This window comes from Dendrobates tinctorius, unplaced genomic scaffold (genome assembly GCF_039654945.1).
Source record: "Dendrobates tinctorius isolate UK_male_01 unplaced genomic scaffold, ASM3965494v1 ptg000077l, whole genome shotgun sequence".
In the NCBI taxonomy this organism is placed as follows: domain Eukaryota; kingdom Metazoa; phylum Chordata; class Amphibia; order Anura; family Dendrobatidae; genus Dendrobates; species Dendrobates tinctorius.
The window spans coordinates 4,032,118-4,104,206 of NW_027361745.1; positions in this window are offsets into that span (position 1 = coordinate 4,032,118).

Sequence of the window (72,089 nt, forward strand, 5' to 3'; positions counted from 1 at the left end):
CGGTACCCTTTCTAACCTTTGTGCAATCACGTGCAATCCATACTGGGCCTAACACCGTCTGAGCCTGCCTCCTGATGTATAGACATATATTTTGAATGTGTACACTATCCATACATGTTATCTGGGGATACGGTACCCTTTCTAACCTTTGTGCAATCACGTGCAATCCATACTGGGCCTAACACCGGCTGAGCCTGCCTCCTGATGTATAGACATATATTTTGAATGTATACGCTATCCATACATGTTATCCGGGGATACGGTACCCTTTCTCACCTTTGTGCAATCACGTGTAATCCATACTGGGCCTGAGAACGGCTGGCGAGCTGTTAAGCAAGCTACAGCACCTGTGGTTTGCACACGTAAGTTTTTCATTTTTTCAGGAATGACGGTTAGGCCTAATTCCGGAACTGTGGTTGACCTGCACTTACTGGGAAATCATTGTTCGCGGGTAATAATTGTAATCACAGATCCCCATCACTAACGTTGTTCAGCGGGTTATCTGCACCTGTAAGCGACAAATGCTGGCCTTTTCAGTGTAGCGCACATGCAGCCACGGACATGTAAGGGCATGACACACCAGTTATTGGCCAATCTCATGTGCCAGAGCCTCACGTGTCCCTCTAGTAAGCCAGACTCGGACCGCGGGGCATGACGGAGTCTCGTTCGTTAACGGAATTAAGCTTGCAATGTGTGCATCTGTTCTGTAGCTGGCATGGTTGAGGTTTCCCAGGTGGAGTCGAATTTAACCGTAGGCTCCACTCCTGGTGGTGCCCTTCTGGACATTCCTTTAAGGTTCAGCTTTGCAACCATACTGCCCACGTAAAACAAACACTTTGCCTTCATGAACGCTGTTTGGAGGGTCATGACTCGTGGGAATAACGCCGCCCAATCAGTTAACCTGCTAGAGAGATCGTTCGTTGCTCCCAAGCATGACATCACACTCCCTAGGAAGAAGGTAATGCCACTGTGGCGACCATACTCCTGGGGGCGACACAAGTGCACTGATGCCCAGCCACTGCTCGATGAATCTGCTGGTACATTGACCCAGACCACTACATTCCCCTCGCACGCTACACGACCTGAATCTGACCCTGATGAAACTCAGGTTACCCTTCCCATATACAGTTCCATCTTACATGGTGACAAAGAGGAAGCTGCAGATGAAAGTGCAGGTTCGGCCCACCCGCCATCAGACACACCACCGTACTATCAGGGGCCCTGTGCCAGTGCCGTCGCCAACGAGTGGGCCCCCCCTGCTTGCTCAGGATCACAGCACTTGCAAAGTTGAAATACTGTGCAGTGAGATGGAAGATGGGGACGACGAGGAATCCAGACAAGCACAGGGATTCCCTAGCGAGGAGACTTATTTGATTGTTTTCAATGTTGGGACAGCAATTTTTGGGGAGCACTATACTCTGGAGAATGATAGATGGGGCCCACCACACACTGGAACATTCCAAAGGTGGACATCAGACACTGGAGCAGCATTTACAGGGCCCATTATACACTAGAGCATTAGAAATGGGGCCCATTATGTTTGGAGCATTATTTGGGCCCATAAGACAGTGGAGCTTCATCCATGGGGACCAACATATACTGTAGCATTATGTGGAGCTCATCATATACTGTTTCAAACATTATATGGGACCAATGATTCTGTATGGAGAAATAGATGGGCCTCGTCATGAGATGTAAAAAGTGAGGTATTTTTCATTGTACTATACCGCTATTTCTCTGCCGTATCGGAGCATGATGAGTTGTGGTATGTGTTAAAGGGGCGCTCTTTCGCCCAGGGCACATGAAAACCTGCAGCCAGCCCTCCCCCCCCACAACTTTAGCCAAATAACCCCCATTTTTCAGTGCGTAACTTGTATTATGAAGTTAATTAAGGTTGACAAGCTTAAGTAAGAAGAATTGATGCTTTTGGCATTCAAATGGGCACTGTAGGTGTGTTTCCTGTCCTCCTCTCACTGCCGACTTTTATTCCCCATTGACTTACATTGGGTTTCGTGTTTCGGGACGACCCCGACTTTTCCCTATAATGGACGATCTTGCTCGACCCGACTTTTGGAAAAGTCGGGTTTCACGAAACGAAACGCGACCCTAAAAAAACAAAAGTCGCTCAACTCTAGTGGGCATTAGCAACAACAACATCACATCACAAACAAATGCGCATGCGCAATGTATAGTTCAGTGATAACAACGCTTTTTAGAGGAGATATCGCCCTGCTGCATGCTAAATGCCTATCCATATATGCAAAGTTCAAATGCGCATCGGATATAATGATATCTGAGCACACTAATATACTGGGCGTTGTTTTAGAATGACAATCGGTTACGCAAGCGTTAAACATTATGTAGCAGCTACAACCCTTTAGATAAAGTGTCCACCTCTCACATGCAAAAAACATAATAGGCATTGACAATGACAGACATCACACTCAAAAGCGAAAGCGCGGAGTATAATTCAATGATAATGGCGCTTTTGGAAGAAGCTGCCAGATACCCATCCATGCATGCAAAATTCAAATAAGGTGCACCAAATACAGCAATATCTGAGCACACTATGAATGGAATTTAATCAATTGATAAACTGTACATATATAAAGCATATAAAATACATGCAAAATAGCAGAGATATGGGTCCACTAACGAGCTAATAGTTCGATTAAATATCCATAAAGCGAAATGTGCATATCCTTGATGCCCAAAGCACACTTATTTGGTAGTATGGATATACCTTTTTTTGCTGTTGTATTATAGCTGTTTAATAAAGTGTCATGTTTTTTATACATGTTTGAGGTGCTCCTTGATTATAGGCGTGATCTTTTTATTATTCTTGGGCAGCTCATAGTCTGCCATACAATATTATGGGCAACCACATAGTCTTCTATACAGTATTATGAGCACCCACATTGTCCATCATACAGTATTATGGGCAACCACATAGCCCGCTATACAGTATTATGGGCACCTCATAGTCCACCATACAGTATTATGACTACCCACATAGTCCACCATACAGTATTATGGGCAACCACATAGTCCACCATACAGTATTATGAGCAACCACATTGTCCGCCATACAGTATTATGTCCAACCACATTGTCCGCCATATATTTTTATGGGCACCATATAATGCTCCTCCATACAGTATTATGGGGCACCTGCTCCTTCATACAGTATTATGGGCCCCTTGCTCCTCTATGCAGCATACTATGGGCCCCCCTGCAGCATACTATAGCACCCCCTGCTCCTCCATGCAGCACATTATGGGACCCCAGCCCCCCTGCTCCTCCATGCAGCATACTATGGCACCCCCTGCTCCTCCATGCAGCATGTTATGGGCCTCCGGCCCCCTCCTGCTCCTCTATGCAGCATACTATGGCCCCCTGTTCCTCTATGCAGCACATTATGGGCCCCCCTGTTCCTCTATGCAGCATACTATGGGCCCTACTGCAGCATACTATGCCCTCCCTGCAGCATACTATGCCCCCTGCTCCTCTATTCAGCACATTATGGGCCCCCAGCCCCCCCTGCTCCTCCATGCTGCATAGTACTTTATCTATGGGCCCCCTGCAGCACACTATGCCCCCCCTGCAGCATACTATGGCCCCCACATGCAGCATACTATGGGCCTCCTGCTCCTCCATGCAGCTCATTATGGGTCCCCTGTAATTCTGCATACATGAAGAAAAAAAATCAAGTACTCACCTCTCCCGTTCCCACCGCAGGTCCTGTACACTCGGTATCTCTCCCAACTCTGCAACGCTCAGGGCAGAGAGGCTGAGCATGCAGTGATGACATCATTGTTCCCTCTTCCCTGAGACATTGCAGAGTCAAAGGGCACTGAAGACACTGCAGCTGCTGGAATGAGGAAAGGTGAGTATTACAGGAGGGGGGCCCCGATGCCAGCGCTACCTGGACCCAATGCTGTGTGTCCCACTCCCCGTTCGCCCAGGGCCCCCAGTGCCAACCTGGGTTCGTTGGGTGGTGCCGCAGGCCCTGGTCCTAGCGGTGGGTCGGGACAGCATGCATGCGCCCACACGCGCCTCTGCCTCCTTCACTTTTAAAGGGCCCGCGTTCAAATTTTTTTTTTCTTCCTCCTCTCTGGGGCCCAGGGGCCTGGGGGCCTACCGGGCATTTCACCGGTATCCCGGTGGGCCAGTCCGACCCTGAGTCTAAGCACAACAAACACTGTGCCAAGAACTGAATCCTAATATTAAAGTGCCATTCCAATCTAGGGTACACATGTGCAAATCCCATAACTTAAACATTAGTGATATGCTTCATCTCTAATATTTATGACATTGGGTCAGTAAACCCACAGTCAGGCAAAGCCACTCCTCCACAATAGTGGGGAACATATGTTGCAATAACAGACAAATTTAAAACTGTCTACGTTTACATATGTGGAACAGGCAGTCGTCTTACCTTCTGTTTCGCAAAATCCATCTTTAAAATTGAGGCATCTGGCAAGCTCATGTTCAATTGATAGAAGGGCTAGGCTGTTCAATCATTGTTCTGTCATTGTAGAACACAGATAGTTCTTGACCAATGAGAGTTAGCTAAATGCTCTCTCTCCTTCTGCTACTGAAAGTGGTAGGGTGATGAAAATTCTGAGTGCAATACACACCTCTCCAAATATTCCTTGAAGCTAAAATTTGTAGATGGCATTTAGTAAATCCAGTGGACCCATGCTGTCTATAAATGTAGCTTCATAAACTTTCCTAAGATGTTGCAGCTCTGAGAGTAACGACGATGTGAAATCTTCAGGGTATGCAGATATCAATTCTTCAGTGGATGCCACCAGATTTTCTTCACTAATTGTTGTCATCTTAAGAATTGGAGCAAACAACTTGCAGATATCTTCCATCGATCTGAAGCGCTGGTGAAGATCAGAAATTATAGTGTCCATTGCCACAAGAAAGGACTTGAAGCTTCATGACGCTTTGATTTTCTTTGGCGCAATTGTTGAGCATTTAATACGTCCTTTGGAATGCCCATGCAATCTGCAACCAAACTGGCTTCAGAAATCAGGTTGGGACACTTTTCTCTAAGTAATTTCATCTCTTCAGAGAGAGCTTTAATGTTGGCCGCTCCAACTTCCAAGGACTCAGATCTAGATTGTAGTATTTTGTTTCTCTCCTCAAAACTGGTAAGAACTTTTATCCAAAATGAAGCCAAAACCACTGCTCGGAAAGATGAAAAATAGTCAGAGAGACCTTCAGTTTCTGAATGCGCATCATTTGTGAGCTTTCCAGAAGAAATAACTTTATCAAGAGCCTTCAAAATACTTGGCAAATTTTGAGCAATCGGACGTACAGCCTCTATTCTTGAACTCCACCCGGTGTCACTTTGACCATGCAAAGACCTTCCAACTACTTCAGACAAGGTGTTCCATTTCTCAGGGCTGTTGCTAAACAGAATTTATAGCCAGTTTACACTTCCAAAAAAAGTCTTCATTTCAGGGCAGCTTGCAGCAGCATGAACACCCACGAGGTTTAAAGAATGGGCAGCACAAGGAGAAAAGAGAGCTCTTGGAAATTTCTCTTGAATTTTGGCTCTTACACCTTTAATCCTACCAGACATGTTTGTTCCATTATCATATCCCTGTCCTCTGCAGTCTTTAAGGTCAATGGCATGCTCATGCAGCCTTGATTTAATCATTTCTGCAATTTGTTCTCCCGTCTTCTGAAAAAAGTAAAAAAATTCCAAAAACCTTTCTTGCACATGCCAAATTCCTGTTTGGGTGTCTCTGGATACATGCCTTAAAACTATAACATTCTGTTCAGTGTGTGAGACATCTGGAGTAGCAACACAAATAACAGAAAAATAAATTGCCTCATTCCTTTCTGAGAGTATGGCATCCAGGACATGTTTTCCACAAATATTTATAAATTCATTTTGTGTTGCCCAAGATAGATAATGAGCTGGCATTTTTATTCCTTTTTCTTGACTAAGCTTGACCTTTTCTAGGTGCTCTTTTAGTACACTGTCATATCGTGACAATATTTCCAAGGTTCCAGGAAAATTGCCATTATGTAGGTCTCCAATTCTCCGCGATGTTCCTCTGAAAGCCAGGTTGCGTGAAGCTAAATGCATTGTCACATCCAAAAGTCTTTCAAGAAGAGCCACAAGCCTCTCCGCTTCCTTCGCCAAATTTCTTTGCATCTCGAAGTCTATACCATGGCCAATTATGGCCTTTTGGTGTGTTCTCCAACTCCAGCAGTGCTTCCTGTGCAGTGCACTATGTTCATGCTCTGGCAGCTTGAGGTAAAGTCGATGCCATTTGCAAACCAATGGAATAAAACCTTCTTTCCAGCAAAGGATGCTCCCTGTTTTGCCTCTGTGATCATCAGAAAATGCCATACATGTTACACAATACATTACCTTCCTACTTGTGCTCCATCTTAACCAATCCCTTACAAATTTTTCTCGTCCATTAGATGACTTTGCATATAGGAGAAATTCACTAAAGGAGCAATCATCAACAGCCTTAGGCAAAGATTGTACCATCTGCTTCATTTCTTCTTCATGAGAAAGCCCTGAAAGAACAATCTTCTCCCGTTCCTTATCCTTGAGGACATCTGGCCACATTGCTGGTTCTTTCCAATCAATTTCTTCTTATCTTCTTTTTCTTCATCTTGTTCTTCTAATGTTATCTGACTGCACTCCTCTGGAGAAAGAGACTCTGCCCTCTGGCCGCAATATGTTTCTTCAGACACATGTTCTAAAATGGAACTTGAACATGAAGGCATTTCCTCTTCTTCCATCTGTATACAAACAGTGGAAGAAAGCATTTTGTGAGGACTGTGAGGCGATGTGGTTCTGGACCGTGTTTGCGCAGATTCTTCTGTTTCCACACAGGTTGGCATAGTTGCAGGTGTGGTGCCCCTGAGGCTCAGTCACCACAGAGGTACTGCACCTTCTCCTAAGTTGTTGTGCCCCACCATCCACGTAAGGTGGGAACTCCTTGCCGGACTCCAACACTCGCATCCCACACAACAGGGTAGTTCAGCACATCCACAGTGAGGTCTCTTTCTTCTCCTATATATTAGGAGCACCTTTGGTGGTTCCCTGCTTGGAACACTGGATGTGCTGGGAGGTGGGTGGAGTTAGATATAAAAGAGTGGGAAAGTAAGGGATTGTTACTTAGTTCAGTCTGGAGCTCAGGCTGAGAGCAGGTTGACAGGAAGTCAGTCTGATGGGAGGTCAGGCGGAGGGAAGACAGTGAGTCAGGAGAGGCTGAGGACTGGTCTTAGTGGAAAGAGCTCCCGAGGAAAGGAATAGAAGAAGGAGTGCTGCAGCTGCCTCAGTGATCTGAGCCAGCTGGCACAGGAAAGAGAAGAGAAGGAGAAAGACGTAGAACTGCAACCTAAGCTTCCATAAGAGAGAGACAAGTACGGAATGAAGGAGTAGAGAGAACAGAGAGGAGTTGTGGGTTGGAAGAGGAACTCTTCCTATAGGTTCTCAGCGCAAGGCCGGGGCCCGGTCCCCGAGGTTGTACGGACACTTATGGTTCTGCTGCAGAAACCGGTGGAGTAGTTGGCTGTAAATGCACTACTCCCATCCAAGACTTGAGGCACAACAGCAAAACGGATAGAGAGCCGGGAGTGAGGAGTCCCTGAAGCAGGCTACAGCTGTCTGCCGTGCAAGTAGAGTTCTTGGAACATCTGTAAGGAGACATTCCAGGGTAACTAAGTACTGGAGTGCTTCACCATTAAAGGCGCATTGGCGGAGTCATTCAGAAAGGCACATGTTGGCGGAGTGTTGGCAGGGAGAGTTCTATTTTGCCTGGAGGTTGGCTGGGTCTCTGCCCCGGAGGACACAGTACTGAGGCAGGCACCTGTGTGCACTACAAACTGTGAGTAAAGTTTTGAATCTGCAGGCCCTGGTGTCCTCCATTCATTCTCGCACCTACACCGTCAGCACTGCTACATCTGGGTTTCAGCTTCCACACTGCCCGTGCCTATCCGATAATCCCACATCTACACTGCCGTAGGACTACAGCTTCACCTGTGGGGAGCTACACCATCTTTGCTGCACCACATCTTCAGTCCCAGTGGATCTGCATGCAGCGTTGGCTTAACACCTCCCTTGGCAAACACCACAGGTGGCGTCACGAACTGTCCATATAAACTATATCACAAAACCACCATTGATTTGGGCACCCAGGGCCATGGACCGGGTCACCGCTGCTGTGACATGCATCCCCCTGACACCGGCCCGGTACCGAGTACCCCACAGCCCTGGGACTGGGTGACCCACAGGCTCTTCTTGCATTACTGAAGAAAAGCTTGAAGAGGCAGCCACCTCAATTGATGATGCAGGATGCTCAAGCATTTGATGATAATCTTGCATCTAAGAGGGTTCACAAGCTTTATCATCACCTTCCTTGGTGCTTGGCGGCTTTTTAAAGTACTGAGATAGAATGCTTTTCTTTTTAAGCCTTTCCTCCTCTTCATCACGATCCCTTTTCTCCTTTCATTTTTGAGAGCCTGATTTATGTTTGTACATCTTTTTGGGTCTACGTCCACAATTACTGCTTGCACGTTGATTTGTAAACGAGGAAAGCCTACATATAAGAATGCCAAATCAGAATATACTTGAAAATGGCAACACTACATCATCATACAGGGATATCAAATAATATTTAAAGTCTAAAAGAGCCTTCTTTTCAGCATTGTCTCGATGGTGACAATAACGAGCGGAGATGCTGCTGCTTAATTCTGCTATGCAGTGCAGTCATTTTGACAGTTAACCCCCCCAAAAAAATGGCGGACCTTTTTTTGGCCAGTCAAAATGATGAGTCCCCTAGATTGATTGCTGCCCTGGTTCCAAGAGAGATTCTTGGAGTCAGCAATGGTCTGTGGACAGAAGTGGAAAGCGCCACATACACGGAAGAACAATGGAAACTGTCTAATAGTTACATGAGGTTAAATGTTCAAGTAATTAATTGATATTAGAAATAAAGAATTCCCTTTATTGATATCACAAAACAAGAGACCTCCATACATATCACAGATTCTCAGTCCCAAGAGCAATAATATGACAAAGAAGGAACAAATACCACCACACCATGACCAGACCTCATATTACCATCACAGTGACCAAATAATACCACACCACAAGGAATAAATACCACCACTTCATGAACAGATCATATATAACAAACACATAATACCTCATTAAGTGGAGAGATATCACCATGACCAGATCACATATTCCCACCACACTGTGGCCGAAAAATACCATATACAAGGGACAAATACCATCACTACACCATATAAATACCGCAACACCATGACCAGATCTAACCTATGAGAACATTGTTGTAGCTCTCATATACTTGCATTGAGAGCTTATGATTAGAGATGAGCGAATTTGATGAATAAGTGAGGACCTTAACAATCAATAGCGCTTACCGAATAAGCTACAGCAGGAACCTGGATACGTGGAGCATGCTGGCTGATCGGCACCGCAGCTGCTGTGTCACGGCTGTGTCAGAGTCACAGCACATGCATGGAGAGCCCAAAACAATGGGTCTCCATGCATGTTCTGTGACTCTGACACAGCCGTGACACATGCAGCTGCGGTGCCGATCAGCTGATCATCGGGAGCGCTCCAGGTATCCGGGTTCCCGCTGTAGCTTAATCAGTAAGCACTACATACAGCTTGCAGAATGAGCAGGGACCCGAAGATATTCGCTCAACTCTACTTATGACATAGCTTCTGACTTCCAGCCAGTCAGAAGCTGCGTGTACAAGATGGCACCGAAATACCAGAGTGGTGCTGAAAATTCGTGAATATTTCGGACAGTATAAGAGGGAACTTAGGTTTAAAGGGACTGTCAGCATAGAGTGACAGTTCCAAAAAAGTCCCTACATTCTGTTTCACATCGGGCCCAATCATTTTAATTCACCTTTCCACCTGCTTGTTTTCCCTCTATGTGAATCCCCTCTCCTTCAATAGACAGCTCTGGCTTCATATCAACAGAGAAGGTTGGAGACAGAGGGAAACCAAGCAGGTGGGAAGATGGATTTCAGTGATTGCCCACTGTGAAGCACCTGGACTTAGTTGAACAGTCATTTTTGGGTGACGGAGTCCTTTTAAAGCAACACTCCTGTGATGGAAACAAAAAAAGCATGCATCGAGACAACAGCTCTAAACAACATGTGTGCACCTTGATGGATCCACTGCAGCACTTTGGCTTCGCGGATACAGGTGCAGCGCCCCAGACATGCAGATTTTAGGAACCGTTAATGAATATCAGTCTGCACATGGACCGCAGTGCATGGACCGGCCACGGGTCTCCTGACCTGAACTCAGCAGCCTCACAGCATGTCTGAGGATGCTGGTCAGGAGATCGGTGCCCAGTCCATGCACGCGCAGACCAATGTTCCCCTTTCAAAAATTACACTGTCATAATAAAGATTTTTCCCAATCATATAAACTCACTTGCATCAAGAATTGCCCCACCCCCCTTCCAGACCTCAAACAAAACTTCTAAGCTACTGGATTATTCTGAGCACTGCTGCCTTATTTTATCATTGGGCATTTGGTTTTCCAGCAGGTCAGGATCATCCAGTAGCTTATATATACATTGCTATTGGGGAGTCAGAGTGGTAGGGGGAAGGAATCATTATACAATCATTCCTCCCCCCCTACAAAATTCGACTCCACAATAGCAATGTATATATACCGTAAGTACAATCACATGCTGAAATGGTGGACAAACAAAAACATGGACTTGTTATTTACTCACACAACCGCTGTTGCCGCCGCACCCACCACCCAGTCAAGAAGAATCTAAAGGTACCGTCACTTAGCGATACACCAGCGATCCCGACAACGATATGACCTGGTCAGGATCGCTGTTGCATCGCTAAGTGGTCACTAGTGAGCTGCCACACAGGCAGCTCTCACCAGCGACATAGCAGCGGTCGGCGGTCGCTACTTACCTGTCAGACCAGGCGATCCTGACATCCTCCCGCCCACGTCCACGCGTCGCTCATCTCCACAGCAGGAAGCCCAGCAGGAAGCTGACGACGAGAAATGGCCCAGGCCATTCTCGCGCGATCCGCGATAATCAGTGGGGGAGCCGGTCGGAGGTATCACACATAGCGATATCGCTGCTGCGTCACAAAACCAGTGATGCTATAACGATATTGCTAGCGATATCGCTTAGTGTGACGGGGCCTTAATGGTCGTCTCAGCCTGCCCACCGCTGCCGCCTCAGCCTGGCCACCAAATAGATGAAAAGTTGTAAATCTCCTTCTATGCTTCAGGCTTCAGACAAAGACAATCACAGGCTCAGTATGGATTACACAAGAATATAAAATCTAGAAAAAGGGTAATGTTTTACAAGCGTTCAGCTGCATACAGTGTTGGTGTCATTTTAAATCTCCTTATATTTTATCAGAGTAAGACCCAAACTCTCAAAGGCTCAGTATGGATTACACCAGAATATAAAAATGCAAAAAATGGAAATGTATTCGAAACGTACACCAGTATACAGTGTTGGAGTACTTTCAAATCTTCGTTAGTATTTCAGTGTCAGTCAGCCAGTCCAGATTCTCCGCTAGAGGAAGCTAGATGAATAAAAGTACAGACATAAAGTCGAGTGATTTCAGAAGTGTTGGAATTACTAATCATGGGAAATCCTCCCGGGAGACTTTGCAGAGGCGATGCTGACCCTCAATAAGTTTTACTGTGGATACAGCTAAAACACAAATTAGTGATGAAAGGGTGCTGTATCGCAGTAGCGTCGATCCCATCACCGTTACTCGTCTCCATCAAACTGTGATCACAGGGAGAGCTGTAGACATTGTCCTCACTGCCTATCATGATCTGTCTGGTCACTTTTGAGTGCAAAACACAGAAGCCACAGGCCATAGGGGATTCTATTGGATTACCATGAGAGGATACATTGAAAAATGGTGGCAGGAATGTCACACATCTGTGACTATGAAAAATGTGAAAGGTGATCAAAAAGCACCACTGCATCCGATTGGGAGTTGACGTCCATTACAAATGTTAGCCATTGGTAATCTGAAGGTAGAGGCCAGCAGGACAGAACATAGCTACATCTTAACCATCATCGATCAGTACACCAAATTTGTAGTGACCGTCCCTGTGAAGGATTTAACTGACCAGACTACACAGCGGTGGAGCAAGGAGAGGTAAGTAATAAGTATTGCAAGTGCTGTGTCCCTGAGCAACCAGGGGGGACCCACTCGTGGGCGCCGGTACTGGCAAAGGGCCCCTCATAGTACGCCAGTGTGTCTGACGGCGAGTGGGCCCCCCCACCGTCAGATACACTTTATTGTACTATGAGAGGCCCTGTGCCAGTGCCGTCACCTAAGGGTGCGCAAGGCATAGTCACACATGTGGGCCAATGTTCCAGGTGTCAATGCTGCACTGCCAGTGGTGGGTGGAGGAGCACTTTTTGGCAAATCCACATCCCTCCAGTCACGCACAAACCCTGTACCAGACCTTGGCATGCCCATATTTTCTCTGGCCCCCTGAGAAGCATCCTCCAAATAATCATCCCCTTCATCCTCCTCATCATCCTCTTCTTCCTCCACCTCGTCCACGCCAGTTCCCTGACCAGACAATGGCTGACTGTCATCAAGGCTTCCCTCCTCCTCCTCCTATTGCTCCTCAGCTGCAGACGCCAGTTCCTTAATGTGCGTCAACGTTTGCATGAGCAGACGCATAAGTGGTGTGCTCATGCTTATGATGGCATCGTCTGCACTTACCAGCCGTGTGCATTCCTCAAAACACTGAAGGACTTCACAGAGGTCTTTCAGCTTTGACCACTGCACACCCGACAATTCCATGTCTGCCCTTAAACTGCCTGCCCGTGTATCCTCCCACAAATGCATTACAGCCTGCCTCTGTTCGCAGAGCCTCTCAACCATGTGCATGGGGGAGTTCCATCTTGTAGCAACGTCTATGATTAGGCGGTGCTTGGGGAGGTTGAGTGATCGCTGCAGCTTCTGCATACGACTGGAGTGGATTGGCGAGGAATGGATGTGCGAGCACAGTAACGCACCTTATGGAGCAGGGCTGTTAATTCTGGATAATTATTTAGGAAGCACTGCACCACTAGGTTCAAGGTGTGAGCCAGGCAAGGTATGTGGCTGAGTTTTGAAAGGGCTATGGCTGCCACAAAATTCCACCCATTATCACTGACTACCTTGCTTGGCTCAAGATGTAGACTGCCCAGCCATGACTCAGTTTATCGAAGCAAGTAGTCGGCCAGTGCCTCAGCGGTGTGTCTGCTGTAGCCCAAAGACATCATTTTTAAAATGGCCTGCTGCCACTCACCACTAGCTGTTCGATAGTGGGACACCTCGTGTGCAACACTGACAGATGTGGATGGAGTGCTTGTGCGACTGCACTCTGTCGACGAGCTTTCGCTTCTGGAGGGAGGAGGGTCGAACGCCTACAGCCAACTGTTTCCTATAACGTGGGCTAGGCAGCACTGTTCCACCACCGCTGTCCCCTGTGGAGCCTGCATTCACTACATTAACCCAGTGCGCAGTGATGGACACGTAACAGCCCTGGCCATGCCTACTGGCCCATGCATCTGTTGTGAGGTGCACCTTTCCACTCACTGATTGTTTTAGTGCATGGACAATGCGGTCTTTTACATGCCGGTGGAGGGCAGGGCTGGCTTTTTGAGAAAAGAAGTGGTGACTGGGTAGGTCATAGCATGGGACAGAGTAGGCCATGAGCTCTCTGAAAGCTTCGCTTTCTACCAAATGGAAGGGCATCATCTCTAATTAGATCAGTTTGGCAATGTAGGCGTTCAAAGCCAGTGTACGCGGATGTGAGGATGAGTACTTTCATGTCCTACTCAGATTGTCTGGTAGGGTGAGCTGGACTTGAGAGCTGCATATGGGGGAACTAGCATTGGACATGAGGGACTGAGAAGGGGTTGGTGATGGTGAGGGCATTGATGGCCTAGATTCAGTGTTTCCTCTCGAAAATATTGTGATTGCCTGACTGCTTTGGCCTAGCGACGCCACCTCAAAATTTCTTGATGGTGGTGTGCTTAGAGTTGGCCTTACAGTGATGGAGCGTTGCCGGCTAACTTCAGTCGGAGCAGGTGCACATGTGCTACCTGAGGTTTTGTCCGTCCACGCTTGCAAGTGCATGTTGGTTAAATGTCTAAGCATGCAACTGGTATTTAAATTTCGTAGATTTTTCCCTCTGCTAAAGGTCCCTCGGCACTTCTTACAGATAACCTTTGCATCATCAGTAGGATTTTATTTAAAAAAATGCCACTCTGCACTCTTCCTACAATGGTACAAACTTCCAAGGCTTGCACGCTATTTGACCATCTGGCCTAGCTGTCCTGCAACTTTTTTAGTTTTCTTACCAAGTTTTTTGACAGCTACGGGTCTGCCGGATAACCGCTGCTGCGCTGACGAAGCCTGCTTCGGATCCTTCTCCTGTTCTGACCTATTGTCACCAGCACCCTCTTCCCCCAATGGATACCAATCCGAGTCAACAACTGGGTCATTCATGACCTCGTCTTCAATGTCTTCCTCTGTACCTTCCTCTGTATCACCGTGTAAGGTGGTATAGTATGCGGGAAGGGGCACCTGAGTTTTATCAGGGTCTGATTCGGGCTCAGTAGACTGCGAGGGCAATGTAGTGCTGTGGGTGAATGTACCAGCAGATTGATCTAGCAGTGGCTGTGCATCAGTGCACTCCATGTCAGATTCATCTTGGACTGGGGAATTCAGGATTTTACTTGATAACCCAGGAGTGGTATGTGAAAAGAGCTCCATGTGTGCTTATGTATCCTTCAGTTTGGGTGTGGGTGAAGGACACAAGGAAAGGTGTTGTTCCTGACCAGAAGCCTGCACTGACGACTCTGTACTTGCAGTTTTTGCAACTTCAGAAGAGGAGGCTGTTTTGGCAATGTAAGCCAAAACCTGCTCCTGATGCTCCAGCTTTAAAAGCAGTTTACCTACTCTCAGAAAAGGGAACCTTAAAGGCCTTCTTGTGCCAGACGATGACGTAGACTCAACACCTCCTGCCTTAACAGCTATTGTGCTTTTGCCACAACCAGCCGATGGCCCACCACCACCACCATCAGTACCAGCTGCGCCCCCCCACCCACGTCCATGGCCTCTTCCACCAGACTTCCTCATGTTTGGGAAAATGTACCAAAAATACCAGCAGAAAAATGGTACTGAATGAGTAGCGTACAGCTGTGTAAGGTGTATGTAAGAAGTGAAATCTCCATATATATTTTGTGAGTCACATACGCTCACCCAGTATGTATTTCACCATAATACAACAAGCAGATATACAGTACGGTATCAGAGGTGTACAGTTGTATGCGTTGTTGGTGAAACTGTCAATCTCCGTATATGTATTTACGGAATGTCTCACACATACGCTGACTCTGTGTAGATGTGACCGTAATAACAACACCAGATATCCGATACTGTTTGAGAATCAGACAGCTCAATACGGTGTATGGAGAAATAGAAATGTACGTATATGTATTTACGGAGTGTCACAACATGCTGACTCTGTGTAGATGTGACCGTAATAAGAACACCAGATATCCAATACTGTTTGAGAATCGGACACCTCTATACGGTGTATGTACGGAAAAATGTTAAGCTCCGTGTATTTTTTTGCGGCGTCACACACATATAGAATGTATTTGTCCGTGATACCAGCGGGTACTCTGTAGTGTTTGAGGAGCGTACACCTCTATATGGTGTGTGAAAATTTATGTTCAGTATCTACTGTGCAGAAAAAAAGGAGTAAAAGGATTTTTGCTTTTAAAAAAGCACTCTGAACGGCAGTGTGCAAACAGCAATGCAGCTATCAGGGAGCCTTATAAGGCAGCTTAATAACCACCTGAGCTGCTGCACACGAATATATCCTCCCCTGTCACTGCACACTATACTGTTGTGTTGTACAGTGACATTCGCTATCAGCAGAAGCAATTTTTTTTTGGCCTGCCTAAACACTCTCCCTATAGAGAACGAGCAGCAGCAACCTCTCCCTATGCTAAGATCGGCAGAAGTAAGATGGCGGTCGGCGGTCACGGCCTTTTATAGCCAGTGTGACGCCACACAAAGCCAGCCAATCACTTGAATGCCCTTCTCTAACATGGTGGGGGCCATTGCCTATGTAATGGCATTGTGGGTAACGCGACTTTGGTGCTCAAGTCGGTGACCTCATGGCCAACCTCATGCTATGGTCGGCAAAACCCAACTTTAGCCAAAGTCGGCAGATTCTGAATTTGGCCGACCCGTTTCGCTCAACTCTATACACAGGAAAAACATCAAAGTGCAATTTTTACTTTGTAATATGAGGTAGCAACTAAGAAAAACAATGTCCATATATATCAAAAACCTTCCTCCAGGGAAAAACAAATGTGTCCTTTCCCCCCCTTCCTATAAGGGGAGCACATGGTAAGTCCTAGCTTCCACATATATATAAAAAACCTGCAGCTTCAAAGGGGATGCTTTCCCCTTCTGTAATAGAGGCACAACAGGTGCCACATAAACACACAAAAAAACAGTTTTCAAATAGGGTCCCTTAGACCATCATAGGCTCACCATAGGAGCATTGCATGGTTCCCTACGCTGGGGGACACGGAACAGTCCCAGAAAGGTGCAAATGTGCACTAGAAGGGGAAAAAAGGGGCCATGGAGTTCATCAGTACGCTTTTTCTGCTGTACTGTCACTTGCAGCCCGGGGCCTAGCAGGGGCTGAAAAGGACTCTGCAGCCGCAGAGCTTCCAAACTGAGGAGAAGAATCAAGGGCAGAGGCGTCCTCAGTTGCCTCTGCACATGGATCCACATCTTCTACGGTGGGTTCATTTTCCGCAAAAACCTGACTGGAGTGCGGCTGCTTGGTAACTTCAGGGGATGCCTGGCGAGAGTGCTGCTGCTCAGGGGCTTCAGGGGATGCCTGGTGGGAGCGTGGATGCATGGTGACGCAGACCTTGGGCCACGTGTCCCCACCATGGGACGTCGTTGAGGCTACATGGTCCATCACCGGCTGAGGTTGAGATGCACTCACCTCCTTTATTTGCACAGCTCCGCTCCTCCCAGCCCTCAGCCCCTCCAGATACTGCTGCATGTGGGAGGACAGAAACTCTACACCACTTCATGTCTCAATCAGCCAAGCTTGTCAGGACTTCTACCTCCTCACCAATACTAGAGGCTACCCCCGGCACAACTAACTTCATGCAGGAAATCTTCTCTCTCTTAGCTCCCAGCTAGCCACTCCTCTAATGTCTCCTTCCTTAATCCTCTAGTGCCCTCCTAAAGGCTCCCATCTAAATGTGCTCAGTGCCCTCCATCTAGTGTCCCTTTACCTGTACTACACTAACTTTTATATCTATATAATGCCCTATGGTCGCAAGCACATATACACAAGTCACATATGATGCACTCAAACATGGCAAAAGCACAAAAATTGAGCTTGGTTTGAGTTGGTACACATGCAGCATATAAATGCATGTTCACATGGACAAAAAGTATACAAAACCTACAAAAGACAAAATGAAAAAACCCTGCTATAAATAATAAATAAAAAGCAAAAGTGCATTTAAATCATACAGAGTTCTTAGTAATACTGTATTTGATCAAACATAGCATAAAAGCCGTCCCACCATCGACAAGGTGACTCTGTGGTCGCTTTTTGGCCATGTGAACATGCATTTATGTGCTGCATGTGTACCAACTCAAACCAAGCTCAATTTTTGTGTTGTTTTTTTAATTTTTCCATTCTGTGCAAGCTGGAGTGTGGCCTCCCTCTCCTGAGCTGGAAATTGTATTTAAAGGCTTCCCCTGACTGGTGTCCAGTGGTTGGGACCCGATCCTTGTCTGCACTTATTCACACAGACGCCAACTTTGACACATGATAAGGTTATTAATACTAGACAGTGTAGGACCGCCCCGACCACAGAGTCAACTTGTCAATGGCGGGACGGCTTTTATGCTGTTTGATCAAATACAGTATTACTAAGAACTCTGTATGATTTAAATGCACTTTTGCTTTTTACTTATTTAGTTATAGCAGGGTTTTTTTCATTTTGTCTTTTGTAGGTTTTGAACACAAACATGGCAGTAATAACAGGGTAAACAATGACATTAATATCGCCAAGATTAAGTCCTGGCACCCTCTTACATTTGGATCAGGCTTCTATAACACACTAGATGTTACAAACTATTTGAAAGTCAGGACTCCTACTGTATGACACTAGGAACAGAATAATTTTTTTGACGCCTATTGATTGAGCCTCTGCAACACATTAAATGCTACAAACTATTTGAAAGTCAGGTCCCCTACTGTGTGACTTTATGAACAGAATGATTTTTTGTGGCCTTTGGATCAGGCCTCTACAACACACTAGATGCTAAAAACTATCATATATACCTGAGTATAAGCCGACCCGAGTATAAGCCGACCCCCCTAATTTTGCCACAAAAAACTGGGAAAACTTGTTGACTTGAGTATAAGCCTAGGGTGGAAAATGCAGCCGCTAGTGATAAATTTAAAAAATAAAAATAGATACCAATAAAAGTAAAATTAATTGAGACATCAGTAGATTAAATGTTTTTGAATATCCATATTGAATCAGGAGCCCCATATAATGCTCCATACAGTTCAAGATGGCCCCATAAGATGCTCCATACAAAATACACCCCATATAATGCTGCACAAAGTTTAATAATGGCCCCATATGCTGCTCCATAGATTATGCCCCGTATGCTTCCCCATAGATTATGCCCCATATGCTGCCCCATAGATTATGCCCCATATGCTGCCCCATAAGATGCTCCATAGATTATGCCCCATGTGCTGACCCATAAGATGTTCCATAGATTATGCCCCATATGCTGACCCATAAGATGTTCCATAGATTATGCCCCATATGCTGCCACACAAGATGTTCCATAGATTATGCCCCATGTGCTGTCCCATAAGATGTTCCATAGATTATGCCCCATATGCTGCCACACAAGATGTTCCATAGATTATGCCCCATGTGCTGTCCCATATGATGTTCCATAGATTATGCCCCATATGCTGCCACACAAGATGTTCCATAGATTATGCCTCATATGCTGCCCCATAAGATGTTCCATAGATTATGCCTCATATGCTGCCTCATACGATGTTCCATATATTATGCCTCATATGCTGCTCCATAAAATGTTCCATAGATTATGCCCCATATGCTGCTTCATAGACTATGCCCTATACCCCATATGCTGCTACATAAAGGTTATGGCCCCATATGCTGCTGCAAATAAAAAAAAAATTACATACTCACCTCTCGTTGCTGGGGGCCAGGTGCCGGTGTCATGAGTTGTCGGGGACACCGGCATGCTATGGGGGACAGGTGCCAGTGTCACCACTGGCTCAAGGCCCCATCACCTGCTATATTTACCTGTCACTGTTCCACTGCCGCGTGCCACTCTGTCTTGCGGTCCTCTGTCAGTGACTGTTAAGGCAGAGGGCGCGGCATGCACTAATCATGTCATCGCACCCACTGATCTGAAAGTCACAGCCAGAGGATGCGGAGGACAGAGCGTTGCGCATCGGTGGAATGGGGATAGGTGAATATCACATATACTTACCCTCTCCTGGCACTGTCTCTGCAGAACCCTGCTTCAACAACGGTCTCCGGCAGCTCTTCTCTCCTTCAGTGGTCACGTGGTACTGCTCATTAAAGTCATGAATATGCGCACCACTGAACACAGTTGCCGGAGACCTTGAGAGAAGCAGGGGCTACAGAGACCGCACCAGGAAGGGGTAAGTATGTTCAGTATGTTCTGACACCCGAACTCCCCCTCCCCCTCTAACCCCCTGCCATTTATGACTCAAGAATAAGCTGAGAGGGGCACTTTCAGCCTTAAAAAATGGGCTGAAAATCTCGGCTTATGCTCAAGTATATATGATATTTGAAAGTCATGTCTCCTACTGTATGAACAGAATTATTTCTTTGTGGCCTATGTATCAGGCCTCTATAACACACTAGATGCTACAACCTATTTGAAAGTCCGGTCTCTTACTGTATGACACTAGAAGCAGAAGGATTTTTGGTGGCCTCCGGATCAGGCCTCTACAGCTTAATTTTAAACCAACAAAACTAGAAAAGTGTGATATGGTGGGTTGTCTAACTTTTTGTAACTGAAAAATTATATCTTTTTTAATGTGCCTTAGGTCTGCAGACAGTTTCATATCACCACAGCACAACATGATGAGGTGGGATACAGCAGGCTGCTTCACATTTAGCTAGTGAAAAAATATTATTTAGAATGCTATACCCGTGCATGAAGCACAATAGAGGCAGTGCACAACACACTTGAAGGACATATGCCCTGCCGGCTTTGTCTGCGGACCTCAATAATCGCCAAAAAAAGTGCTAGAAGGTAAATTTTACAGCCACACTGGACACTGGCTACACTAGCTGACTGATATACAACCGCCTAGCTAACTAGCTAAAATCTTGCTGCTAACAGCATCAGGAGCAGCCTCTCTGTGCTGTATCAGTGTCAAAATGGCGCCAAAACAAGATGTCCACTAATTATATGAAGAGGGACATGTGATTTCTGCAGCCAATGGCACAAGCCGCTGTGTCAGGACATTGTGGGTGTTTCCTGTGCCCTGATTGTCTAGCCACAATGTGAACACATAAAGTTAGGAAAAAAATAAAATGACTGCTGTGCTTACAAGAACGCCGCTCCTCTGAGCACTGCAATCCCCCACCCCTCATCAAAAACGTGCCAAGCACTCTTGATACACCACCATTATAGTTACTAAAGTGCTAAAAAACTTTTGCGGCAACGCACTTTTACTGAATGTTACCAATTTTTTCTGATTTTATAAAATTCTGCACGTGTTTCCGATTACGGATCCAAATGTGTCATAATCGTGCCGAATTTATGTTTGAGATCATTTTCCGAACAAATTCGCTCATCACTACTTCTGACTACATCACATTGTTAGCGCAAACAATTTGAATTTTAATACTATATGACAACTTGCTGTGGCAGCCTGTCTGGATTATTACACTGACAAAATGGTGCCAGCAAAACAAAATGGCCACTATTTTTATGGAGAGGAATATGTGACTTTGGCAGGCAGTGATAGAAGCCCTTGTGTCTTCATGGACGTTGTGGATGGTTTCTGCGGCCTGATTGGATGCCGAAATGTACACATATTAAGTTAATTAAAAAAAATTGTACTCCACCACTCTTCTGACCTCTCTCCTCCTGCTCCACTCATAAATCACGCCCCTCCGCTCTTCATACAGCACCACTATCCTAGAGAAAGTACTAACAAAAGCCTTAGTGGAAACGTGATCATTTACCAAACTGTGTCCGAACTTTGCTGACTTTGAGGGAAAATGCTCAGGAATCCGAACACGAATCCAAGCGAGCTACATTTGTGCTGAGTTTGAGATTGGCAAATGTTTTCCGAAAAAGTTTGCTAATGTCTACTCGAGCGCTGTAGGATGATTGTTCATGAATCGGAGGAATACTGCTGCCCAGGTCACAGTACATTGATGGGGTCACAGCAACACACCTTTTATATTACATGCTGTCCATAATGTTGAAGTGACACATGACCATTAGGGTCAGATTTTTCACAATGTTTTCACAAGTTTTCTTGCTTAGAACACTTTAAAATGTATCGATTATTTTGTTCGACCAGGCGATGCACAACATTTTTGCAACTGTGAGGGGCAGAGCCAGGGCCATAGTCATGGCTGAAGCTAGTGGTTGTGGCGTGCCCTGGCCCTCCATCACATGCAGAAGGTCTTCAAAGGTCAGCATACCTGTGGCCTCACTTGCTGTGCCATCAGTGTCTCCTCTGCATCGCTGGATTTCTCTATCACACAATTGCACCCTCACTGAGACACAAAGGGCTCCATACAGTCCACGTATTCCACTTTCCTTACTTCACTTTCTTTGGCTCCTAGCACATTACTGGGTCGTACCTCCTCCGGCGGTAACACAGCATCCTCCATGTTTACACTCACTGCGCTTGGGGGTTCCCTCAGTCATTTCGCCCCGGATCTGAGGGCACCAATCCATGCGGTAATCTGCCACATTCTGGAGCGACCTGCATCCCTGTGCTATTCTGGTCTCCACTGTAAACTCTGTTCCTTCACAGTAGTGCCCAACGCTGTTTGTCTGCATTTCTGCCCCACTGGGCACTGGATGGCTGGGTATTGTACTTACGTTACTTAGAGTTGTGGTCAAAAGTATTGACACCCCTGCAATTCTGTCAGGTAATACTCAGTTTCTTCCTGAAAATGATTGCAAACACAAATTCTTTGGTATTATTATCTTCATTTAATTTGTCTTAAATGAAAAAACACAAAAAGAATTGTCCTAAAGCCAAATTGGATATAATTCCACACCAAACATAAAAAAGAGGGTGGACAAAAGTATTGCACTGTTCGAAAAATCATGTGATGCTTCTCTAATTTGTGTAATTAACAGCACCTGTAACTTACCTGTGGCACCTAACAGGTGTTAGCAATAACTAAATCACACTTGCAGCCAGTTGACATGGAGTAAAGTTGACTCAACCTCTGTCCTGTGTCCTTGTGTGTACCACAATGAGCATGGAGAAAAGAAAGAAGACCAAAGAACTGTCTGAGGACTTGAGAAACCAAATTGTGAGGAAGCATGAGCAATCTCAAGGCTACAAGTCCATCTCCAAAGACCTGAATGTTCCTGTGTCTACCGTGCGCAGTGTCATCAAGAAGTGTAAAGCCCATGGCACTGTGGCTAACCTCCCTAGATGTGGACGGAAAAGAAAAATTGACAAGAGATTTCAACGCAAGATTGTGCGGATGTTGGATAAAGAACCTCGACTAACATCCAAACAAGTTCAAGCTGCCCTGCAGTCCGAGGGTACAACGGTGTCAACCCGTACTATCCGTTGGCGTCTGAATGAAAAGGGACTGTATGGTAGGAGACCCAGGAAGAACCCACTTCTTACCCCGAGACATAAAAAAGCCAGGCTGGAGTTTGCCAAAACTTACCTGAAAAAGCCTAAAACGTTTTGGAAGAATGTTCTCTGGTCAGATGAGACATAAGTAGAGCTTTTTGGGCAAAGGCATCAACATAGAGTTTACAGGAGAAAAAAAGAGGCATTCAAAGAAAAGAACACGGTCCCTACAGTCAAACACGGCGGAGGTTCCCTGATGTTTTGGGGTTGCTTTGCTGCCTCTGGCACTGGACTGCTTGACCATTTGCATGGCATTATGAAGTCTGAAGACTACCAACAAATTTTGCAGCATAATGTAGGGCCCAGTGTGAGAAAGCTGGGTCTCCCTCAGAGGTCATGGGTCTTCCAGCAGGACAATGACCCAAAACACACTTCAAAAAGCACTAGAAAATGGTTTGAGAGAAAGCACTGGAGACTTCTAAGGTGGCCAGCATTAGTACTGACCTGAATCCCATAGAATGTGAAGTGTTAAAACTAAAATCAAAGCTGAAGTTTCATTTTATCCATTCTCTGAAGGTTTCGTTTCTCCATTTTTGTTGCTGTAAGATAAATTTTTGTAATTGGCATGGGCTGTCATGAAACCAGACTGTTCCCATCAGGTGCGGGGGGTGTAAAACTCTGAAGAATATGCCATTATACTACTTTCTACGCTATTTAGGTTCAGACATATATGCAGTTCCGGTTTCCTTGCAATATTATTGGCTTATAAAGTGAAATGATTTTATTGGTAGTTGAGAACCTTGCATATTTAAGCAAAATATTATAAAAGAAGTGACTACAATAAACGGGTTACCGATCTCTTTGGATCGTCCCATACAGAGACATGTCTCCATTTGTTCATTTGAGTTGCTAGCAACACTCTGTGGAATAATTTGGACATCACTGGCTCAACCGTGAAGGGTTAATTTAACTCTCTCCCTATCAGCAACACCTGTGGAGAGATCTAAAAATGGCAGTTTGGAGAAGGCACCCTTCAAATATCAGGGACCTGGAGCAGTTTGCCAAAAAAGAATGGTCTAAAATTCCAGCAGAGCATTGTAAGAAACTCATTGATGGTTACCGGAAGCGGTTGGTCGCAGTTATTTTGGCTAAAGGTTGTGCAACCAAGTATTAGGCTGAGGGTGCCAATACTTTTGTTTGGCCCATTTTTGGAGTTTTGTGTGAAATGATCAATGTTTTGCTTTTTCCTTCATTCTCTTTTGTGTTTTTTCATTTAAGACAAATTAAATGAAGATAATACCAAAGAATTTGTGTTTGCAATCATTTTCAGGAAGAAACTGAGTATTATCTGACAGAATTGCAGGGGTGTCAATACTTTTGGCCACAACTGTATGTTATGTAGTAGCTGCCTCTTCCTGGGCTTAATAGCCCGTCAGAACGGTCTGAGCACCTTGGCCTCTACTAAACTCCATAAGGAAGTCCTCGCTCTCTTAGCTGCAGTTAATCCCTCCTATGTTAACTATTCATATGCTGGCTTCCTATTCATATTGTGAGGTGTCTGTGTCAGATGGGGAAAGACCTGCCCCCCTGACAAATATCAGGTATGTCTGACCAATTTTAAAAACAATTATTTCTGCGGTGGAAGGTACCCTAAATAAAAGTCACCTTGAAAGAATGCAGCATTAGTGCTGTACAAGGTGGATCTTTTACTTAAAAACGCCTGGGGGGTGACAGGTTCCCTTTAAGTAAAAGAGCCACCTTGTGCAGCACTAATGAAATGTTAGCAAACGGAGGGCACAGCCAAAATAAAAAAATTTCAAGGGTTCACTAAAGATGTACCCAAAACAATGAGTGAAACAAGAAGAGAAAGAAGTACATCCAAAATATGGGAAGTCCAAAAAATATAACAAAATATGTAAATTTTATTCATGACATGTACACAAAGCAGCAAAAAGACATTAAAAACAATTAAAAAGCACAAAAGGCAATCATGTCACAATCATGAAATACTGACATAGTGACTCTCCCACAGCAAAAACCCTATGACACAGCATTAATATGTACCAGGCCACCTCAAATACAATAATTAGAGCAAAAAATATGCATGATACAAGATAACCATAGATGGTTGAGGAGGCCTTGAAATACATAGCAGAACGCTATCCACAGCACCATGTAAACAGGAAAGAAAGGAGGCAAAAGACGTACAAATAAACCCCTAAAAGACAAATCCCCAAACAAAGTATGCACAAGTAGCCCAAGATATCAAATACCTAGCTGTAGGGAAAAAGGTCTGGTAAACTGTAAACTGGCAAATGCGCAAAGAAAGAGGTGTCCAGTATACCGAGAAATAAAGTGCCAAGGGAAAGCTAAAAAATGACCTATGGGGTGAAAGAGTGGGGGGAGCAAAACCCCACGCGTATGGCCACACTCTGTGCGGCTTCTTCAAGGGAGGATGGAGCGCTGAAAGGGTACGTGAACCACATCTGTATATATAGAGAAAACACATGATATATAATTAAATCAGTACTAACCCACGAGGTGGAGAGCGTGACATGGCCGCGGCCATCTTGTCGGCGTTATAGACAGACAAAGCTATTCACAAGCCATGGCGTTACCAGGCAGATCGGCGCCTGCGCAGTGAAGGCAGGAAGACATACAAGCATAGCGCATGCGTCTAAGGCCTGTTTCACACATACGTTTTTTTCATCAGTTGCAATCCGCGAAAATGGCGGGACACGGATCCGCAACTGTTTTGAAAGCAACGTGTGCTACCGGACCGTTGCTTTGACGGATCCGGGGAAGGTAGAAATTTAAAGAAACCCGTGCCCGGGAGAGAGAGAGAGAGAATTTTTTTCAGCCGCCAGACCTGGCATTTAGGGTTAAATTTCCAGCAGAGGCAATCCTTCCGGGCATGCGCAGTGTACAAATGCGGATCCGGCCAGCAAAAAAACGTTTCAGTGTCCGTCCTGTCATGTCTGCGGACGCCAAATTTTTGCGGATCTGTAAGAAAAACGTATCCAACAGATGACCATCCGTCAAGATCCGCCGATAATGAAAGTCAATGGGGAAAAAAACGGATCCGCCAAGAAAAATGGCAGATCCGTTTTTTTTTGCAAAACGGCGGATTTTGACTGATGGTGACAGACGGATGTGTGAAAGAGGCCTAAGATGTACCAGTCCTAATGTAATGAAAAGAAGCTTGATAACTTAATAGCAGAAATTAGTATTATCACTTTACCATAGATCAAGCGCCTGCACACATGTGTATTGTATAGAAATCTTCACTGTGCAGCATCATGAACATCATGCCAGCATTTTTCCTGTATGTTATACATCAGATTTTTAAACAGCAGTGCAGTGTTGCAGATATAATCACTTTGCAGTGCGTCTATCCCTCTAACCAAATGCATCTACGATGGGAGATTTTGTGTTTTCTAACAGGGACCTCGTTTCGATGCCATACATACCTTCTGCGATGTCATAAGCGTTTTAGATAGGTATAAGTAGCAGGGACCTCTTTTGGATATCATACACCTATTCAGGTGCTTTGCGCCTGCTGCACTATATCAATATTTGTGTTAAAGCTGGCTACTGTGCAGGTATTTTATACTTGTTTGTGTGATAGCAACATTTTTTGCTGTCACAAAAGTTACCTAATTGATTTGTATTATACTGGGACCGACATCACATGATGTGACACCATGTGACCAGGAGGGGCGGAGCTCAGCAGAGCAGGGGTGTAGCAGGACCTGTGATGATGTCAGCACCATGTGACCAGTAGGGGCAGTGGTGCAGCAGGACCTGTGATGATGTCAGTCTCATGTGACCAGGAGGGGCGGTGCTAAGCAGAGCAGTGGTGCAGTAGGACATGTGATGACGTCAGCACCATGTGACCAGTAGGGGCGGAGCTGAGCAGGGCAGCGGTGAAGCAGGACCTGTGATGACGTCAGCACCATGTGACCAGTAGGGGCAGAGCTGCGCAGGGCAGCTGTGCAGCAGGACATGTGGTGACGTCATGTGATGTCATAGGACAGGCAGCGCTAACTGCGCATGCCCAAAAAAGAATATTACAGCACAGGCGCGAGAAAAAGAAATGAACGCTGAGGAGGCGGCACCAAATTCAAAAGCAGGACATGACTGATGGATGTGAGGCGTCTGTGTCCGGGGGGGGGGAAATACCTGCCCCCTGTCAATTATCAGGTATGTCTGACCAATTTTAAAAATGATTATTCCGGCAGTGGAAGGGACGTTAAACAAAAGAGCCACCTTGACAGAATGCAGCATTAGTGCTGCACAAGGTGGCTCACTTACTTAAAGACGCCTGGGGGGTGACAGGTTCCCTTTAAGTTTTACCATAATAATACTACAGAAGACCATTAGTAACCTTACAACATGTATATACGACAAGGAACCCAAGGAACCAGTGACAGTGTGACTATTACATCCATTCCTGACATTGCTTTTTGCTGTGATTGCTTCATTCTGCATAATTCTTTCATATTAAAAATGGGTTATCAGAAATTCAGCATCTAATTCCCACAAGAAAGAGCAGAAAGTTCTCAGCTGTAAATAGCTGGATGTCATTGTCCTCTGGAGTCACAGCGGCAGTACGGTTCCTCCCCTGTAATTATGAGAGTGAATAAACAGCATATGGCAGGGGATTCTACACTGGTCGGCATTGTGAGATGTGAGGCGGAGGCCGATCCTGGTATCTGAGTCATTTATTATCTGTCATTGATTCCCATCCGTCCTGTGTAATTATGTGTCCAGGTGACCAACTCCTGGATGTATTACTGATATATCCATGTAGTGAGGAGTGCGGGAGGGAGCGGAGAGCGACAGCTGTGACTGCAGCTCCGCTACGTCATCTGGTTATACCGGAGCATTCAATGTAATGTGAAATACAGCGTATAATGCGATAAACCGATATCATAATACAATGAAAAATATTATCAACCAATAGATGTGGGCTCTATAGATCATAATACAATGTATAATATAATAATCCAATAGATGTGGGCTCTATACCAGCAGATTTATGGTACTGTTTCAGAAGCGGACAGCTCTATACAGTCTAGGGATAATTGCAAATCTCCGTATATATTTCATGAGTCAGACATAGATTGTCACAGGCTCAGTATGGATTAGACAATAATATAAAAATTTGCAAAAGGGTACAGTATCACTAGATAACTACAGACAGATTTGAGTAAATTGGAGAATTGGGCTGAAAAATGGCAAATGAGGTTTAACACAGATAAGTGTAAGGTTATGCACATGGGAAGGAGAAACAGATGCTACAATTACTTACTAAATGGGAAACTGCTGGGGAAATCAGACATGGAAAAAGACTTAGGCATCTTAGTCAATAAGAAGCTAAATTGGAGTGCCCAGTGTCAGGCAGCTGCCACCAAAGCCAATAGGGTCATGGGATGCATTAGAAGAGGTCTGGGGACACGAGATGAAAACATAATTCTCCCTCTGTACAAATCACTCCTCAGATCACACTTGGAGGATTGTGTGCAATTTTAGACACCTGTGCTCAAGAAAGACATTACTGAACTTGAAAGGGTTCAAAGGCGGGCTACTAAAATGATAAATGGAGTTGGATCACTACAATACCCAGAAAGGTTATCAAAATTAGGTCTATTTACTCTAGAAAAGAGAAGACTTAGGGGAGACTTAATATATATGTACAAGTATATCAGAGGGCAATACAGAGATCTCTCCAATGAACAGTTTGTACCAAGGACTGTGACAAGAACAAGGGGGCATTCTCTTCGTTTGGAGAAAAGACAATTTCTGCACCAGCATAGAAGAGACTTCTTCACGGTAAGAGCGGTGAGGCTCTGGAATTCTCTTCCTGAGGAAGTGGTGATGGCCAACTCACTGAATGAATGTAAGAAAGGAATGGAGGCTTTTCTTGTGAGTAACAGTATAGAAGGTTACGGATAACAGAATATGATAGGTAGATGGTTGACCCAGCTTTGGGGAAGGAATTTTTTTCTCTATGGAGAAAATTGGCTTCTACTCTGTGGGTTTTTTGCCTTCCCCAGGATCAACAATGCAGAACAGCTGCACTAAAAAGAGGCTGAACTAGATGGACATAAGGTCTTCCTTCAGCCTTCAAAACTATGTTACTATGTTAAATACAAGGTATATATAGTATATTTTAAACATACTGAATCTCCGTATACATTTCAGGAGGCAAACACAGACGCTCTAAGGCCCAGTATGGAGCCGACAACAATATCGAAAGTTGAGAAAGGGTACTATGGCGCCCCTGAGGGTACGGTCGCCACAGATATAATGCACCTCATCCAAAGGTGTGGTATCCCACCCTCAGGTAAGGAGGGATCACCACACAGGACTCCTAACCCTGCACTCAACACACACAATATTTAGTAAGTGCTCCCTGGGTGCACCCGGCTTGAGGATGGCCTCATCCCAGACTGACTAGGAAAGGGTGTTGGGGGTTAGTGTGGAAGGTAGGTACAGTGGGAGGAGCTTAGGTAGTGGAGTGATTGTGCTCATCCAATCAGAGAGAGCAAGCTGACAGTTGATGGGTGGAGCTAGTCTGAGGTAAATGGATCTTTCTAGAGAGTTGTCAGTCTGTGACAGGGCAGAGTAAGAGCAGGTTTGCTGTGAGAGGGCTAAGGGTCAGAGAAGAGAGAAAAATCTTGTCCAAGCTCCTAGACTGGAAGGAAGTGGTCCTTGGGGCACGGGAAGTGTAATAAGCCACCTGTGAAGCCCGTTTCTGGAGAAGGAAGGACCAGGCCTTGTTGGGGAAGGTGGCTCCTGAAGGTAGTGGAGAAATACAGGGCTCAGCTAGAAAGACGGAGGCTGAGGTAACTTTAAGTGCCTCCGTCGCAGCCGCATTCAATACTGAAAAAGGCAGCAGTTGGAATAAAGGACCCCGAAGCCTGACCCACGTCGCCCGGTGTGATCCGTGGCTGCCGGCTTGGGACACTGTTTGTGAAGGCGCACAGCAAGAAAGAAGGGAGAGATCATCGCAGAGACATGGCCTAGAAAGGATACACAAGGAGGAGTCTTGAACAGGTGTTCCTGATCTACCTTGGAGTTTGCCGGACCCCTCCCTCGGATGACACAGTACCAATCAGGTCATCTGGTGCACAAAACTTTTGAAGAAAAACTCAGAAAATGCACCCAAGTGTTGACTTGGTGTCTTTTACAACTCGCCTGCTACACACGCTACACTCACCATCACCGTCAACGGCTCACAAACACCATCTCAAATGCCCTGGGATATAGCTCTGCCCATGGAGAGCTTCATCATCTTGGCTGCTTTAACACCGGCGGCCCAGAGGTTCTGCATTGCAGCATCGGCTACCCTAGCCGAGTACCACGGGTGGCGTCACGATCCCCCTTTTCCAAATTAACTATCATACCATCTTCCCCCTCATCTGAACTGTCATCTTTATTGGACACCCAGGGCCACGGACCGGGTCCCAATCACCACCGTGACATACTTCCCCCTTAAAAGAGCCTGAAAGGCCTGGTACTGAGGAACCCCGGGCCCTGCATGGCGTTTCATTTTAACACCAGATAACAGGGATATATTGTATAGTTTCAACATTATAAATCTACATATATAGTTGACGACAGACACAGACGCTGTCATGGCCAGTATGGATTCGACATCAATCTAAAAAGTAGAAAAAGGTACAGTATCACCATATGCAAGGTATATATAGTATAGTTTCAGCATTCAAAATATCCGTATTTATTTCAGGAGGCAGACACAGATGCTCTGAGGCCCAGTATGGATTACACAACAATATAAAAAGCAGTAAAAGGGGAATGCATCCAAAGCGTACTGCTGTATACAGTGTTGTGGTCATTTGGCGATCTACGTATATATTTCAAGAGTAACACACAGCCTCTCACAGGCTCAGTATAGATCAAACCATAATATAAAAAGAAGATCCGCAAGAAATAATCACACATGTGGGCCAATGTTCCAGGTGTCAATGATGCACTTTGAGTGGTGGGTGGAGGATGAATTTCGGGCACAAAGGGTACTGGATCAACAGATACAAGGTATATACAGTATAGTATACTTAAAATACACAAAAATCTCCGTATTTATTTCAGGAGGCAGACACATATGCTCACATGCTCAGTATGGATTTGACAATAATGTAACAAGTTGAAAAAGGGTACAGTATGACCAGATACAAGGTATATATAGTATAGTTTAAACATTCTAAATCTCCGTAGACATTTCATGAGGCAGACACAGACGCTCTCAGTCCCAGTATGCATTAGCCAAGAATATAAAAAGTATACAAAGGTTACTGTATCACCAGACACAAGGTACAGATAGTATTGTTTAAACATTGTAAATCTCCCTATTTATTTCAGGAGGCAGACACAGACGCTCTCAGGGTCAGTATGAATTACACAATGTAAAAAGTTGTAAAAGGGTAATGGATCAGAAGAGTACAGCTGTATACAGTGTAGGGGGCACTGTAAATCTCAGTATATATTTCCAGAGTCAGAAACAGACTCTCACAGGCTCAGTGTGGATTACACCCGAATTTAAAAAGAGAAAAAAGGGAAATGTATTCGAAACGTACAGTATACAGTGTTGGAGTACTTTGAAATCTTAGTTTATATTTCAGTGTCAGTCATCCAGTCCAGATTCTCCAAGAGAGGAAGGTAGATGGATAAAAGTACAGACATAAAGTTGAGTGACTTTAGATGTTTTGGAATTAGTAATCACAGGAAAACCTCCCAGGAGAATTCGCAGAGGCGATGCTGACCCTCAATAAATTTAACTGTGGATACAGCTAAAACGGAAATTAGTGAAGAAAGGGTTGCTGTATCGCAGTAGCGTCGATCCCATCACCGTTACTCATCTCCATCAAATTGTGATCACAGGGAGAGCTGTAGACAAGGTCCTCACTGCCTATCATGATCTGTCTGGTCACTTTGGTGTGCAAAACACACAAGCCACAGGCCGTAGGGGATTTTATTGGATTGGCATGAGAGGAGACATTGAAAAATGGTCGCAGGAATATCACACGTCTGTGACTATGAAAAATGTGAAAGGTGATCATAAAGCACCACTGCATCCGATTGGGAGTTGACATCCATTACAAATGGTAGCCATTGGTAATCTGAAGGTAGAGGCCAGCAGGACAGGACATAGTAACATCTTAACCATCATCGATCAGTACACCAAATTTGTAGTGGCCGTCCCTGTGCCGGATTTAACTGGCCAGACTACACAGAGGTGGAGCAAGGAGAGGTTAGTATTGCAAGTGCTGTGTCCCTGAGCAGGCAGGGTGGACCCACTCATGGGCGCCGGTGCTGGCATGGGGCCCCTCATAGTACGCCAGTGTGTCTGACGGTGAGAGGGCCCTCCCACCATCAGAAAAAAGGAGGATGATTGACCTCATCGAGATCAACATCCGACACTGCGGAGACACCATCACGTGTTTCTCAACGCATTGATTCTAGAGCACTGCTCCCATCCCTTATGGGAAATATGTAAAACATGCAAATATATAAGCCGCGGAGACACCATCACATGTTTCTCAACGCAGGCAGTGACTAGCCAGGTCTTTCACCGGGAAGGAACAACCACGGGAAAGGCAGTCTCCAATGAAGGAAACCACCTATGCCAAAACATGGTATCCATCCACAGACAGCTGCTTAGGGGTATTGCCCCTCATCAGTGTGGAGTAGGAAACTGGCTAGTGGGAGCAATGCCTAGTAACAGACCATGAAAAAAGGAGGATGATTGACCTCATGGAGATCAACATCCGACACTGCGGAGACACCATCACGTGTTTCTCAACGCAGTGATTCTAGAGCACTGCTCCCATCCCTTATGAGAAATATGTAAAACATGCAAATATATAAGCCACGGAGACACCATCACATGTTTCTCAATGCAGGCAGTGACTAGCCAGGTCTTTCACCGGGAAGGAACAACCATGGGAAGAGCAGTCTCCAAATAAGGAAACCACCTATGCCAAAACATGGTATTCATCCACAGACAGCTGTTTCGGGGTATTGCCCCTCATCAGTGTGGAGTAGGAAACTGGCTAGTGGGAGCAATGCCTAGTAACAGACCATGAAAAAAGGAGGATGATTGACCTCATGGAGATCAACATCCGATACTGCGGAGACACCATCACGTGTTTCTCAACGCAGTGATTCTAGAGCACTGCTCCCATCCCTTATGGGAAATATGTAAAACATGCAAATATATAAGCCGCGGAGACACCATCACATGTTTCTCAACGCAGGCAGTGACTAGCCAGGTCTTTCACCGGGAAGGAACAACCATGGGAAGAGCAGTCTCCAATGAAGGAAACCACCTATGCCAAAACATGGTATCCATCCACAGACAGCTGTTTCGGGGGTATTGCCCCTCATCAGTGTGGAGTAGGAAACTGGCTAGTGGGAGCAATGCCTAGTAACAGACCATGAAAAAAGGAGGATGATTGACCTCATGGAGATCAACATCCGACACTGCGGAGACACCATCACGTGTTTCTCAACGCAGTGATTCTAGAGCACTGCTCCCATCAGAGACACTTTACTGTGCTATGGGAGGCCCTGTGCCAGGGCCGTCGCCCAGGGGTGAGCTCACACACCTGTTCAGAGCAACAGCACTTGCCCGAGTGTGGCAGGTGTTGACCCTGGGCCTGGGGTGGGGGGGCAGCCCATTTAGGGTGGTTTAAAAAATGGCATATGTTGATGTGTAGGCTGGACTTTCAGCTGCTGCAAATGGAGGAATTGGAGAAGTCAGATGAAGAGGAGGACAAAAGCGAGCCTTTTTTCTGGCAACCTATGTGTTATCAGGGGAGGGTGGGACAAAATCTTTTGAAACCCATGCATGGTTCATTTTAATGAAGCTTAGATCATCATCATTTTGGGTCGACGGACGGGTTCTTTTTTCTGACAGGATTGATCCAGCAGCACTGAAGACTCTTTCAGATAGGACACTACCAGCAGGGCAAACGAGCTCCTGTAAAGCATTTTGTGCCAATTCAGGGCATGTGTCCAATTTTGAGGCCCAATTTCCAAAGGGGAATGACCTTTGAGGAAGAACCTCGATATGGGAGAAGTAGATTGTAACCATACTTGACAACTGCTGTCTCCTGCCTCTTGCAATTGATTCTGTATTAGCTGTCATGTGCGCGGGACTTGAGAAATCAGACCACAACATGGTCAGGAAACCACTGTCTCCAACGCCAGTTTGGCTGTGTGCACCACGAACACCTCTTCCATTTTGCCCACTACGGCTCGTGGGAGAACCAGCTCCGCTGCTGTGAGCTGGGAATGCCTCAACCAACCTGTTTACCAGAGTTGCTTGTTTTTTAGCCAATATTAGCTCTGGGTTCTCCTGTGGCATGATTTTGTGTAATTTGCCTTTATAGCATGGATCGGGGACGTTGGTCAACCAGTAGTCATCATCCCTCATCATTTTGGCAATGCGAGGGTCCCTTTCTAAGATCCGCAAGGCACAGTCACACATGTGGGCCAATGTTCCAGGTGTCAATGCTGCACGGCCAGTGGTGGGTGGAGGAGCACTTTCTGGCAAATCCACTTCACTCCTGTCATGCTCAAACCCTGTACCTGACCTTGGCACGCCCACATGTTCTCTTGCCCCCTGAGAAGCATCCTACTCCCCAAAATAATCATCCCCCTCATCCTCCTCCTCATCTTCCTCTTCTTCATCCACCTTGTCCACGCTAGTTCCCTGACCAGACAATGGCTGACTGTCATCAAGGCTTCCCTCCTCCTCCTCCTGTTGCTCCTCAGCTGCAGATGCCTGAACCTTAATGTGCGTCAAAGTTTGCATGAGCAGACGCATAAGTGGGATGCTCATGCTTATGATGGCGTCTGCGCTTACCAGCCGAGTGCATTCCTCAAAACACTGAAGGACTTTACAGAGGTCTTTCAGCTTTGACCACTCCACACCCGACAACTCCATGTCTGCTCTCAAACTGCCTGCCCGTGTATTCTCCCACAAATGCATTACAGCCTGCCTCTGTTTGCATAGCCTCTCAACCATGTGCATGGTGGAGTTCCATCTTGTAGCAACATCTATGATTAGTGTCACGCCGCGCTCACCTGGGGGCGGGACCTCGGTCCCGACGTCATCTCTTCCGGAACCGCGGTCACTCCGGGGGTCCCGCCAGGTGTGCACGCGCACCTCGTACCTAGGTCCCTGTCTCCTCCATGTTATGTCTGCGCTTGCTCGCTTTTCTCAGTTCAGTCTCCAGGTCAGTCCTCTCTATGGTACTGGAGGACTTGACCCAGGAAGCTCTCGTGATCATGTGCTATATCAGGCTACCTCTTCCTAGGGGAGGTGCCTGATTATTGTTGTGCTTCCTGGCTTAGTCTGCCATGTCCCTGCCTGGCTGAGCGCTGTATTCAGGTCCCCTGTCTTGCACTCTGTTGTGCCTCTTGGCACACACTCTGAACCTGGACTCTGCCTTGTACTTGGTTGTGCCTCCTGGCACACGCTCTGACCCTGTACTCTGTCTCATACTCAGTTGTGCCTCCTGGCACATGCTTTGATCCTGTACTCTGTCTCATCCTGAGCTGTGCCTCCTGGCACACACTCTGATTCTGTGCTCTGTCTAATACTCAGTTGTGCCTCCTGGCACACACTCTAATTCCGTGCTCTGTCTTATACTCAGTTGTGCCTCCTGGCACACACTCAGACCCTGTGCTATGTCTTATTCTCAGTTGTGCCTCCTGGCACATGCTCTGATACTGTACTCAGTCTCTTACTCTGTTGTGCCTCCTGGCACACATACCAATCCTGCGCTCTGTCTTATGCTCAGTTGTGCCCTCTGGCACACACCCTGCTCCTGTACTCTGTTACACCTCCTGGCACACCTGCTGCCTGACTCAATGCTCTGACGTGCTCCTTGCATGCATCCTGCTTCACTCACACCCAGATGCACGAAGTCTCTGTATACCACGTGTTCCCGTGCCCACGCTTTATACGTCCTGCAGACACACTCACCCACTCGTGTCTCCTGTGAGCCGGCCGCCTGGTGCCAGCAGTCGTGGTGCCTCACCCCCTGGGGCTTGCCCCTGACACTCCCTGTACAGGGGGTGGTCTTCACTAGGTCAGCTCGACCTGGGAGGGTTGGTGTCACGACCCAGAGGGTCCACTCCAGGAGTCGTCACAATTAGTCGGTGCTTGGGGAGGTTGAGTGATCGCTGCAGCTTCTGCATACGACTGGAGTGGACGTTTGAGCAATGGATGTGCGAGCACAGTCTTTGCACCTTATGGAGCAGGACTGTTAACTCCAGATAATTATTTAGGAAGCACTGCACCACCAGGTTCAAGGTGTGAGCCAGTCAAGGTATGTGTGTGAATTTTGAAAGGGCTATGGCTGCCACAAAATTCCGCCCATTATCACTGACTACCTTGCCTGGGTCAAGATGTAGACTGCCCAGCCATGACTCAGTTTGTCGATGCAAGTAGTCGGCCAGTACCTCCGGTGTGTCTACTGTCGCCCAAAGACATCATTTTTAAAACAGCTTGCTGCCGCTTAGCACTAGCTGTTTGATAGTGGGACACCTCGTGTGCAACACTGACAGATGTGGATGGAGTGCTCGTGTGACTGCGCTCTGTCGACGAGCTTTCGCTTCTCGAGGAGGAGGAAGGTCGAACGCCTACAGCCAACTGTTTCCTATACCGTGTGCTAGGCAGCACTGTTCCACTGCCGCTGTCCCCTGTGGAGCCTGCATCCACCACATTAACCCAGTGCGCAGTGATGGACACGTAACGGCCCTGGCCATGCCTACTGGCCCATGCATCTGTTGTGAGGTGCACCTTTCCACTCACTGACTGTTTTAGTGCATGGACAATGCGGTCTTCGAGAAAAGAAATGCCGACTGGGTAGGTCATAGCGTGGGACAGCGTAGACTATGAGCTCGCGGAACGCTTTGCTTTCTCCCAAGTAGAAGGGCATCATCTCTAATGAGATCAGTTTGGCAATGTAGGCGTTCAAAGCCAGTGTACGCGGATGAGAGGATGTGTACTTTCTTGTCCTACTCAGAGTGTCTGGTAGGGTGAGCTGGACTTGAGAGTTGTATATGGGGGAACTAGCATTGGACATGATGGACTAAGAAAGGGGTTGGTGATGGTGAGGGTGTTGATGGCCTAGATTCTGTGTTTCCTCGCAAAAATATTGTGATTGCCTGACTGCTTTGGCGACGACACCTCAAAATTTCTTGATGGTGGTGTGCTTAGCGGTGGCCTTACAGTGGGGGAAGCGATGGAGCGTTGCCGGCTAACTTCAGTCGGAGCAGGTGCACATATGCTACCTGAGGTTTTGTAGTCCGTCCACGCCTGGAAGTGCATGTTGGTTAAATGTCTAAGCATGCAACTGGTATTCAAATTTCTTTGATTTTTCCCTCTGCTAAAGGTCCTTCGGCCCTTCTTACAGATAACCTTTGCGTCATCAGAAGGATTTTGTTCAAAAAAGTGCCACACTGCACTCTTTCTACTATGGTACAAATTTTCAGGGCTTGCACGCTGTGCTAATTTGACGATCTGGCCAAGCTGTCCTGCAACTCTTTTAGTTTTCTTGCCAAGATTTTTGACAGCTACAGGCCTGCCAGATAACCGCTGCTGCGATGACGATGCCTGCTGCGGATCCTACTCCTGTTCTGACCTATTGTCACCAGCACCCTCTTCCCCCAATGGATGCCAGTCTGGGTCAACAACTGGGTCATCCATGACCTCATCTTCAATGTCATCTGCACCTTCCTCTGTACCTTCCTCTGTGTCACCGTGTTTGGTGGTATAGTATGCGGGAAGGGGCACTTGAGTTTCATCAGGGTCTGAATCGGGCTCAGTAGACTGCTAGGGCAATGTAGTGCTGTGGGTGAATGTAACAGCAGATTCATCTAGCAGTGGCTGTGCATCAGTGCACTCCATGTCAGATTCATCTTGGACTGGGGAATTCAGGATTTGACTTGATAACCCAGGAATGGTATGTGAAAAGAGCTCCATGGAGTAATCTGAAGTGTGTGTTGCAGCATCCTTCACTTTTGGTGTGGGTGAAGGACACAAGGAAAGATGTTGTTCCTGACCAGAGGCCTGCACTGACGACTCTGTGCTTGCAGTTTTTGTAACTTCAGAAGAGAAAGCAATAGAGCTGGAGGCTGTTTTGTCAATGTAAGCCAAAACCTGTTCCTGATGCTCCGGCTTTAAAAGCGGTTTACCTACTCCCAGAAAAGGGAACCTTAAAGGCCTTCTAGTGCCAGACGATGACGCAGGCTCAACACCTCCTGCCTTAGCTGCTATTGTGCTTTTGCCAGAACTAGCCAATGCACCATGACCACCACCATCAGTACCAGCTGCACCTCCCCACCCACATTCACGGCCTCTTCCACCAGACTTCCTCATGCTTGGGAAAATGTACCAAAAATACCAGCAGAGAAATGGTATTGTATGAGTAGCGTGCAGCTGTGTAAGGTGTATGTAAGAAGTGAAATCTCCGTATATATTTTGTGAGTCACAGACGCTCACCCAGTATGTATTTCACCGTAAACCAACAAGCAGATATATGGTACTGTATCAGAGGTGTACAGCTGTATACGTTGCTGGCGAAACTGTCAATCTCCGTATATGTATTTACGGAATGTCACACACACACGCTGACTCTGTGTATATGTGACCATAATAAGAACACCAGATATACGATACTAGAGTTGAGCGAAACGGGTCGAAAAATTTCAAAAGTCGACGACTTTTGGTAAAGTCGGGTTTCATGAAATGAAACCCGACCATAGGGTGAGGTCGGCCACGAGCTCGGCGACTTTAGCGCCAAAGTCGCGTTTCGAAAGTTTGTTTTTCGCCCTTTTTCAGCCAATCAGGATCCACGGACACTATGGGCAACGTGATGACATAAGCAGGGGTCACCACCATCTTTGAGAAGGGCATGCAAGTGATTGGCTTGCTTTGGGGGGCGTCACAGGGGGTATAAAAGGGCGTGCACGCCGACCGCCATGTTACTCATGCTGATCTCAGAATAGGGAGAGCTGCTGCTGCTGATTCTGTAGGGAGAGCGTTAGGCAGGGAAGAAGACACCAAAAACTGATTCTGCTGCTAGCTATTTTTCCTGTACAACACACCAGTCACTGTGTGTGCAGTGCAAGTGGAGGCTATATTTTGCTGGATCAGCTGTGTTGGTTGTTATGCTGCCCTATAAGGCTTCCTGATAGCTGCATTGCTGTTTTCCCACTGCTCTGCAAACTGCTTTTTTAAAAGCAATCCAAATTTTTTTTTTTGTCCTGGTGAGGTACTGAGCGTGCATTTTTTCACACCATACAGCGGTGTACGCTCCTCACACAGTACCGTGTAACGGCTGTTATCACGGCCACAGTGAAGCTATCTGTGTGTGACTCTGTAAAAATAAGTCGAGGACATGTTCCGTTCTTACAGACCTCCACCTTCTAGTTTTGTCTGCTTTTCAAACAGTTAAGTATATTTGCTGTTTGATCACATTCAAAACTATAGAGAGACAGCGTGTGTCAGTCCGTATACTTAAAAACACGGAGCTTGACAATTTTACGGACACCGGACAGCGGTGTACATGCATGCTCCTCTCTTAGTACCGTGTAACGGCTGTTATCACGGCCACAGTGAAGCTATCTGTGTGTCACTCTGTAAGGATAAGTAGAGGACATGTTCCGTTCTTACAGACCTACACTCTAGGGAGATTCCTATTCTGCCCAATTCTATATACACCTTGTAGTTTGTCATACACTAGCCAATTTCTGCCTGTGACATAGCGGTGTGATATTACCTGGGCCTCACACAATCCAACAGTGTCCTCAAGTGTGTTCAGAAATTCTACATCTCCCCTGTCCTATTGTGACATTTTTCACACCTGCGACATTGAGCCTGTGACATAGCAGTGTGATATTAACTGGGCCTCACACAATCAAACAGTGTCCACAAGTGTGTTCAGAAATTCTACATCTCCCCTGTCCTATAGTGACATTTTTCACACCTGCGACATTGAGCCTGTGACATAGCGGTGTGATATTCACTGGGCCTCACACAATCCAACAGTGTCCACAAGTGTGTTCAGAAATTCTATGTCTCCCCTGTCCTATATACACCTTGTACCTTGTTTTACATTACTATATAGTTTGTGGGATTTTGTGTACATTTTTACCAAAAATGAGGAAGGCTGGTGGAAGAGGCCGTGGAATTGGGCGGGGGTTGCCAGCTGGTAATGATGGTGTTGGTGGTGGATCTGATGGTAGTGGCAAAAGCAAAATAGAACCGAATGCAGGAGGTGTTGAGCCTGCGTCATCGTCTGGCTCCACAAGGCCTCGAAGGCTTAGTTTTCTAGGAGTTGGCAAACCGCTTTTAATGCCAGAGCTTCAGGAAAAAGTTTTGGCTTACATTGCTGACTCAGCCTCCAGCTCTATCACCTCCTCTTCTGAAGTTGTAAAAAATAAAAGCACTGAGTCGTCATTGGAGGCTCATGTTCATGAACCACACCTTTCCTTGTGTCCTTCACCCCAACCAAGATTGAAGGATGACGCACGCCATACAACTGATTACTCCATGGAGCTTTTTTCACATACCATGCCTGGGTTATCAAGTGAAATGGTGAATTACCCAGGCCAAGATGAATCTGACATGGAGTGCACTGATGCACAGCCACTGATAGATGATTCTGCTGGTACATTCAGTCAGAGCACTACATTGTCCTTGCAGTGTAATGAGCCAGATTCTGACCCTGATGAAACTCTGGTGCCCCTTCCAGCATACTATACCACCATACACGGTGACACAGAGGAAGGTGCACATGACATTGAAGAGGAGGTGATGGATGACCCAGTTGTTGACCCAGATTGGCATCCATTGGGGGAAGATGATGCTGCTTCCAATAGCTCAGATGAGGAGGAGGAGCATCCACAGCAGACATCGACATCGCAACAGCTGTTATCTGGCAGGCCCGGAGCACTCCAAAGACAGGTTCCAAAAATCAAAAGAGTTGCTGGACAGCTTGTCCAGACGGTCAAAATAGTACAGCGTGCTAGGCCGCAAAATGTCTTCCAAAGTAAGAAGAGTGCAGTGTGGCACTTTTTTGAAAAAAATCCTCATGATCAGGCCAAGGTTATCTGTAAGAAGACCTTTAGCCGAGGGAAAAATCTGAAAAATTTGAATACCAGTTGCATGCTTAGACATTTAACCAACATGCACTTGCAAGCGTGGACACAACACCAAACCTCAAGTACCACATGTGCAACTGATCACAAAGAAGGTAGTCAGCAATGCTACATTGTTTCCCCCACTGTAAGCCCACCGGTTAGCACAGCAGCAAATGTTGAGGTGTCGTTGCAAGGCCACAGCAGTCAGGGAATCCCACTGTTATATCAACGAAAGACTGAATCTAGGCCATCAGAAAGAACACCAACTCCATCACCATCATCAACCCTCTCTCAGTCCGCCCTGTCCACCGCTAGTTCCACCATATGCATCTCTCAAGTCCAGCTCACCCTCCCAGAGACTATCAGTAGGTCAAGAAAGTACTCAGTCTCTCATCCGTGTACACTGGGTTTGAACGCCCACATTGCCAAACTAATCTCGTTAGAGATGATGCCCTATCGGTTGGTGGAAAGCGCAGCTTTCCGCGAACTCATTGCCTATGCAGTACCACGCTATGACGTACCCAGTCGCCACTTCTTCTCTCGCAAAGCCATCCCAGCCCTCCACCATCATGTGAAAGACCGCATTGTCCATGCACTCAAGCAGTCAATGAGTGGAAAGGTGCACCTCACAACAGATGCATGGTCCAGTCGGCATGGCCAGGGCTGTTACGTGTCCATCACTGCGCACTGGGTTAACATGGTGGATGCAGGGTCCACAGGGGACAGCGGTGGTGGGACAGTGCTGCCTAGCCCACGGTATAGGAAACAGTTGGCTGTAGGCGTTCAACCCTCCTCCTCCTCCAGAAGCGAAAGCTCGTCCACAGAGCGCAGTCGTACGAGCACTCCATCTACAGCTGCCACTGTTGCACATGAGGTGTCCCCCTATCGAGCAGCTAGTGGAAAGCGTCAGCAGGCTGTGTTGCAGATGATGTGTTTGGGCGACAGACCCACCGCGGAGATGCTGGCCGAGTACTTTCAGCGACAAACTGAGTCATGGCTGGGCAGTATACATCTTGAGGCAGGCAAGGTAGTTAGTGATGACGGCCGTAATTTTGTGGCAGCCATAGCCCTTTCAAAACTCAGACACATACCTTGATTGGCTTACACCTTGAACCTGGTGGTGCAGTGCTTCCTCAACAATTATCCAGAGTTAACAGCCCTGCTCCAGAAGGTGCGAAGACTGTGCGCGCACATCCGCTAGTCGCCTGTACACTCCATTCGTATGCAGAAGCTGCAGCGATTGCTCCACCTTCCCAACCACCGCCTCATTATCGACATTGCAACAAGGTGTAACTCCACCCTGCACATGGTTGAGCGGCTGTGCGAACAGAGGCAGGCCATAATGCATTTGTGGGAGGATACACGGCCAGGCACTTTGAGAGCAGACATGGAGTTGACAGGTGTGCAGTGGTCGAAGCTGAAAGACCTCTGTAAAGTCCTTCAGTGTTTTGAGGAATGCACACGGCTGGTAAGCGCAGACGACGCCATCCTAAGCATTAGCATCCCACTTATGCGTCTGCTCATGCAAAATTTGACGCACCATAAGGAGCAGGCGTCTGCAGCCAATGTTGACGAGGAGGAAGAGGAGGAGGGAATCCTTGATGACATTCAGCCATTGTCTGCTCAGGGACCTCTCCTGGACGAGGTGGAGGAAGAAGAGGAGGAGGAGGATGATGATGGGGATGATTACTTAGGGGAGGAGGATGCATCTCGTGGGGCAAGTGAAATTGTTGCCTTGGCGAGGTCTGGTACAGGTTTGTGCATGACTGGAGGGATGTGGATTTGCCAGAAAGTGATCCTCCAACCAGCACTCGCAGTGCATCATTGACACCGGGAACATTGGCCCACATGTCAGATTATGACTTGCAGGTCCTAAAAAGGGACCCCCGCATTGCCAAAATGATGAACGATGATGACTACTGGTTGGCCAGCATCCTGGATACACGCTATAAAGGCAAATTACAAACCATCATGCCACAGGAGAACCTTGAACTAATATTGGCTAATAAACAAGCAACTCTGGTAAACTGGTTGGTTGAGGCATTCCCAGCACACAGCAGCAGTGATGGTTCTCACACGAGCCGTTCGGGCCGGGGGCAGCTTGGCAGAGGTGTTCGTGGTGCACACAGCAGAAGTGGCGTTGGAGACAGGGGTTTCATGACAATGTTGTGGACTGATTTTTCAAGTACCGCTCACACAACTGGTAATACTGCATCGATGGAAAGTGACAGGAGACAGCAGTTGTCAACTATGGTTACAAACTACTTTTCCTCCCATATCGATGTTCTCCCGCACAGGTCATTCCCCTTTGACTATTGGGCCGCTAAACTGGACACCTGGCCTGAATTGCCACAATATGCCTTACAGGAGCTCGCTTGCCCAGCTGCAAGTGTGCTATCGGAAAGAGTCTTCAGTGCAGCTGGATCAATCCTGACAGAAAAAAGGACCCGTCTGTCAACCCAAAATGTGGATGATCTAACCTTCATTAAAATGAACCATGCATGGGTTTCCAAGGATTTTGTCCCACCTTCCCCTGATGACACATAGGGTGACAGAAAAATGGCTTGCTTTGGTTCTCCTCTTCCTGGGACTTGAACAATTTCGCCTTTTGCATCAGCTGAATGTCCAACATCAACATATGCCACTTTCTAAAACTCCCTAACTGTGCTGCCTCCCCCCCCATGGCCGGGGTCACCACCTAGCGCACGAAACCGTGCGAGTGCCGTTGCCCTGGACAGGTGGGTAGGCCGACTATTGGGTGCGAGCACTGGCACATGGTCCCTCATAGTGCAATCAAGTGTCTCTGACGGTGGTGGTGCACACCTGCCGTCAGACACACCGCCGTACTATGAGGGGCCCAGTGCCAGTACCGACGCCCACGAGTGGGCCCCCCTTGCTTGGGCAGGGCCCCAGCATTTGCAATCTTTACCTCTCCCTGCTCTTCCGCTGTGTAGTCTGGGCTGTCAAATCCATACTGGGCCTGACACCGTCTGAACCTGCCTCCTGATCTATAGACATATATTTTGAATGTGTACACTATGCTATCCATTCATGTTATCCGGAGATACAGTACCCTTTCTCACCTTTGTGCAATCACGTGTATTCCATACTGGGCCTGACACCGTTTGAGCCTGCCTCCTGATCTATAGACATATATTTTGAATGTGTACCCTATGCTATCCATACATGTTATCCAGGGATACGGTACCCTTTCTCACCTTTGTGCAATCACGTGTAATCCACACTGGGCCTGACACCGTCTGAGCCTGCCTCCTGATCTATAGACATATATTTTGAATGTGTACACTGAGCTATCCATACATGTTATCCGGGGATACGGTACCCTTTCTCACCTTTGTGCAATCACGTGTAATCCATACTGGGCCTGAGAACGGCTGGCGAGCTGTTATGCAAGCTATAGCACCTGTGGTTTGCACACGTAAGTTTTTCATTTTTTCAGGAGTGACGGTTAGGCCTAATTCCGGAACTGCAGTTGACCTACACTTACTGGGAAATCATCGTTCGCGGGTAATAATTGTAATCCCAGATCCCCATCACTAACGTTGTTCAGCGGGTTATCTGCACCTGTAAGCGACAAACGCTGGCCTTTTCAGTGTAGCGCACATGCAGCCACGGACATGTAAGGGCATGACACACCAGTTATTGGCCAATCTCACGTGCCAGAGCCTCGCGTGTCCCTCTAGTAAGCCAGACTCGGACCGAGGGGCATGACGGAGTCTCGTTCGTTAACGGAATTAAGCTTGCAATGTGTGCATCTTTTTTGTTGCTGGATGGTTGAGGTTGCCCGTGTTGAGTCAAATTACACCGTAGGCTCCACTCCTGGTGGTGCCCTTCTGGACATTCCTTTAAGGTTCAGCTTTGCAACCATACTGCCCACGTAAAACAAACACTTTGCCTTCATGAACGCTGTTTGGAGGGTCGTGACTCGTGAGAATAACGCCGCCCAAACAGTTAACCTGCTAGAGAGATCCTTTGTTGCTCCCAAGCATGACATCACACTCCCTAGGAGGAAGGTAATGCCACTGTGGCGACCGTACTCCTGGGGGCGACACAAGTACACTGATGCCCAGCCACTGCTCGATGAATCTGCTGCTACATTGACCCAGACCACTACATTCCCCTCGCATGCTACACGGCCTGAATCTGACCCTGATGAAACTCTGGTTACCCTTCCCATATACAGTTCCATCTTACACGGTGACAAAGAGGAAGCTGCAGATGAAAGTGCAGGTTCGGCCCACCCGCCATCAGACACACCACCGTACTATCAGGGGCCCTGTGCCAGTGCCGTCGCCAACGAGTGGGCCCCCCCTGCTTGCTCAGGATCACAGCACTTGCAAGGTTGAAAGTGCAATGAGATGGAAGATGAGGATAACGAGGAGTCCAGACTAGTACAGGGATTCCCTAGTGAGGAGACTTATTTCATTGTTTTCAATGTTGGGACAGCAATTTTTGGGGAGCACTATACTCTGGAGAATGATAGATGGGGCCCACCATACACTGGAACATTCCAAAGGTGGACATCAGACACTGGAGCAGCATTTACAGGGCCCATTATACACTAGAGCATTAGAAATGGGGCCCATTATGTTTGGAGCATTATTTGGGCCCATAAGACAGTGGAGCTTCATCCATGGGGACCAACATATACTGTAGCATTATGTGGAGCTCATCATATACTGTTTCAAACATTATATGGGACCAATGATTCTGTATGTAGAAATAGATGGGCCTCGTAATGAGATGTAAAAAGTGAAGTATTTTTCATTGTACTATACCGCTATTTCTCTGCCGTATCGGAGCATCATGAGTTGTAGTATGTGTTAAAGGGGCGCTCTTTCGCCCAGGGCACATGAAAACCTGGAGCCAGCCCTACCCCCCCACAACTTTAGCCAAATAACCCCAATTTTTCAGTGCGTAACTTGTATTATGAAGTTAATTAAGGTTGACAAGCTTAAGTAATAAGAATTGATGCTTTTGGCATTCAAATGGGCACTGTAGGTGTGTTTCCTGTCCTCTTCTCACTGCCGACTTTAATTCCCCATTGACTTACATTGGGTTTCGTGTTGCGGTTGGACCCCCGACTTTTCCCTATAGTCGGCCGATTTTGCTCGACCCGACTTTTGGAAAAGTCGGGTTTCATGAAACGAAACTCGACCCTAAAAAAGCAAAAGTCGCTCAACTCTATACGATACTGTTTGATAATCAGACAACTCAATACGATGTATAAAGAAATGGAAATGTCCATATATGTATTTATCGAGTGTCACACACGCTGACTCTGTGTAGATGTGAGCGTAATAAGAAACCAGATATCAGATACTGTTTGAGAATAGGACAGCTCAATACGGTGTATGGAGAAATGAAAATGTCCATATACGTATTTACAGAGTCTCACAGACACACGCTGACTCTGTGTAGATGTGACTGTAATAAGAACACCTGATATATGATACTGTTTGAGAATCGGACAGATCAATACGGTGTACAGAGAAATGGAAATGTCCTTATATGTATTTATGAAGTGTCACACACACACACTGACTCTGTGTAGATGTGACCGTAATAAGAACAGCAGATATCAGTTACTGTTTGAGAATCGGACAGATCAACACAGTGTATGGAGAAATGGAAATGTCCGTATATGTATTTATGGAGTGTCACACAGGCTGTCTCTGTGTAGATGTGACCGTAATAAGAACACCAGATAGCAGATACTGTTTGAGAATCGGACAGATCAATACGGTGTATGGAGAAATGGAAATGTCCATATATGTATTTATGGAGTGTCACACAGGCTGTCTCTGTGTAGATGTGACCGTAATAAGAACACCAGATAGCAGATACTGTTTGATAATCGGACAGCTCAGTAAGGTGTATAGAAAAAAGGAAATGTCCGTATATGTATTTATGGCATGTCACACACAGGCTGACTCTGTGGAGATGTCACCATAATAAGAACACCAGATATCCTATACTTTTTGAGAATCGGACACCTCTATACGGTGTATGTATGGAAAAATGTTAATCTCCATGTATTTTTTATGGAGTCTGTTCCTTTTGATTGGCGGCAAGCAAATGTGGTACCAATATTCAAAAAGGGGTGTAAAAGGGAACCTGGAAACTATAGGCCGGTAAGCTTAACATCTGTTGTGGGTAAAATTTTTGAAGGGTTTCTAAGGGATACCATTATGGAATATCTCAATGTTAATAAATGTTTAACTCCATATCAACATGGATTTATGAAGGATCGCTCCTGTCAGACTAACCTGATCAGCTTCTATGAGGATGTCAGCTCTCAAATGGACCCAGGAGAATCATTGGATGTCATTTATCTTGACTTCTCTAAAGCATTTGACACTGTCCCACATAAAAGATTGGTCAGTAAGATGAGAAAGCTCAGGCTAGGGGAAAATGTGTGTAGATGGGTAGGTAGCTGGCTTAGTGATAGAAAACAAAGAGTGGTTATTAATGGGGCATCCTCAGATTGGGCCAGGATTACTAGTGGGGGACCACAGGGGTCTGTATTGGGCCCCCTACTATTTAATATATTTATTAATGATCTAGTGGATGGCTTACACAGTAAAATATCAAAAGGAGGACAGTTTGCAACTACAGACATATTTGAGTAAAATGGAGAACTGGGCTGAAGAATGGCAAATGAGGTTTAACACAGATAAGTGTAAGGTTATGCACATGGGAAGGAGAAACTGATGCTACAATTACTTACTAAATGGGAAACTGCTGGGGAAATCAGACATGGAAAAAGACTTAGGCATCTTAGTAAGAAGCTAAATTGGAGTGCCCAGTGTCAGGCAGCTGCCACCAAAGCAAATAGGGTCATGGGATGCATTAGAAGAGGTCTGGGGACACGAGATGAAAACATAATTCTCCCTCTGTAGAAATCACTCGTCAGACCACACTTGGAGTAGTGTGTGCAATTTTAGATGCCGGTGCTCAAGAAAGACATTACTGAACTTGAAAGGGTTCAAAGGTGGGCTACTAAAATTATATATGGAGTTGGTTCACTACAATACCCAGAAAGGTTATCAAAATTAGGTCTATTTACTCCAGAAAAGAGAAGACTTAGGGGAGACCTAATATATACAGTTGTGGCCAAAAGTATTGACACCCCTGCAATTCTGTCAGATAATACTCAGTTTCTTCCCGAAAATGATTGCAAACACAAATTCTTTGTTATTATCATCATTTAATATGTCTTAAATGAAAAAACGCAAAAAGAATTGTCCTAAAGCCAAATTGGATATAATTCCACACCAAACATAAAAAAGAGGGTGGACAAAAGTATTGGCACTGTTCGAAAAATCCTGTGATGCTTCTCTAATTTGTGTAATTAACAGCACCTGTAACTTACCTGTGGCACCTAACAGGTGTTGGCAATAACCAAATCACACTTGCAGCCAGTTGACATGGATTAAAGTTGACTCAACCTCTGTCCTGTGTCCTTGTGTGTACCACATTGAGCATGGAGAAAAGAAAGAGGACCAAAGAACTGTCTGAGGACTTGAGAAACCAAATTGTGAGGAAGCATGAGCAATCTCAAGGCTACAAGTCCATCTCCAAAGACCTGAATGTTCCTGTGTCTACCATGCGCAGTGTCATCAAGAAGTGTAAAGCCCATGGCACTGTGGCTAACCTCCCTAGATGTGGATGGAAAAGAAAAATTGACAAGAGACTTCAACGCAAGATTGTGCGGATGTTGGATAAAGAACCTCGACTAACATCCAAACAAGTTCAAGCTGCCCTGCAGTCCGAGGGTACAACAGTGTCAACCCGTACTATCCGTCGGCGTCTGAATGAAAAGGGACTGTATGGTTGGAGACCCAGGAAGACCCCACTTCTTGCCCCGAGACATAAAAAAGCCAGGCTGGAGGTTGCCAAAACTTACCTGAAAAAGCCTAAAACGTTTTGGAAGAATGTTCTCGGGTCAGATGAGACAAAAGTAGAGCTTTTTGGGCAAAGGCATTAACATAGAGTTTACAGGAGAAAAAAAGAGGCATTCAAAGAAAAAAACACGGTACCTACAGTCAAACATGTCGGAGGTTGCCTGATGTTTTGGGGTTGCTTTGCTGCCTCTAGCACTGGACTGCTTGACCATGTGCATGGCATTATGAAGTCTGAAGACTACCTATGTAGGGCCCAGTGTGAAAAAGCTTGGTCTCCCTCAGAGGTCATGGGTCTTCCAGCAGGACAATGACCCAAAACACACTTCAAAAAGCACTAGAAAATGGTTTGAGACAAAGCACTGGAGACTTCTAAGGTGGCCAGCAATGAGTCCAGACCTGAATCCCATAGAACACCTGTGGAGAGATCTAAAAATGGCAGTTTGGAGAAGGCACCCTTCAAATATCAGGGACCTGGAGCAGTTTGCCAAAGAAGAATGGTCTAAAATTCCAGCAGAGCATTGTAAGAAACTCATTGATGGTTACCGGAAGCGGTTGGTCGCAGCTATTTTGGCTAAAGGTTGTGCAACCAAGTATTAGGCTGAGGGTGCCAATACTTTTGTCTGGCCCATTTTTGGAGTTTTGTGTGAAATTTCATTCGCATTGAAAATTTCATCCGATCCCTCTCACCCGGGACACTCCTCATTCCAACTACTCCCTTCAGGACGTCTCTTCAGAGTCCCGAAATGCAGCACCAACCGCCATATGAACAGCTTCTATCCACTCTCTCTTCAACAATTAAATCGTCATGTGTAGACTATATACTGTATCTGTCTTGTTAAATGTTACTTGTTGTATCTGTTGTTATATATTATGTTGCCTCTTTGCCACAAAGAATTCCTTGTATATATGTAATATGTACTTGGCGATAATAAATTTGATTTGATTTGATTTGAAATGATCAATGTTTTGCTTTTTGCTTCATTCTCTTTTGTTTTTTCATTTAAGACAAACTAAATGAAGATAATAATACCAAAGAATTTGTGTTTGCAATAATTTTCAGGAAGAAACTGAGCATTATCTGACAGATTTGCAGGGGTGTCAATACTTTTGGCCACAACTAGAGTTGAGCATTCCGATACCGCAAGTATCGGGTATCGGCCGATACTTGCTGTATCGGAATTCCGATACCGACTTCCGATATTTTTTCAATATCGGAATTCGGCATCGGAATCGGAAGTTCAGTTGATTGACGGCCTGACGTCATCATGATGCGCGGTGTGTGCGCATCATGATGCGCCGTCATTTCGGGCCTTCCGGGGGTCTCTGCCGGCCTGCCGGGGGGCTGTGCCGGCCTGCCGGGGGGCTGTGTGGACTGCCCGGGGTCTGTACCGGCCTGCCGGGGGGCTGTGCCGGCCTGCCGGTGGTCTGTGCACCCTGTGGGGGTCTGTACCGGCCTGCCGGGGGGCTGTGCCGGCCTGCCGGGGGGCTGTGCTGATGTCCGGGGGTCTGTGCAAGCATCGTCCGATGGGACTACAAGTCCCATCGGGCGATGCCTGCTACCATGACAGTGATTGACACATTAGCCAATGATGGGACAGTAGTAGTCCCATCATCCGGCTAATGTGTTAAATGTTAAAAAAAAAAAAAAAAAATACTACATGCATGCTACATGCATGCTACATATATACTACATACATACTACATACATGCTACATACATACTGCATGCTACATACATACTACATACATACTACATACATACTACATATATACTACATACATACTACATACATGCTACATACATACTGCATGCTACATACATACTACATACATACATACTACATACATACTACATACATGCTACATACTGCATGCTACATACATACTACATACATACTACATGCATGCTACATACATACTACATATATACTACATACATACTACATACATGCTACATACATACTGCATGCTACATACATACTACATACATACTACATGCATACTACATATATACTACATACATACTACATACATGCTGCATGCTACATATATACTACATGCTACATACATACTACATGCATGCTACATACATACTACATATATACTACATGCATGCTACATACATACTACATACTACATATATACTACATACATACTACATATATACTACATACATACTGCATGCTACATGCATGCTACATGCATGCTACATGCATGCTACATGCATGCTACATACATACCACATACATACTACATGCTACATACATACCACATATATACTACATACATACAATACATTCATACAATACATACATAGACATACAGTACATATAACATAGAGTAACATACTTACCAATACTTGTCACATTGTTCCCCGAAGCCATTGTCTATTCCGGGATAAATATTAACATAACAAACCACAAAAATACTCACCCACGATCCGAAGCAGTCCACGAGTGTGTCCCACGACGATCTTGGGTAGAGAACTGCAGCATCAGATGATGCTGCCGTTCTCTACGGGCTGTAGGAATCCAATGACGGAAGGTAGGTATCCTTCCGCACTGTATTCCTCCGCCACTTAAAAAAAAAAAGTCCCTAGTCTCACTTTATGCCATTGCTGTGTGGGAATTTCCCACACAGCAATGGCATAAAGTGAGACTAGGGACTTTTTTTTTTAAGTGGCGGAGGAATACAGTGCGGAAGGATACCTACCTTCCGTCATTGGATTCCTGCAGCCCGTAGAGAACGGCAGCATCATCTGATGCTGCAGTTCTCTACCCAAGATCGTCGTGGGACACACTCGTGGACTGCTTCGGATCGTGGGTGAGTATTTTTGTGGTTTGTTATGTTAATATTTATCCCGGAATAGACAATGGCTTCGGGGAACAATGTGACAAGTATTGGTAAGTATGTTACTCTATGTTATATGTACTGTATGTCTATGTATGTATTGTATGAATGTATTGTATGTATGTAGTATATATGTGGTATGTATGTAGCATGTAGTATGTATGTGGTATGTATGTAGCATGCATGTAGTATGCATGTAGCATGCATGTAGTATGTATGTAGTATGTATGTAGTATATATGTAGTATGTAGTATGAATGTAGTATATATGTAGTATGTATGTAGCATGTAGTATGTAGCATGCATGTAGTATGTATGTAGCATGCATGTAGTATATATGTAGCATGTAGTATGTATGTAGCATGCATGTAGTATGTAGCATGTAGTATGTATGTAGCATGCATGTAGTATATATGTAGTATGTATGTAGTATGTATGTAGCATGCATGTAGTATGTATGTAGCATGTAGTATGTAGCATGCATGTAGTATATATGTAGTATGTAGCATGTAGTATGTATGTAGCATGCATGTAGTATATATGTGTTATGTATGTAGCATGTAGCATGTATGTAGTATATATGTGGTATGTATGTAGCATGCAGTATGTATGTGGTATGTATGTAGCATGCATGTAGTATGCATGTAGCATGCATGTAGTATGTATGTAGTATGTATGTAGTATATATGTAGTATGTAGTATGAATGTAGTATATATGTAGTATGTATGTAGCATGTAGTATGTAGCATGCATGTAGTATGTATGTAGCATGCATGTAGTATATATGTAGCATGTAGTATGTATGTAGCATGCATGTAGTATGTAGCATGTAGTATGTATGTAGCATGCATGTAGTATATATGTAGTATGTATGTAGTATGTATGTAGCATGCATGTAGTATGTATGTAGCATGTAGTATGTAGCATGCATGTAGTATATATGTAGTATGTAGCATGTAGTATGTATGTAGCATGCATGTAGTATATATGTGTTATGTATGTAGCATGTATGTAGTATATATGTGGTATGTATGTAGCATGCAGTATGTATGTAGCATGCATGTAGTATATATGTAGTATGTATGTTGCATGTAGTATTTATGTAGTATGAATGTAGCATGTATGTAGTATGTAGTATGAATGTAGCATGTATGTAGTATGCATGTTGTATGTATGTAGCATGTAATTTTTTTTTTTTTTTTTTTTTTTTACATTTAACACATTAGCCGGATGATGGGACTACTACTGTCCCATCATTGGCTAATGTGTCAATCACTGTCATGGTAGCAGGCATCGCCCGATGGGACTTGTAGTCCCATCGGACGATGCCTGCACAGACCCCCGGAGCCTGCACAGCCCCCCGGCAGGCCGGCACAGCCCCCCGGCAGGCCGGCACAGCCCCCCGGCAGGCCGGCACAGCCCCCCGGAGCCTGCACAGGCCACCGGCAGGCCGGCACAGACCACCGGAGCCTGCACAGACCCCCTGGCAGGCCGGCACAGCCCCCCGAAAGGCCCGTACAGACCCCAGAGAGGCTGTACAAGGGCAGGAAAGGGTTTTTCTTATTCCGATACCGGAAGTCCCATAGACTTGAATGGGACTTCCGGTATCGGAATCGGCGATACCGATACTTTTTTTAAAGATCGGCCGATACCATCCGATACGATACTTTGAAGTATCGGACGGTATCGCTCAACTCTAGCCACAACTGTATGTACAAGTATTTCAGAGGGCAATACAGAGATTTCTCCAATGAACTTTTGCCTTCCCCAGGATCAACAATGCAGAACAGCTGCACTAAAAATAGGCTGAAGTAGATGGACATAAGTTTTTCCTTCAGCCTTCAAAACTATGTTACTATGTGGGCTCTATAGATCATAATACAGTGTATAATATAATAATCCGATAGATGTGGGCTCTATAGATCATAATACAGTGTATAATATAATAACCCTATAGATGTGGGCTCTATAGATCATAATACAGTGTATAATATAATAACCCTATAGATGTGGGCTCTATAGATCATAATACAGTGTATAATATAATAACCCTATAGATGTGGGCTCTATAGATCATAATACAGTGTATAATATAATAATCCGATAGATGTGGGCTCTATAGATCATAATACAGTGTATAATATAATAATCCAATAGATTTGGGCTCTATAGATCATAATACAGTGTACAATATAATAATCCGATAGATGTGGGCTCTATAGATCATAATACAGTGTATAATATAATAATCCGATAGATGTGGGCTCTATAGATCATAATACAGTGTATAATATAATAATCCGATAGATGTGGGCTCTATAGATCATAATACAGTGTATAATATAATAATCCGATAGATGTGGGCTCTATAGATCATAATACAGTGTACAATATAATAATCCGATAGATGTGGGCTCTATAGATCATAATACAGTGTATAATATAATAACCCTATAGATGTGGGCTCTATAGATCATAATACAGTGTATAATATAATAACCCAATAGATGTGGGCTCTATAGATCATAATACAGTGTATAATATAATAACCCTATAGATGTGGGCTCTATAGATCATAATACAGTGTATAATATAATAACCCTATAGATGTGGGCTCTATAGATCATAATACAGTGTATAATATAATAACCCGATAGATGTGGGCTCTATAGATCATAATACAGTGTATAATATAATAACCCTATAGATGTGGGCTCTATAGATCATAATGCAGTGTACAATATAATAACCCTATAGATGTGGGCTCTATAGATCATAATACAGTGTATAATATAATAACAATATAGATGTGGGCTCTATAGATCATAATACAGTGTACAATATAATAACCCTATAGATGTGGGCTCTATAGATCATAATACAGTGTATAATATAATAACCCTATAGATGTGGGCTCTATAGATCATAATACAGTGTACAATATAATAATCCAATAGATGTGGGCTCTATAGATCATAATACAGTGTATAATATAATAACCCAATAGATGTGGGCTCTATAGATCATAATACAGTGTATAATATAATAACCCTATAGATGTGGGCTCTATAGATCCTAATACAGTGTATAATATAATAACCCTATAGATGTGGGCTCTATAGATCATAATACAGTGTATAATATAATAACCCTATAGATGTTGGCTCTATAGATCATAATACAGTGTATAATATAATAACCCTATAGATGTGGGCTCTATAGATCATAATACAGTGTATAATATAATAACCCGATAGATGTGGGCTCTATAGATCAAAATACAGTGTACAATATAATAACCCTATAGATGTGGGCTCTATAGATCATAATACAGTGTATAATATAATAACCCGATAGATGTGGGCTCTATAGATCATAATACAGTGTATAATATAATAACCCGATAGATGTGGGCTCTATAGATCATAATACAGTGTATAATATAATAACCCTATAGATGTGGGCTCTATAGATCATAATACAGTGTACAATATAATAACCCTATAGATGTGGGCTCTATAGATCATAATACAGTGTATAATATAATAACCCTATAGATGTGGGCTCTATAGATCAAAATACAGTGTACAATATAATAACCCTATAGATGTGGGCTCTATAGATCATAATACAGTGTATAATATAATAACCCGATAGATGTGGGCTCTATAGATCATAATACAGTGTATAATATAATAACCCGATAGATGTGGGCTCTATAGATCATAATACAGTGTATAATATAATAACCCTATAGATGTGGGCTCTATAGATCATAATACAGTGTACAATATAATAACCCTATAGATGTGGGCTCTATAGATCATAATACAGTGTATAATATAATAACCCTATAGATGTGGGCTCTATAGATCATAATACAGTGTATAATATAATAACCCTATAGATGTGGGCTCTATAGATCATAATACAGTGTACAATATAATAACCCGATAGATGTGGGCTCTATAGATCATAATACAGTGTATAATATAATAACCCTATAGATGTGGGCTCTATAGATCATAATACAGTGTACAATATAATAACCCTATAGATGTGGGCTCTATAGATCATAATACAGTGTATAATATAATAACCCTATAGATGTGGGCTCTATAGATCATAATACAGTGTACAATATAATAACCCTATAGATGTGGGCTCTATAGATCCTAATACAGTGTATAATATAATAATCCTATAGATGTGGGCTCTATAGATCATAATACAGTGTATAATATAATAACCCTATAGATGTGGGCTCTATAGATCATAATACAGTGTACAATATAATAATCCGATAGATGTGGGCTCTATAGATCATAATACAGTGTATAATATAATAACCCTATAGATTTGGGCTCTATAGATCATAATACAGTGTATAATATAATAACCCAATAGATGTGGGCTCTATAGATCATAATACAGTGTACAATATAATAACCCTATAGATGTGGGCTCTATAGATCATAATACAGTGTACAATATAATAACCCTATAGATGTGGGCTCTATAGATCCTAATACAGTGTATAATATAATAATCCTATAGATGTGGGCTCTATAGATCATAATACAGTGTATAATATAATAACCCTATAGATGTGGGCTCTATAGATCATAATACAGTGTACAATATAATAATCCGATAGATGTGGGCTCTATAGATCATAATACAGTGTATAATATAATAATCCAATAGATTTGGGCTCTATAGATCATAATACAGTGTACAATATAATAATCCGATAGATGTGGGCTCTATAGATCATAATACAGTGTACAATATAATAACCCTATAGATGTGGGCTCTATAGATCATAATACAGTGTATAATATAATAACCCTATAGATGTGGGCTCTATAGATCATAATACAGTGTACAATATAATAACCCGATAGATGTGGGCTCTATAGATCATAATACAGTGTATAATATAATAACCCTATGGATGTGGGCTCTATAGATCATAATACAGTGTACAATATAATAACCCGATAGATGTGGGCTCTATAGATCATAATACAGTGTATAATATAATAACCCTATAGATGTGGGCTCTATAGATCATAATACAGTGTACAATATAATAACCCTATATATGTGGGCTCTATAGATCATAATACAGTGTACAATATAATAACCCTATGGATGTGGGCTCTATAGATCATAATACAGTGTATAATATAATAACCCTATAGATGTGGGCTCTATAGATCATAATACAGTGTACAATATAATAACCCGATAGATGTGGGCTCTATAGATCATAATACAGTGTATAATATAATAACCCTATAGATGTGGGCTCTATAGATCATAATACAGTGTACAATATAATAACCCGATAGATGTGGGCTCTATAGATCATAATACAGTGTATAATATAATAACCCTATAGATGTGGGCTCTATAGATCATAATACAGTGTACAATATAATAACCCTATAGATGTGGGCTCTATAGATCATAATACAGTGTACAATATAATAACCCTATGGATGTGGGCTCTATAGATCATAATACAGTGTATAATATAATAACCCTATAGATGTGGGCTCTATAGATCATAATACAGTGTACAATATAATAACCCGATAGATATGGGCTCTATAGATCATAATACAGTGTATAATATAATAATCCTATAAATGTGGGCTCTATAGATCATAATACAGTGTATAATATAATAACCCTATAGATGTGGGCTCTATAGATCATAATACAGTGTACAATATAATAATCCGATAGATGTGGGCTCTATAGATCATAATACAGTGTATAATATAATAACCCAATAGATGTGGGCTCTATAGATCATAATACAGTGTATAATATAATAACCCTATAGATGTCGGCTCTATAGATCATAATACAGTGTATAATATAATAACCCTATAGATGTGGGCTCTATAGATCATAATACAGTGTACAATATAATAATCCGATAGATGTGGGCTCTATAGATCATAATACAGTGTATAATATAATAACCCAATAGATGTGGGCTCTATAGATCATAATACAGTGTATAATATAATAACCCTATAGATGTCGGCTCTATAGATCATAATACAGTGTATAATATAATAATCCTATAGATGTGGGCTCTATAGATCATAATACAGTGTATAATATAATAACCCTATAGATGTGGGCTCTATAGATCATAATACAGTGTATAATATAATAACCCTATAGATGTGGGCTCTTTAGATCAAAATACAGTGTACAATATAATAATCCGATAGATGTGGGCTCTATAGATCATAATACAGTGTATAATATAATAATCCTATAGATGTGGGCTCTATAGATCATAATACAGTGTATAATATAATAACCCTATAGATGTCGGCTCTATAGATCATAATACAGTGTATAATATAATAATCCTATAGATGTGGGCTCTATAGATCATAATACAGTGTACAATATACATAGATATGGGCTCTATAGATCATAATACAGTGTATAATATAATAACCCTATAGATGTGGGCTCTTTAGATCAAAATACAGTGTACAATATAATAATCCGATAGATGTGGGCTCTATAGATCATAATACAGTGTATAATATAATAATCCTATAGATGTGGGCTCTATAGATCATAATACAGTGTATAATATAATAACCCTATAGATGTGGGCTCTATAGATCATAATACAGTGTATAATATAATAACCCTATAGATGTGGGCTCTTTAGATCAAAATACAGTGTACAATATAATAATCCGATAGATGTGGGCTCTATAGATCATAATACAGTGTATAATATAATAACCCAATAGATGTGGGCTCTATAGATCATAATACAGTGTATAATATAATAACCCTATAGATGTCGGCTCTATAGATCATAATACAGTGTATAATATAATAATCCTATAGATGTGGGCTCTATAGATCATAATACAGTGTACAATATACATAGATATGGGCTCTATAGATCATAATACAGTGTATAATATAATAACCCTATAGATGTGGGCTCTTTAGATCAAAATACAGTGTACAATATAATAATCCGATAGATGTGGGCTCTATAGATCATAATACAGTGTATAATATAATAATCCTATAGATGTGGGCTCTATAGATCATAATACAGTGTATAATATAATAACCCTATAGATATGGGCTCTATAGATCATAATACAGTGTATAATATAATAACCCTATAGATGTGGGCTCTTTAGATCAAAATACAGTGTACAATATAATAATCCGATAGATGTGGGCTCTATAGATCATAATACAGTGTATAATATAATAACCCAATAGATGTGGGCTCTATAGATCATAATACAGTGTATAATATAATAACCCTATAGATGTGGGCTCTATAGATCATAATACAGTGTATAATATAATAACCCAATAGATGTGGGCTCTATAGATCATAATACAGTGTACAATATAATAACCCTATAGATGTGGGCTCTATAGATCATAATACAGTGTATAATATAATAACCCTATAGATGTGGGCTCTATAGATCATAATACAGTGTATAATATAATAACCCTATAGATGTGGGCTCTTTAGATCAAAATACAGTGTACAATATAATAATCCGATAGATGTGGGCTCTATAGATCATAATACAGTGTATAATATAATAACCCGATAGATGTGGGCTCTATAGATCATAATACAGTGTATAATATAATAACCCAATAGATGTGGGCTCTATAGATCATAATACAGTGTATAATATAATAACCCTATAGATGTGGGCTCTATAGATCATAATACAGTGTATAATATAATAACCCAATAGATGTGGGCTCTATAGATCATAATACAGTGTACAATATAATAACCCTATAGATGTGGGCTCTATAGATCATAATACAGTGTATAATATAATAATCCTATAGATGTGGGCTCTATAGATCATAATACAGTGTACAATATAATAACCCTATGGATGTGGGCTCTATAGATCATAATACAGTGTATAATATAATAATCCGATAGATGTGGGCTCTATAGATCATAATACAGTGTATAATATAATAATCCTATAGATGTGGGCTCTATAGATCATAATACAGTGTATAATATAATAACCCGATAGATGTGGGCTCTATAGATCATAATACAGTGTATAATATAATAACCCAATAGATGTGGGCTCTATAGATCATAATACAGTGTATAATATAATAACCCAATAGATGTGGGCTCTATAGATCATAATACAGTGTATAATATAATAACCCTATAGATGTGGGCTCTATAGATCATAATACAGTGTATAATATAATAACCCTATAGATGTGGGCTCTATAGATCATAATACAGTGTATAATATAATAACCCGATAGATGTGGGCTCTATAGATCATAATACAGTGTATAATATAATAACCCTATAGATGTGGGCTCTATAGATCATAATACAGTGTATAATATAATAACCCTATAGATGTGGGCTCTATAGATCATAATACAGTGTACAATATAATAACCCTATAGATGTGGGCTCTATAGATCATAATACAGTGTATAATATAATAACCCTATAGATGTGGGCTCTATAGATCATAATACAGTGTACAATATAATAACCCTATAGATGTGGGCTCTATGGATCATAATACAGTGTATAATATAATAACCCTATAGATGTGGGCTCTATAGATCATAATACAGTGTATAATATAATAACCCAATAGATGTGGGCTCTATAGATCATAATACAGTGTATAATATAATAACCCGATAGATGTGGGCTCTATAGATCATAATACAGTGTATAATATAATAACCCTATAGATGTGGGCTCTATAGATCATAATACAGTGTATAATATAATAACCCTATAGATGTGGGCTCTATAGATCATAATACAGTGTACAATATAATAATCCGATAGATGTGGGCTCTATAGATCATAATACAGTGTATAATATAATAACCCTATAGATGTGGGCTCTATAGATCATAATACAGTGTATAATATAATAACCCTATAGATGTGGGCTCTATAGATCATAATACAGTGTACAATATAATAATCCGATAGATGTGGGCTCTATAGATCATAATACAGTGTATAATTGTAAAATAATGCCTATCCTGTAAAATACTCAGGACTAGTTACCAGATAAAAATATAGTGGTTTATTTGGATTCTTCCATCAAAGAAAGGTTATTACAGAAAACAGGTGAATAAAAATAGGTGAGATATTGTCCATCAGTTCATAGGAAAGCAACGTGTATTCTTCTTTCTCTCCGGGATCTCACATGGCAAATGGCGTCTGTCTCTCAGTTCGGCTTCTTCGTAGTTAAGTAACATACCAGCTGTTGAGTTATGTCATCTTGCGTCTGTGTCTCATGATGGTGAGGGAAGAAGAAGAGCGACCTCTACAGTTAGCCATGAATTATATACGTCTCCTAAAGCACGTGGTCTCTACATATATGGAGTTTGACATTTACCTCAAGGCTAAACTTAAATATGAAGTGAGCTGACATTTCTACCATGAGCCAAGCTTAAAAATAGCCTATGTCATGTAAGCTAAAGCATTCTACAGAACTGGGTGTAATAAGAAATATTTAACGAATTATTAATATTTAACAATTCCCCCTTTTGAGGGAGACAGACATTAATTGGAACCCTCAAATATAACAATCTTTTTTCTTCTTTTCTTCTTCTTTGACAAAATAATTTAATATCAATAATAATAATAATAATAATAATATTAGATTACCGTTATAAGTACTCAATGACATAATTGATGTGAATTCATGTTATGGTAAGCCGTGAACAATATTCATATAAAATATGTATAATTATACTTCCCTAAGTCTAAATTGAAGCATCTCAGGTCCAGTCATCATCATCTGGTGTCATCTGGTCTTCATTTTGATGTCTTCTGTCTTCTTCTTGGTTCTTTTAAAAACACAGTTTTTCTATAGCATATAGAAATTGTGTTGTGTATCAAATCAAAGTCCATAATTTCAAATGTTAATACGAAAACAAAGTCTATGCAGCTTTAATATCTGTGCAGTGTCATCTTTAAAAACCTGGGCTTATATTGGCTCGCCTTGGATATTCTGGAATCCTCCATCGGTACTGGTCTTTGAACAGGTGTGACGTCTTTGGTCAGCAAAGCAAGGGTTAAAATGACTCTTCCTTGCTAAACATAGCACCATAACCAGTCCTTGTCCTAATGCACAGGACATATGTCAGGGTTGTAGCTTCCTGATAATTACCTTCATTGTTCACCAGCTTTCATCGAAGCTTTTCAGGTGATTGAAAACCTCTGGAACTTGATAAGAACGTGATAACACCGTTCATCTCAGCATCATAGGATCATCGTCCTCTGGTTGTCAGGTTAGACACTTTAATTGTAACCGTCAGTGGTGGATACTGCACTTGTGACTGTCAGTGGTGGATACTGCACTTGTGGCTGTCAGTGGTGGATACTGCATTTGTAATTAACACAGTCTATTACTCAGTAATCATAGCTTTGTTACCTTCTGGGACTTCTGGATCGCGGCATTCTTCTTCTTGCAACTGATAAAAATCAATGAAGTTTAGAAATGTGAAAAGTCTTTATTAACATAATTTCAGTATCTTGCTTGAAGTCTTCATTCCCTATTCTATACCAAATCTGGTAATTTCCCTATCCCATAATATCACAGCGTACCATAGCAATCAGTAATATCCATATAATTATTATCAGAATTTGTACCATATATGGATTTCAATATTTGAAATAATAAACGATAATACATTATTATCCGCATTTTTCATGTGATAGAACATTTTTTTATGTCATAGGTGTAATTACCTTTTTCAACCCATAGGTGTCACTGTGTTTTATGTAACCAGTGTTTTCATCTTTATTAATAAGGAATATATTTATTATACTAATAATATGTAGGAATGTAAAGCCATGAACCAAAATAAGAATATATGAGTGAGCGAATGAATGAATAAAAGAATTGTTGCATATAACTCAGAAGTGAAACATTTCCTTAGTAATAGAACCATATAATTGCTATATTTAATGAAGCAATATTCTCAGTAGATATTACTTTACTAAATATTGGTGAAAGAATTAAAAATAATGAAAAATAAGAATAAAAATAAAAATAAAAACAAGGCCTTTATGTTGATGCAGAGTAGTTATGTCTTTAGTAACATATACCGTTAATATTTCCATGATCTGGATTATTTCATAATTGTCATAAACTTGTGTTATCAAAATATTCAAATTATGCAACTTTGCATGTAATTCCTCTTAGTGTAAAGAAATGACTCTTTATAATACTTGTTATTATACCCAATACTTATACCATTGTACCTTATTAATATTTTTTCCTATTAAAATGTATGAAGAAGAAGTATTAATCAAATGTGATGATGTAGTCAGGATAAAAAACATATTTTCCCCCTTAATACCAAAAAATATTGTTCTATGAAATAATTCATTTATCAAAACCAAAATTAAAAATAATTAATTTATAAATTATGTGAATATTATACTTGCTTATACCATTATTTGTCTGAAGATGTGTAACCATTAAAATTAATTTGAATATCATAAAATTATCCTTTGGAAAAATTAATTTGCATAAACCATTTTGATGTGCGATTGCACTTTGTACTTATCCACAATTAACTAAATCAAGAAATAATAATTACTATAGAAATACAGAAATATATGTTGTATAGATAATATTTCATTATATATCCTAATATTCTAATAATTTATCTGATCTGCATATTTCTCCTAAAGATAAAAGCTTTGGGGTTTTTTTTTCTTTCTCTCATGCATTCAGGATCCTGAGGCCTCACAAACGTATCACATTACTCGCTCAGCAGCTGCTCATACACTCAGTCACTGTCACTCAGACTGTGTCACATATTAACTTTAAACCAAATACCTCACATATGAAGGTGTGATGAATACACGTATTTTAACCCAAATTATCCTAATCATCAATGCATTGTAAACTATTTCAATTTAGTCTTAATATTTCTTTGAATATTCCCCACATGACATAAATATATGTATAGCTATACTTGACATTTAGGCCTGGAAAAAAAATTCCATTGCTTTGCAAAAATTGAGACCCCCTTAAAAATTATTTTCCTAAGGAACAGGGACATAGTATACTGGTATACTTGTATTATTAGAACAAGGTTCAAATTCCCCTGCTGTGGTTGTCATTCAAACCATGCAGTAAAGCACACACCCAGAACATATTTTAAAATGCAATTAGCTATTTCCTTTTAAGGGTTAGATATAAAATCATGCAATTATTGCAACTTCCTGTGTAAATAAAGGCATAAATCCTTGGAAGAGAATTTTTCCCGATTAAGTCCTGCTTTGAAATGAAAATTCTAAGGAAACATAAAAAATAAGGTTAATATCATATTCATAATTCTAAATTATTACTGATGTAGATTTTAATTTTCATTAAAAAATACAGTTCTACTATTTCTACTTCTACAAACACTCTATATATACTGTATGACTATGTATATATCCACAAACCATTGAACTACAGGATTATACTCTATAAAATAATTACATATAACTCACTAATTGTATAACACTGTTACACAAAATATATATATATAATTACTTTTTCTAGCCAATTCCTAAACCCATACTTATTTCTCTGCAAAAAATATCCTGAAAGGTTCTTGCCATTTTAAAGCTGATAGATTCTTGGAGCAGAGTATTCAGTTTACAGGCCATGATGTCACTCACCACCTGTTTCTGTCTGTTAAATTCGGCCATCTTTGTTACAGAAAGAAAATCAGAACTCATCATTTTTCTTAATTCCATTTGTGTCTTTTCGGTGTTCCTTTGCATCATTCCATATGGCTTATAACAAACATGTGATCTCCTTTGTACTTCATATATTTGGGGAAAACTCATTTTAGAAGGCTTTGCTAATACAGGCTTCTGATAAGATTTTACTCTGCCTGTCTTCACAAAATTAGCACAATTTACTTTCCTCTCACGATTCTCGTGTTTTCTGGCAAAATCAAGGGATTGCGCACATTCAAACAAAGAATCTTTTTGTGACGCAATAACACGAGATGCAGGATTTAGAAACCAAAATTTGCTTACAAAACTCCTTATGAGGGACGGTGTTTTGACATTCTCACTCAGCATTTTGTACAAACGTTCATATATGGACATGAACGTAAAAATACATTCCTTCCGACCAATTCTTAATTTTTGAAGAATATCAATATCTGGATGATTTTCATTTGATGAACAAAAAATGAGAATTTTTAATCTGTCTTTATCAGTTAAATTCTCATGTGTTTCACCAGATAACTTTAAAGACAATCTCCTAGCAAAATTTACAGGGATCCACATTTTGAACAACTGATTCTTCTCCTCGTTAGATAAATCAAATTTATCAGCACAACTTTCAAAAATCTCAGAGTTTCTACAAACATCTATTTTGTTGTCATAAGCAGGAATTATTTGGCATATCTTTATCAAATCCTTCCTCACGCTACTTCGGATTTGGGCCTGTGAGTCTTCTATTTTTAGTGGTACGTCTTTCCCTTGTACGTCCTCTACGTCAGTTCTGAAGTCTCCTCCTACTTCTCCATCTTGTTCCACGTCTGCAAGGTCACCTTCAATGGCTGCTACAGACACTTGATTACAGTCAATCTCCCTAACTTTACAGCCAATCTCGAGAACATCACAACAATCATTTTTGGATTTCTCTGACACAGATCTATGAAATATATCTACCATCTGTAGAATATTTTTTAATCTCTCTCTTTCTCTATTGAATAACTTAGAATCTAACCTCTGATTCTCGAGTTCACACTCGGCATATAAACTTAACCATAAAACTTCTGAATTAGAATTGTCTACAGACTTAAATTTCAATTTACTCTGCTTAGCAAGACAATTAATGACATCCATTTTATCTTACCTTGAAATGTCTCAGCTCCTTTGATGGACAACGCTGGGTTCCTGTTGTCTTGGTTTCAGCACGTCTGGCACTTTGGCACTTGTAGTACTTCTCAATCTATCTGGCAATTCTTACTTCTAGGTTCTGTGTGATTCTTGTAAGTAGTGGAATTCCCGATAACTTGCACATATGATTTGACGTTAGCAAAGTCCAATCCCCCGTGTGGGCAAGTTGAGGGAAATCCGCAAAAAAAGTACAAAAATGCAGATCTGGCTGGCTCGCCAATGTAAAATAATGCATATCCTGTAAAATACTCAGGACTAGTTACCAGATAAAAATATAGTGGTTTATTTGGATTCTTCCATCAAAGAAAGGTTATTACAGAAAACAGGTGAATAAAAATAGGTGAGATATTGTCCATCAGTTCATAGGAAAGCAACGTGTATTCTTCTTTCTCTCCGGGATCTCACATGGCAAATGGCGTCTGTCTCTCAGTTCGGCTTCTTCGTAGTTAAGTAACATACCAGCTGTTGAGTTATGTCATCTTGCGTCTGTGTCTCATGATGGTGAGGGAAGAAGAAGAGCGACCTCTACAGTTAGCCATGAATTATATACGTCTCCTAAAGCACGTGGTCTCTACATATATGGAGTTTGACATTTACCTCAAGGCTAAACTTAAATATGAAGTGAGCTGACATTTCTACCATGAGCCAAGCTTAAAAATAGCCTATGTCATGTAAGCTAAAGCATTCTACAGAACTGGGTGTAATAAGAAATATTTAACGAATTATTAATATTTAACAATTCCCCCTTTTGAGGGAGACAGACATTAATTGGAACCCTCAAATATAACAATCTTTTTTCTTCTTTTCTTCTTCTTTGACAAAATAATTTAATATCAATAATAATAATAATAATAATAATATTAGATTACCGTTATAAGTACTCAATGACATAATTGATGTGAATTCATGTTATGGTAAGCCGTGAACAATATTCATATAAAATATGTATAATTATACTTCCCTAAGTCTAAATTGAAGCATCTCAGGTCCAGTCATCATCATCTGGTGTCATCTGGTCTTCATTTTGATGTCTTCTGTCTTCTTCTTGGTTCTTTTAAAAACACAGTTTTTCTATAGCATATAGAAATTGTGTTGTGTATCAAATCAAAGTCCATAATTTCAAATGTTAATACGAAAACAAAGTCTATGCAGCTTTAATATCTGTGCAGTGTCATCTTTAAAAACCTGGGCTTATATTGGCTCGCCTTGGATATTCTGGAATCCTCCATCGGTACTGGTCTTTGAACAGGTGTGACGTCTTTGGTCAGCAAAGCAAGGGTTAAAATGACTCTTCCTTGCTAAACATAGCACCATAACCAGTCCTTGTCCTAATGCACAGGACATATGTCAGGGTTGTAGCTTCCTGATAATTACCTTCATTGTTCACCAGCTTTCATCGAAGCTTTTCAGGTGATTGAAAACCTCTGGAACTTGATAAGAACGTGATAACACCGTTCATCTCAGCATCATAGGATCATCGTCCTCTGGTTGTCAGGTTAGACACTTTAATTGTGACCGTCAGTGGTGGATACTGCACTTGTGACTGTCAGTGGTGGATACTGCACTTGTGGCTGTCAGTGGTGGATACTGCATTTGTAATTAACACAGTCTATTACTCAGTAATCATAGCTTTGTTACCTTCTGGGACTTCTGGATCGCGGCATTCTTCTTCTTGCAACTGATAAAAATCAATGAAGTTTAGAAATGTGAAAAGTCTTTATTAACATAATTTCAGTATCTTGCTTGAAGTCTTCATTCCCTATTCTATACCAAATCTGGTAATTTCCCTATCCCATAATATCACAGCGTACCATAGCAATCAGTAATATCCATATAATTATTATCAGAATTTGTACCATATATGGATTTCAATATTTGAAATAATAAACGATAATACATTATTATCCGCATTTTTCATGTGATAGAACATTTTTTTATGTCATAGGTGTAATTACCTTTTTCAACCCATAGGTGTCACTGTGTTTTATGTAACCAGTGTTTTCATCTTTATTAATAAGGAATATATTTATTATACTAATAATATGTAGGAATGTAAAGCCATGAACCAAAATAAGAATATATGAGTGAGCGAATGAATGAATAAAAGAATTGTTGCATATAACTCAGAAGTGAAACATTTCCTTAGTAATAGAACCATATAATTGCTATATTTAATGAAGCAATATTCTCAGTAGATATTACTTTACTAAATATTGGTGAAAGAATTAAAAATAATGAAAAATAAGAATAAAAATAAAAATAAAAACAAGGCCTTTATGTTGATGCAGAGTAGTTATGTCTTTAGTAACATATACCGTTAATATTTCCATGATCTGGATTATTTCATAATTGTCATAAACTTGTGTTATCAAAATATTCAAATTATGCAACTTTGCATGTAATTCCTCTTAGTGTAAAGAAATGACTCTTTATAATACTTGTTATTATACCCAATACTTATACCATTGTACCTTATTAATATTTTTTCCTATTAAAATGTATGAAGAAGAAGTATTAATCAAATGTGATGATGTAGTCAGGATAAAAAACATATTTTCCCCCTTAATACCAAAAAATATTGTTCTATGAAATAATTCATTTATCAAAACCAAAATTAAAAATAATTAATTTATAAATTATGTGAATATTATACTTGCTTATACCATTATTTGTCTGAAGATGTGTAACCATTAAAATTAATTTGAATATCATAAAATTATCCTTTGGAAAAATTAATTTGCATAAACCATTTTGATGTGCGATTGCACTTTGTACTTATCCACAATTAACTAAATCAAGAAATAATAATTACTATAGAAATACAGAAATATATGTTGTATAGATAATATTTCATTATATATCCTAATATTCTAATAATTTATCTGATCTGCATATTTCTCCTAAAGATAAAAGCTTTGGGGTTTTTTTTTCTTTCTCTCATGCATTCAGGATCCTGAGGCCTCACAAACGTATCACATTACTCGCTCAGCAGCTGCTCATACACTCAGTCACTGTCACTCAGACTGTGTCACATATTAACTTTAAACCAAATACCTCACATATGAAGGTGTGATGAATACACGTATTTTAACCCAAATTATCCTAATCATCAATGCATTGTAAACTATTTCAATTTAGTCTTAATATTTCTTTGAATATTCCCCACATGACATAAATATATGTATAGCTATACTTGACATTTAGGCCTGGAAAAAAAATTCCATTGCTTTGCAAAAATTGAGACCCCCTTAAAAATTATTTTCCTAAGGAACAGGGACATAGTATACTGGTATACTTGTATTATTAGAACAAGGTTCAAATTCCCCTGCTGTGGTTGTCATTCAAACCATGCAGTAAAGCACACACCCAGAACATATTTTAAAATGCAATTAGCTATTTCCTTTTAAGGGTTAGATATAAAATCATGCAATTATTGCAACTTCCTGTGTAAATAAAGGCATAAATCCTTGGAAGAGAATTTTTCCCGATTAAGTCCTGCTTTGAAATGAAAATTCTAAGGAAACATAAAAAATAAGGTTAATATCATATTCATAATTCTAAATTATTACTGATGTAGATTTTAATTTTCATTAAAAAATACAGTTCTACTATTTCTACTTCTACAAACACTCTATATATACTGTATGACTATGTATATATCCACAAACCATTGAACTACAGGATTATACTCTATAAAATAATTACATATAACTCACTAATTGTATAACACTGTTACACAAAATATATATATATAATTACTTTTTCTAGCCAATTCCTAAACCCATACTTATTTCTCTGCAAAAAATATCCTGAAAGGTTCTTGCCATTTTAAAGCTGATAGATTCTTGGAGCAGAGTATTCAGTTTACAGGCCATGATGTCACTCACCACCTGTTTCTGTCTGTTAAATTCGGCCATCTTTGTTACAGAAAGAAAATCAGAACTCATCATTTTTCTTAATTCCATTTGTGTCTTTTCGGTGTTCCTTTGCATCATTCCATATGGCTTATAACAAACATGTGATCTCCTTTGTACTTCATATATTTGGGGAAAACTCATTTTAGAAGGCTTTGCTAATACAGGCTTCTGATAAGATTTTACTCTGCCTGTCTTCACAAAATTAGCACAATTTACTTTCCTCTCACGATTCTCGTGTTTTCTGGCAAAATCAAGGGATTGCGCACATTCAAACAAAGAATCTTTTTGTGACGCAATAACACGAGATGCAGGATTTAGAAACCAAAATTTGCTTACAAAACTCCTTATGAGGGACGGTGTTTTGACATTCTCACTCAGCATTTTGTACAAACGTTCATATATGGACATGAACGTAAAAATACATTCCTTCCGACCAATTCTTAATTTTTGAAGAATATCAATATCTGGATGATTTTCATTTGATGAACAAAAAATGAGAATTTTTAATCTGTCTTTATCAGTTAAATTCTCATGTGTTTCACCAGATAACTTTAAAGACAATCTCCTAGCAAAATTTACAGGGATCCACATTTTGAACAACTGATTCTTCTCCTCGTTAGATAAATCAAATTTATCAGCACAACTTTCAAAAATCTCAGAGTTTCTACAAACATCTATTTTGTTGTCATAAGCAGGAATTATTTGGCATATCTTTATCAAATCCTTCCTCACGCTACTTCGGATTTGGGCCTGTGAGTCTTCTATTTTTAGTGGTACGTCTTTCCCTTGTACGTCCTCTACGTCAGTTCTGAAGTCTCCTCCTACTTCTCCATCTTGTTCCACGTCTGCAAGGTCACCTTCAATGGCTGCTACAGACACTTGATTACAGTCAATCTCCCTAACTTTACAGCCAATCTCGAGAACATCACAACAATCATTTTTGGATTTCTCTGACACAGATCTATGAAATATATCTACCATCTGTAGAATATTTTTTAATCTCTCTCTTTCTCTATTGAATAACTTAGAATCTAACCTCTGATTCTCGAGTTCACACTCGGCATATAAACTTAACCATAAAACTTCTGAATTAGAATTGTCTACAGACTTAAATTTCAATTTACTCTGCTTAGCAAGACAATTAATGACATCCATTTTATCTTACCTTGAAATGTCTCAGCTCCTTTGATGGACAACGCTGGGTTCCTGTTGTCTTGGTTTCAGCACGTCTGGCACTTTGGCACTTGTAGTACTTCTCAATCTATCTGGCAATTCTTACTTCTAGGTTCTGTGTGATTCTTGTAAGTAGTGGAATTCCCGATAACTTGCACATATGATTTGACGTTAGCAAAGTCCAATCCCCCGTGTGGGCAAGTTGAGGGAAATCCGCAAAAAAAGTACAAAAATGCAGATCTGGCTGGCTCGCCAATGTAAAATAATGCATATCCTGTAAAATACTCAGGACTAGTTACCAGATAAAAATATAGTGGTTTATTTGGATTCTTCCATCAAAGAAAGGTTATTACAGAAAACAGGTGAATAAAAATAGGTGAGATATTGTCCATCAGTTCATAGGAAAGCAACGTGTATTCTTCTTTCTCTCCGGGATCTCACATGGCAAATGGCGTCTGTCTCTCAGTTCGGCTTCTTCGTAGTTAAGTAACATACCAGCTGTTGAGTTATGTCATCTTGCGTCTGTGTCTCATGATGGTGAGGGAAGAAGAAGAGCGACCTCTACAGTTAGCCATGAATTATATACGTCTCCTAAAGCACGTGGTCTCTACATATATGGAGTTTGACATTTACCTCAAGGCTAAACTTAAATATGAAGTGAGCTGACATTTCTACCATGAGCCAAGCTTAAAAATAGCCTATGTCATGTAAGCTAAAGCATTCTACAGAACTGGGTGTAATAAGAAATATTTAACGAATTATTAATATTTAACAATTCCCCCTTTTGAGGGAGACAGACATTAATTGGAACCCTCAAATATAACAATCTTTTTTCTTCTTTTCTTCTTCTTTGACAAAATAATTTAATATCAATAATAATAATAATAATAATAATATTAGATTACCGTTATAAGTACTCAATGACATAATTGATGTGAATTCATGTTATGGTAAGCCGTGAACAATATTCATATAAAATATGTATAATTATACTTCCCTAAGTCTAAATTGAAGCATCTCAGGTCCAGTCATCATCATCTGGTGTCATCTGGTCTTCATTTTGATGTCTTCTGTCTTCTTC